A 72,089-nucleotide genomic window follows, 5' to 3' on the forward strand; every position below is an offset into this window, starting at 1 on the left:
ATCAGAGCAATGACATTAATATCATGTAGAGAAAATGTACCCGTAATCACATCGGGGGAGGATGCCTCTTCGCGTGCACGAATAGCATAAGTCCTTGCAGGGGCTCTAACATCTGGTCTCACAGCTGAATCTCTAGAGGTACCTCTGTTACTTGCTCCTACTCCTAGTTGCCTCGGTGATCTGCCTCTAGTAGGAGCATTTCCGGATCTAGCACTCTGTGTTACCTCTCGGCTAGCCACTTCTGGACATTCTCGTACAAAATGATCTGGAGCACCACATTTATAGCAAACATTTTTGCCTGCCCGACAAGGAACATAATGAAGTCTACCACACCGTGGACACCCTGATCTACCCTGTCTGACATTACCTACACTCGTAGTCGAGGTGGTCTGAGCCTTCAGATCCTTAAATCTACTACCTCTATTCTGACTAGATTGCCCTGCCGAAAAGCTAGATCTGGTAGAAAACTCTTTGGGCCTCTTGGATGTAGCCTGAAATGATCTGCTCATCTGTCTCTTCTTTGTATCTTGTGTCTCTGTCTCAACTTTGCCTTTTCTTTTTAATAGCTCCTCTGCCTTACAGGCTCTCTCAACTAAAATAACGAACTCTTTTATTTCTAGGACACCCACTGACAGTCGGATATCATCATTTAACCCATCCTCAAACCTTTTACACATGATAGCCTCTGTAGACACACATTCTTGAGCATATTTACTGAGCCTGACAAATTCACGCTCATAATCGGTCACCGTCATATTGCCTTGTTTCAATTCCAGGAATACCTTTCTTTTCTGGTCAATAAACCTCTGACTGATGTACTTTTTACGAAATTCTTCCTGAAAGAAATCCCAAGTGACCCTCTCTTTCGGTACAACTGATACAAGTGTCTTCCACCAGTAATAGGCTGAGTCTCTAAGAAGTGATACTACACATTTCATACACTCCTCGGGTGTACAAGATAATTCGTCAAAGACTCTGATAGTATTTTCTAACCAAAATTCTGCTCTTTCTGCATCATCATCTTTTGTTGCTCGGAACTCTTCTGCCCCTTGTTTCCTGATTCTATCAACTGGTGGCTTTTCTCTTACCACTGTACCTGTGACTGGGGAAGCTTGAGCTGCATGGGTAGCCTGAGAATCATGAGGGGGTGGAGGTCTAACTGCCGGATTCGTATGAACGAACTCGGCAAACAAATCATTCAAAGCTCGAAAGAGAGCTTCTCGAGTCACTCCTCCCTGATCAACTATTACTGGCCTATTCTCAGATGGCGCCGCCCCTTCTGTGGAAGTAGGCGCATTACTTTCTACATTATCATCACCAGCTCGCCCGGGATCCATTACTATAAAACAAAATGTTTATTAAAAAAAATTGTCAGGAGTCGTCACACTATCAAAATACAAGTATGGCATGTATAGCTAGACTTTTTCTCACACTAACTGTTCCGAGAACCAACTAAACCTGCTCTGATACCAATAAATGTAATACTCCTTACCCGAGACTGTTGCCAGAATCGAGCACGAGGCATTACTAAGCTTAATCTATCACTTAAATAGTTTTAAATTGTTTCTTTAAGCTTTTCGGAATGTGCTGCCATTCTGCGTCGTAGTCGCCTAAAAATTCATATCTTGAGTTCCAAAACTCAAAATTAATATCCGTAAATTTTTCCTGAAACTAGACTCATATATCTATCTACTAATTTTTTTCATAGATTTTTGACTTGGCCAATTAGTACAGTTTATTAGTTAAAGTTTCCCTTGTTTCAAAACTCGACTACACTAACCTCTTCTTGCTACGAACCATGTTTCTTCCTGTACAAAATTCATATCACTAAGCCGTTTGTTTCTCTTAAAACTAGACTCAACAAGGATTATAACCATATAAAATAAACCTTCTAATTAGTTTTTTACAATTTATGGTGAATTTCCAAAGTTGAAATAGGGATCCAGAAATCGCTCTGACCCTATTTCACTAAAACTCAGATATATCATATAATATAATAACTTTACCTGTTTTTCTTATTCCATAAGAAAATAGACATAATAAGCTTTAATTTAATATATTATTCATCTTCAAACTATGTTTCTACAATTTTTAGTGATTTTTCAAAGTTACGTCATTTCTGTTACTTGAATCTGTTTTTAGGTTACTTTCACATTTTTCATAATTTTCATGTGATAATCACCATTCAATCATACATATTAATAAACATGCATATCATCGGCCATTTTTATTAGCTAATCACTAGCAAGTATTTACACATCATTCATTCTTCATATTATACCAAAAGTAGCTAAGTTTCTATACATGCCATACACAAAACAAAACGTCTAATTATACCGAGTTATTTCTTTGATAGTGTGATCGGCCTCCGACGTTTCCTTCAATCCCCGAGTGGCTAGATAAGTACTATAAGAAGAAGAAAATAAAGAGATTAAGCACTAGGCTTAGTAAGCTTACAAGCAAATAAATCACAACATTCAACATAATGGATAATTATGCATAATATCATCTAACATCATAAATTTCTTTACTTCTCAATTTCTATCTTCTTCTTTATTCCCTCACCTTCTTTCTTACCTGACCTTTCCTTTTTCATAAATATAATCTACTTTTCCTTTTCTGTTAATTCACTGTAATTTAACTCGTATTCTGACCCGTTGAACCACTCGGAATACTAAGGATACTAGGGTCATTCTTGTCTATCAATACCCTGCCAATGCCATGTCTTTGACATGGACTTACATGAATTATTCCTGTCTCCAATGCCATATATAATATGGACTTACATGGCTCAATCCTGTCTCCAAAGCCATATTTCTAATATGGACTTACATGGCTCATTTCTGTTCTGTCCTGTCAACCCTAATATCCTAACATTCCTAGGGTTCAACCGGGGCTTTCTAACACTTTTCCTCTGTCACTTCACCTTAAATTCGACTTTAAATATTTTTATAACATAAATATATAAATGCTGGAAATTGACAATAATAATGTAAAATAAAAGAATATTGCATTTATTTACTGTAAACTTACCTCGATACAAAATGTGACTAAAGTTTACAATTTAGTCCTTTACTTTTTCTTTTCCCCGATCTACTCTCGAATTTCGCTCTTCTTGATCTATAATAGCAAATTTAGCTTATTTAATATCAACATTTATCAAAACAACCCTTTACTCAAACTTTGGCAAAATCACATTTTTGCCCCTAAACTTTCACATATTTTCACTTTTGCCCCAAGGCTCATAAATTAAACTTCATCCTATTTTCTTATGTTTTATGACATACTGATCATTTTTCCCTTCTATGACAACATCAAATTCACACACTAACATGTACTTATGACTATTAGGTATTTTTACCGATTAAGCCTTTTTACTCGTTTTCACTTAAAACCAAGTAGCACAAGTTGTCTAACATAATTTAAAGCCTCATATTCCATCATAAAACATCAAAATACACAAATTTAACCTATGGGTATTTTTCCAAATTTGATTCCTAACTTAAATTATTGCTAGCATAAGCTTTATCGAGCTACCAAGACTTAAAAAACGTAAATATCATTAAAAACGGGGCTTGGAATCACTTACTATAAAGCTTGAAAGTTGAAGAAACCCCAGCTATGGAGAGAGGTAAGGTTCGGCTGGTAACTTGAAGAAGATGATACAATTTTATCATCTTTTTACCTTTTTATTAATGTTAATAACCAAATGACCAAAATACCCCTCCTTACTAAACTTTCAAAAATTCCTTCCATGTCCTAATTTTGTCCATGAACTTAAAATTGGTCAAATTACCATTTAAGATCTCCTAATTAATATTCCAAAATAATTTCATACTAAAAACTTCTAGAATGCAAGTTTTGCAAATTATTCGATTTAGTCCCTAACCTCAACTTAAGCACTTTATGCATAGAATTTTATCACGAAATTTTCGCACAATCATGTAATCATACCATGAACCTCAAAATAATAATAAAATAAATTTTTTTCTACCTCAGATTTGTGGTTTCGCAACCACTGTTCCGTTTAGGCCCTATTTCGGAATGTTACAATTGAAAATTCAATTAACTTCTAGGTTACTTATTAAACATAAATTAATAATGATCAAACAGCAGAAAAGTGATATTTTCTTAATTTTAGTAAAATCTATTTTTCATGCATAATTGATTAAAATCTGTAATTCAACATTTTACAATAAAAGAGAAACAACTTAAATGTCATGCATGCTATGTAAAACCAAAACCTAAAGTCTCATGCCATGGATTTAAAAATAAAACGATATAGACTCAAAATAGTTGAAATTTTAAATAATAATCTAAAATATTTTTGTATAAAAACAAATTCGAGCCGAGCCCTTCGTATGTCGAGTCTCCATTTTAACTTGGTGGGTTATCTGTAAATATGGAAAAGAGGGAGAGTGAGTTATGAAGTTCAGTGTGAGTTCAATCATAAGAAAACCAGTGCAAACAGTAGGCAAATCATACAAAATATCCACTCATAGAATAAATAACAATTGAATAGCAATACAGAATATCAATAAATTAGATCAACTCACCAACATGATATCTCAGTGTTCGTAGCCATGTAAATGCTTATAAATGCAAGGCAATTCAGTTTATCTGGAAATGTTCCTACCCCACTCTACACACCATAGTAGGAGCTCCTCAGAACTCTTCTATCTTTACACCACTCTGTGGATGAACCACTGATCATTTCAGATTAATTTCTAATAATAAAATATATCGGTGGATAATCATCTGCTTGTGTTTGTGGATGAACCACTAGTTGAGCAGATGACTGCCAACTGAAATACATTGTGGATAAATCACTGGTCGAGTAGATGACTACTGACTAAAATATGCTGTAGATAAACTACTGGTCGAGCAGATGTCTACCGACTAAAATACATTGTGGATAAACCACTGGTCAAGAAGATAAACTGTCGACTACTTTCTTTGCTCAAATCGTCCCACCCCATGTAATGCAATATGGCATGTTCAAAACGAATCAAAATAGTAGCATTTAATTATGCTTTTAACAGAACATATGATAGCAATCAATATGCTTATAACAGTTCAATACAATAGCAAATAATATGCTTATAATAAATTGATTCAGTAGCAAAAGTCATGCTTATTATGTGTTCAGTTTAACGGTAACATAAGACATGTTGTACGTACAATCTCATATACAGATACAATAGACATATGTATTAGTCACAATTTATGAAAATATATATATAATATTAATTCAATCAATCAGGTCATGAATTCTAATATTATTCATATCATCGGAGTCTTAAATTGGATAAAATAAAATGCTAAAAATAGATCAAGAACCATTCAGGGACTAAATTGAAAAAATTATAAAGTTTTGGTTAAAATTAAAAAATTTGAAAAATAGGGTACACAGCCATGTGGGATCCTATAGGCTGTGTGGAGGGGTTACGCGGCTGTGTGGTCAAGCCGTGTAACAGATTGATGTCGTATGGGAATTGAAAAATCAATCTACAGAGGAGTAACGGTTGTGTAGAATGGTCTAGGTCGTATGGTTTATGAACTACACTAGGGCTTTTATGGCACATGATTGTGTGGTCCATGCGCTCGTGTGGCCCTAAACCTAGGCACGATTTGCCCCAATTCGGTTGTAAAAGAACACGCACCTTTCACCGAAAGCTCGAACGACATCCCTAACGATCAAATCTAGTCTGGGGCACCTAAATCGAGTCCTTCAAATGACCTTTACGCAAGAATTAATGATGGATTTCAAGATAAATCAAGGTTTTCAAGAGATTTGACAAGAACCAATAAAGATTAATTAATCAAATGTAGGGTTAGTGTCAGATAGAAAATTTGTAGAAGTTTGGGATATAAACTCTGAAACAAGATATACTTACCGTTTCTTGGGAAAAATCGAGTTTAAGATTGTTGTGAATTGCGTGATCGATGGAAGAACAATTAAACGAGAAGGGTTTAATTAGTGGAAGCAATTATGTTCAGCAGCAAACAGAAGGTAAAATTTGATGTAAAAGAGAGAAAAGAAAAGAAATAGGGAGAAGGAAAAAGAATCCTATTTTGATTTGAAGAGAAAACATAATCCTAGTTAAATTAAGAGAAGTTGAATTAAATATATAAGGTTTGAGTAAACAAGGGGGAAAAGTGACATTTTAACCATTTGAGCTACTACCCATCTTGTTCAAATTTTACACTGATTCATATTTGTTTTATTGTGTCTTTTATCTTAGGTTGCTGAAAATTTAAAAGAAAAGAAATAGGAGAAGAGTGGAAAGAATTTAAGATCTTTACAGAGTGCACTAGCTACTTAACCATCGAGCCTAGGTCATTTCTTGGTTATTCTTTACAATTAACCCATTATACTTTGGGGTGTGACAATTTATTTTTTTTGAGTAATATTACTTTGATTAATTACATAAAGTAAAACTATATTATGTGTTGAATATGTTAAAAATACTTTAATTATTATTTAAAAATTTTCTATTATAATTTTTGAACTGATAAGTTAATATATTTGAATTATATCCAATAATTCAAATAGGAATTATTATTTTATGCTAATTATTGTAATTAAAAATACAAATTTTAAAAGAATAAATAAATATTAAACATGTAAAACCTCATGCAACGCATGTGACATTAGAAGCTAATCTATATAAAAATATGGGTTTAAAAAAAAAACCTTTGAAAAATTTTTTGAATTGATAAGAATATCTTTTTTTGTTGATATTTACTAAAATAACATTAAAATAATAATTTATTATTTATTAATATATCACATTTCCTTTGAAATAAACATAAAACATTCTTAATATAAATAACAATAATTATAATTGTTCTATTAATAGCATCTTTATATAAAATATAAATTAATTTTTATTTGTATTTGTTTTATTAATATTTCACATTTTATTATTAGTGTTTTATATAAAATATAAAATAATTTTAATAATATGTATTTTTTAATCCTTTTCATTTATTAGTGTTATATTTATTAGCCGAATAATTTAATTATTAGCCCAAACCCATTATATCTAGTTTTAAACCAAACTCAACCCAACATAAAATACTCAAAAATGGCCCAAATAAATAAAACCTAAAATATAGAAAAAAAAGATTAAATGTATAAAACCTCCCAAAATTGAGAAACTCCACTCCTAAGTCCTACCGTTGTTGCGGTATGAACTGGCTGTTGTGGCTGCCGCCACCACTACTACCAGCAACTTCATCTTTTGCTTAAGATATAAACACGAAGCAAGAGAGGCATTGATGCGCAGGGCCTCATCTGATTCGGTTTAAACTTAATTTGACTTGAAATATTAAATTAAAAATCTGTCCAAAATTATCTATATTTATAAATAATTATCCCAAGTTCATGTTAAGTCTGATTTTTTTAATTTTAAAAATATGTTTTTATTTATTAAAATTTTATATATAATTAAAAACATTATTAAGTAGTTGAATGCAATGTTAAAGTATATTATACTCTCAAGGAGAAGAATCATGTTTGAACCTTGAACCCCTCCAACGAATCTTGAACATAGATAGTAAAACGAGCATGAAAAATAACAAAAAAAAAGAAGGGTTAAGTTAAGCTCAAGCCTTAAATGTTTCGAACTCGAATTATACTTCAAATATACTTAATTTTTTGTCCAAATTTTCTCAAATTTTAAACCGACTTTTAGGTTTGGATGATAACTCCACCCACAAGTCTTGCTGCCAATTTTTTAGCTGCACCTGAAACTGGTTGACTACGGGTGGGTTTGGATAGACGATGGGAAACTATACAATATGTTTAACTTACTTTTTATTTTACGCTATAATATTTAATTTCATCACCACCACTATTTTTACATTAACTATAGGTAAATATATCACTCATCTAAAATTACTTCATTCTCCATTGAATCACTGCTACCAATTTCCTTTTTTTTTAACTGATTTGTTTAACTGCTCCCATATTTTTGTGTTTATATTATTCTTCTAGAATTATTTTTCCTTGCATTGAATTGAAAATTGACGTTAAATTATGAAAATATTATAAATTTACAAAACCGCGCCATAATAAAAACAAACAAAATGAAATGAAAAGGTTGGAAACAGATAATTGGTCCATATTTAAGGTGGACCCACTTCACTCATTGCAGCATCCCATCCCCCCAACGCCCCAATCAACGCATTAGGGAATCTTTTTTTCCCTTCCTCCTATTTTTAGACGGTTCTAGCATTTTTTATTAAATTACTATTATTTATAATATTAATTTATGAAGGTTTTTATTTGGGTTAATATATCTAATCATACCTCAGTTTGGCACGAAAGTTCAATGTCATACTTATAATCTTTTTATAAATCTATGTCGTAATTTTTTTCACCCATGTCTCATAATTTTAGTATCTACTGTTATATTTAAGCTCCTAAAAAAATTATATCATGAATCAACTCGAATTAAAAGATCAATTCTTTTTATAAAATAATAAGGATTAAATTACGACTAAAGTTACTAAATTATTAGTAAATTATCACTCGACTTCAAAGAGTTACAAAATAGTAATTGAATTATTCAAAATTTTTTATTTAAGTCATTGAGTTGTTCAAATCGTTATTGTATGACCTTCACTATTCGCATCACCTGCATCAACTTTAAATGCCACGAATCAACAAATGAAAATCTAAACAACTTGAATCTAAGATATATTCTTCTACTCAATTAGTATTAATTCACCATACTGATCGTTAAATTGTTGTTTGGAGCTTGCTAGCTAAACTTAAAAAGATAAACTTAAAAGAAAATATTTGAATAGTTCAATAATTATTTTGTAACTTTTTAAAGTCGAATGATCAAAACGTAATTTACTAATAATTTAGTAACCTTGAGTGCAATGTATCCAATAATAAATACTATATTTATATTTATATTTTATATAAAAGTCATACAAATAAACTTATATTCAAAATAAATCTAGAAGAATAAGCCCTAGATAGTGATATTCGAACTTAAAAAAATCATGACACCCAAGATCAAAATTAATTTTTATATAAATATAATTTATACGTCATTATTTTCATATGTTCCAGAGTGTAACAAATTTAAATATGTTAATAGCCTGTCAATTGCGACCAAAAAATTTATATTTAATTCCATATGTATAGAAAAAAAAAACAATATTTTAAATAACAAAAAGAAAGTGTCCAGAACATAAAACTAATATGTTTTATCTATTTATTTTTAATAATTTTATCATAAATTTAATTACATTTGTTGTTTTTATATAATCTTTAGAACTATCGTACCCTTTTTTATAAAACATAAATTTAAATTTTACTCTATTAATAACAACACTGTTAAAATTCAATCAGATGATATGTTAGATTTTTTTTCTATGTTCTTACTTCAACCAAAATCTTTGTTGTTGTTTTTCTTTCTTTTGTCGTGTATTCTTGATTTTTTTAAAATTGTTTATTAAATATAATATATCTAAAATTATGGCTAGTAAATTGGATAAGCGTTTTAGCTTTGGACTATTGACCCTTTGATGCCTATAATTGCTTTGCTTTTAATTGTCCTATTTCCTTTTTCGATCTGAAACCTAGAAAGAGGATTCTTTTCAAGTTTTTCAACTGATTTTTTTCAGACAGTCTTTTTTTTTTTTAAATAACACTGTGTTTCATTTAAGGCCGACTAGAGTTTGTGATTTAAGTTAAAACAAAAGAACCAAAAAGAAAAAACATGTCTTCACTTAGAAGAAGAAAACCCATAAATGAATCTTCAGATTCAAAGCATAAAGCAGAAGAAGAAGACGAAGATCATGATGATGTTGATGCGGATGGTGATGATGATGTTAATGGCAAAAACAAGAAAACCCCATCAAAGATCAAGAAGAAACGTGGTGAGAAACCACCAAAACAACCCAAGTGGTCATGTATGGACACTTGCTGTTGGTTCATTGGTTGTATATGTATAACCTGGTGGCTCCTCTTGTTCCTTTACAATGCAATGCCGGCTTCATTCCCTCAGTATGTAACGGAAGCAATAACGGGTCCTTTACCCGACCCGCCTGGTGTTAAGCTCAAGAAAGAAGGGTTGGAAGCTAAGCACCCTGTGGTGTTTGTGCCTGGGATTGTCACTGGTGGACTTGAACTATGGGAAGGCCGTGAGTGTGCTGAAGGCTTGTTTAGGAAACGCCTTTGGGGTGGTACTTTTGGTGAAGTCTATAAAAGGTATCTAATCTCTTTTTGATGCTTTGCTTTCTTTTATTGGTAAGTTTTGTATGTGTGCTATCTAGCTAGAAATTAGGTGTAGTTTTATGATGATGTAAATGCTATTTTTAGGATTTTTTTGGTGATTTTTGTTCAACAAGTACTATTGATTTATGTTGGATGGTAAAGAGTCTTGTTTGTGAATCTTTGGTAATTAAGGTTAAGTGTCTACTTGGCATCAAGCTTCTGGGTTTTTGGTGTGGTTTTCTGGGTTTTGGATAAGGGTTTTTGTTTTTAGGATTGTATGTTGATTTTTGTTCAACAAGTGTCCACTTGCTATCCGTTTTTCCATGTTCGGAACCCCGGAAATTAGGTGAAGTTTGTTGTTTTGGATAAAGGGTTTTGGTGATTTGAATGCTGTTTTTAGGATTGTTTGTTGATTTTGTGACACAAAGCATTGTGATTATGTTGCATTTTTGGTTGTGCTTGTGGATGTTTGTTAATTAAAGTTTAAGTGTCTACTTGCTATCTGTTCTCCGGGGGTTTAAAACCCCAGAACTTAGGTATAGTTTTATGGATTCAGGGTATCGTTTTGAGATCTTGTTCAACAAGTATTGATGATTTATGTTGCGGTTTTGGTTGCATGCTAAAAGGTATAGTTGTGATTTTTTTTGGTAATTAAGGTTAAGTGTCTACTTTCAATCATTTTCCAGGTTCAGAACCCCTAAAAGTGGGGGTATTTTGTGGTTTCGGATAAGGGGTATCGGTAAACGGTGATTAAAATGCTGTTTTTAGGATTGTTTGTTGATTCTGTACATTAGGTAAAGATGGTTTGATGTTGTGTTTTTGGTTGTGGGATAAAATATTTAGTTTCTGAACCTTTGGTAATTAAGGTTCAAAACCCTGAAAATTAGGTGTAGTTTTATAGTCTCCGGTAAGGGGTACTGGTGATTTTAATGCTGTTTTTACGATTGTTTGTTAATTCTATGCAACATGTGTTGGCGATTTCTGTAGGCAGTTTTGTTTGCCTGATAAAAGGTCTAGTTTGTGAATTTCTGGTAAATTCCGTCTTGATTACGGATTCAAGCCCCAGAAATAGCCTCCCTGTTTATAAACAGTAGGAAGGCTGCATATATTGGGAGATGCTGGATGTATCCGGAGCCTTTTGCATAACATTGGAGAATTTTCAAGTTTTATGGAAAGTTGAGAATTGATGTTTTGTTTTGATTTGACAACCCCGGAAACAGCCTCCATATTCTGTATTCATTTGATTTTTTCTCAATCTACTCTTCTCTTCACTCCGATTTTCAAAGTCATGCTGGGCCAACTACCTATGACCTATGTTGCTCTGACTATTCATATCCTTATCAGACACGTATCCATATCCAAGACACACCGAGTCTGATTAACATAGACCATAAGATATGCTTATATGGTTATGAGGTGCCATCCATTTATTATTTGCTTCTTTTTTTGCATACCAGTTATTGTGCTTTTCTTGGTTTAGTAGACGAGACATGTTTGAGTTGGATCCATATCTTTACTCTTTCAATTGTGTGCCTTGCGTTTTAAATTGAAACACCAGGTTGCATGATGTATGAAAACAAAATGGACCCGAAATGACATGTTTAGCTTTTTTTTTTTTTTACCATAACCTGCAAGAGATTGATTCACTGGACCGAAAGCAACATTTATTTTGAATGTCAAGTGCATTACAGTTGTTTAAAGAACTTTTAATCTGGTAAAAATTGAAAAATATTATGTTGTATTAGAATAGGCCTATGGCAATTTGCTTGCTCCTTGTTCCAGTTCAATAGCATTTTGATTCGTAAGTGTTAGTTTTGTGACTAAGTTATGAACTCTTAGTGTTGCTCGGATAATCATTCTCCGTGGTTTTATTGGAATGCAGACCTCTATGCTGGGTGGAGCACATGTCATTGGATAATGAAACCGGATTAGATCCTTGTGGTATAAGAGTAAGGCCTGTCTCTGGCCTAGTGGCTGCAGATTACTTCGCTCCTGGATATTTTGTGTGGGCAGTTCTGATTGCTAACTTGGCTCGGATTGGATATGAGGATAAAACCATGTACATGGCTGCTTACGATTGGAGACTCTCATTTCAAAACACCGAGGTAAATTTTCCCCAACACGTTGGCAATGTGGTTCATTGATTATGCACCTTTAAGATGTTGGCATCTTTTGATTAATCAGGTACGTGATCAAACACTGAGCCGTATTAAGAGTAATATTGAACTGTTGGTTGCTACAAATGGAGGGAGAAAAGTTGTAGTCATTCCTCATTCGATGGGAGTTCTGTATTTCCTACACTTCATGAAGTGGGTTGAAGCACCTGCTCCGATGGGTGGTGGTGGTGGGCCAGATTGGTGTTCTAAGCATATCAAAGCCGTTGTTAACATTGGGGGGCCATTTCTCGGCGTTCCGAAAGCTATTGCTGGGCTTTTCTCAGCTGAAGCAAAGGATATTGCAGTTGCCAGGTACCTAACAAGTATACCTTCTCAGAAGTAACTAGTTCTAGCAACTGCGTATGTATCTTATGATGTTTCGTCTGTCATCTTATTATATCTTTTCTGAGCAAAAGCTTTGGAATTTGCACAGTATTGGGAAACTTTAAAGGTTTCATCAAGTACTAATTTGATTACTTTAAATAGGTCGTGAGTCGTGACAACACAAATGAAGCAGCATTTGCATTTAAAACCACATTTTTGTACGTATCCTTAGAAACACGATTATCTGTTGAGTTTTAAATATGCCGAAAGCAACACAACCATGGATCTCATTTACTCATTACTGTCATTAGTCCATTTTCTGCTTTTGTAATAAATCAGTGTGTTATATGGCTGATCATATATGTCGCGTCTTTCATGTTTAGGAAGAAGTTTTCAGTTTTCCTTGTCAAAGAGCATCCAGTAAACCTATATTCTTGAGCTCCAAAATTGGTAGATATGCAAGTTACTTATTAGTTGATAGTCTCAAATTATATCAGGAATTCTTAAATGTTAATTCTTTCTTACAAAAACGAACCTGCAATGCAGGGCTCTTGCACCCGGTTTTTTGGATAATGATATATTTCAGTTCCAAACATTGCAACATGTGATGAGAATGAGCCGGACTTGGGATTCGACCATGTCGATGATACCAAGAGGTGGGAATACAATATGGGGTGGTCTAGACTGGTCACCGGAGGAAGGAAATTCTTGTGCCAAAAAGAGAGAAAAGAAGAATGAGACTCAGATTGCCGACCAAGCTGGTTCCGAAAATGCAGTTTGTAAAGCTAAAAGTGCAAATTATGGCAGGATTATATCCTTTGGAAAAGATGTCGCCGAGGCACCTTCATCCGACATTGAGAGAATTGACTTCAGGGTAATTCATTTCTCTTGTAATCTTGGAGGTTCCCCTGTTAGCTTATTTGCTCAAGTGCAAGTTCAAGTCCATGTAACATAGCTAACTTACCTTGTTTTGCTGTATGACTGTTCTATATGGCAATGTTCAGGGTGCTATTAAGGGTCATAGTGCTGCAAACACGACTTGTAGAGACGTGTGGACGGAATACCATGACATGGGATTTGCTGGTATCAAAGCCGTTGCAGAGTATAAAACTTACACTGCTGATTCACTTGTTGACCTGCTTCATTTTGTTGCTCCAAAAATGATGGCTCGTGGTACCGCCCATTTCTCCTATGGAGTTGCAGACAATTTGGATGACCCCAAGTATAAACACTACAAGTATTGGTCAAACCCTTTGGAAACGAGGTGAGAATCTCTATTCCATTGTTTCATTTTGTTTCTTGTTGCCTGATATTTAACATTCAATTTCCCTTTTCGAGTAACTTTTTTGTTTCTTTATATCTCCTTTGGTTTTTTATCTTTAATCTGAATATGTGGCCTAAAAGTTGATAGAAGTCCAACCAACACTTATCTCTGAGTCCAAGTAACATAACTTCCGATTATTTTCTTGAATTCTACTTAATTTTCCTTTCAATTTGCGGTATATACGGGTACGATATAATGCACTTTCCAGGCCGTGAATTTTGTTTTACGTTTGATTGTATATGTAAACACTCATTAGGTTCGTAAATGTTTCCATAGGTTGCCGAACGCACCGGATATGGAAATCTATTCTCTGTATGGAGTTGGCCTACCAACTGAACGAGCATATGTGTACAAGTTATCACCTCATGCCGAGTGTAGCATTCCGTTTAAGATCGATACATCTGCCGATGATGAAGATACCTGCCTGAGAGACGGTGTGTATTCCGTGGACGGGGACGAGACAGTACCTGTTTTAAGTGCAGGTTTCATGTGCGCTAAAGGCTGGCGTGGTAAAACCCGATTTAATCCCTCCGGAATTCGAACATACATTAGGGAATACAATCATTTGCCTCCGGCCAACCTATTGGAAGGCCGTGGCACCCTTAGCGGTGCCCATGTAGATATCATGGGAAACTTTGCATTGATCGAAGATGTTATAAGGATTGCTGCTGGGGCTTCCGGTGAAGAACTAGGAGGGGATCAAGTTTATTCAAAGATCTTTAACTGGTCCGAGAATATCAACTTGCAACTGGTACATATATCGATCTTACTCCGACTCTTTATTTTTCTTGAAGTGTCCATATCCATATAAAGAACTTGATGAAAATCTTTGTACTTGTTTTCAATTTGTTTCATGTGTGCAGGACGAGGAGATTCCGGTACATTTGTCCAGTTGATCGGATGAAACAGCTTTGTATTGCTTGGTGTTTCTCGAACAAATGATGAACATAATGATCAAATATTATATGGAATTGGAGAAGTGATTGTTTGATAATGTTTACACCAGGGATTGATTACTGGTTTGTAGATAACATTGTTTTAGCAGCTAAACTGTGACATAATTTTCAACAAACTGTGTTACTAAGCTTTGTGAAGTTTATATAAATTGCAGTGCTACACTGAGACCCCATTATTTTTCGTATTTTTTCTTTAATCATCCAACATTTTATTAGGAGTTTGAACTTTCTTGTGAAATGAGGATTGTTTATGTTTTTCTGGGTTTGTTTTTTTATTAGAGTTATTATTTCTATTTTAAAATATCTGAGTGTATGGCATCATATTACGTTGTTAGAACAACAAAATTAATTATAATCATTCTACTAAATATCTTATCTAATAATGTATATTAATATCACTAAGCAATGTCGTTATTTAAACTTAAATGATTTGACGTGTCTCGATTCAATTTGTGCCCATGAAGGCATTTATGAGACTCCGAAAGTGATTCAAGACTTAGTGCTGAAACAGTAGGTGAGATCGTGAGTGGAAACAAGGGACATAGTGATGTCCCTACAAGTTTCACGAGGTCGCGACGAGAAAAGAGGGTACCGATGTCGATGAGAGAATCGCAGTGTCTACACCTCACCTAACCCCAAGCATAATCATTTCCTGCCTATGGCTATTAGCACTATAGTTCTTATGTCCGAACATCAATTTAACATAATGGCAAAGGTTACACTAAACTCAAGTTCATCAATTCATAATTAAACAGTCTGGCAATCAATATATTTCTATTTGTTGTAGATAATGAAGTGATTAAACACATATATTCATCCTTACTAATTTATAAATCAAGCATTGAAATTTATTAAAAGGAGTTTGATCAAGATCTGTGCACGAAAACAAAAAAATTCTTACACGGAATAATGCATGCTCAGTAGTGTTAATATAACTTAGAAATCAATACATACATTAAGTAAATTAACAAGCATAATAGAAAGATGCCATAAGCAGGTTAACTAACTTTACATTAACTTTGTTCATTACATAATTAATCACATAATTCATTTACCATTACACCCTCAGGATATTCATAATACATTATCGAATATCAAAATTGTCGATGCACCCTTAGAGTATTAGCGTCTCGTTTCATATAATGTAAATCGATCTCAATATAAATACTTTAAGCATAATCAATAATTATTTATAGTTCATATTCGATTTATTATTTCGACACTTAATAATTGACTTGGACTCAAGAATGGATACGTGGATCAATCTACCAACACACACCAGAATACGCACATAAGTGCTAACGGGGCATAAATGCACCAATCCCACCAACCATATTAAAATATGCTTGTAGCGACGTAAAATTTTTTTATCTCGGTCACTAATTGTGGCGATTTATTGAAAACTTGAAAGCTGAAGTTTGATTTTAAAATAAAGAGGGGAGTCGCCACCGATTCTTTTTATAGGTGTGATCGGACACCTAATAAATTTATTTTTAAAACAAAAAGAAGGCCGAGTTTAGGTCTACGTTAGAATCCAGAGAAAAAGTAGGGTTCGGGAGTTGGTTACGCGCGAGGAAGGTATTAGCACCCTCGCGACGCCCAAAATTGGTATCTTGTAAAGCATGTGTTGTCTTGATTTTCAAAAATACGAGTTCAATGTAACATTTAGTCGTGATCTAGTTGAAACACGAGAATTTTCAATTCTTTTGATTTTTGAGAATGTCATACCGTTTTAACACGAGCAATTGATGTTCACCCAACATAGCGATGAAATCGATGACTTAATGTTAAATCGGTACGTTGCCTTGATTATTGAAATCAATTAGAAAACAAGAATATGATTTTCGAAGTAATGCAAAGCAAAATTGATATGGAATAAAAATAAATAAATGAAAGAGCTAGGTATATATTGAAGCAAATAATCAATGTGACAATAATAATAAAGATGTATGCGATATTAAACGTAATACTAGAATTAAACATGAAATAGAAACAATGAATACATATACATAATAATGATATTAAGAATATGCACGTAGAATATATATATATGTAAATAATAATAGTATTAGAAATATGCTATATAATATTCGAAATATATACATGACATGTATAAAAATACAACATTTAGAAGGTATATATATACACATAATATATGAAAATACGTATACAATATAATGTTAAAACACTTATATAATATATACATACATAATTATAATGTTGAAAGAAAACATAACAATAATAATAACAATACTAATATTACATAGATATATACCTATATATATATTAAAGATATAAACATGTATAATAAAATACATGAATAATATGATATTAAAAAATATATATACGTAATACATATAATAAAAATAATAATACACATAATACACATAGTATAAGAATATAAGAGTACTAAAAACATTTACATAATAGTATGAAAAAAATACGTACATAATGCAAAGTTAAAAATAATATATGAAATATATATACATAATATCTATTAAAAGAATATACACGTAATATATACGCATGTATTAAAAATAATAATGATATTTAAAAAATAATTATTAACAATGTTACATAACAGTATATCTATATGAATGTTAAAATATTTATTGAAACTAAAACTAATACTAATAGTAGTAAAACTAATAATATAATATAATATAAAAATAGGTAATTGATAACACTATGATATGAATACGTATATAAAAATACATGTCCAAAATTCGATAATAATAATGATACCAGCAATAATAATGAAACACACATAAATAAATAAAATATAATAATAATACTAAAATAAAGTAAATAAAAAATACTATATATAGATATATATACAATAATATAAAAAATGTGATAAAAAAATGTATATAAGGTCGTATAAAATATATAACTATGACACTAAAATATATACATGATATATATGAAAACATAATATAGCATTAGAAATACATATTAGAAATGTCTCCACGTAATATAGGATGAAAAAATATACATAAATAATAAGTAATGAATAAATATAATGAATATAGTAAATATGAAAATAAAAAGGGAGAAAATATAATATATGAACAAAAACTAGGTATAATAATGATATAAAGAAAATAAACAATAATATGTTAAAAATAAATTATAATAATATAGAATAGTAGAAAGCATGTCTATACGTATTTAATAAAATATATATTAATAATAATAATAAGGATAATATAAGTGTATATACACGAAATAGTAAAAAATATATATATAACTAATAGTATCAAAATATATACATGATAGCATAAAAAAATAATATTAGCAAATATATGTACATAATATATATATAAAAATATATACATAATATAGTATTAAAATATATGTACATAATATATACTTATTAGAGATAATAACAATGCTACAAGACAATTGTTATATAAATACACATACATACATGAAATATGTTTACATATATAATAAATTATATATTGATATTAGTCATAATAATAATCAATTTATTTAATCATAAAGTAATAAAAATAACTAAAAAGGGGATTAAATTGAACTAAAAACAACATATTTGGGGCGAAATTGAAATAAAAATAAAAGGAAAGGACTATCTTGAACACGCGCGGAAACAGTGGGGGGCTAAAAGGGCAATTTGTCCAAGCCTTTAAAACGCACAGCATTGAGCGAGATTAAATTGCGAAACGCTACAAACTTTAGGGCCAATTTATAAATACATATAAACTAAATTGTAGAACGTTTAAATAGCGGAAGGGTCATTCGCGCAATTAGACCCTTCCGCAAAAACATGCGAATCCTTGGAGCGGGTCGGGTCAACAAGCGGGTTAGGCCAAAACGACGCCGTTTTGGGGCTAAAGAGCAGCCCCCAAAGCGACGTCGTTTTGGCGGGCTATATAAGGCCTAAAATTAACAAAAAAAAAATCATTTGGTGAGGGAGAAAGAAAAAAAGAAGAGAGAAGGAAGAGAGAAGGGAGAGAGAAGGGTGGGGAAGGGGATTTCTGGTGGGGAGTCCGGTCACCGGACCACCGTCGGCGCCGGCGCCGGCCACCGTACACGGTGGCCGGAATGGTAATTTTTTTTATTATATTTTTTGCTTAATAATATAGTATATATTTTTGAATATATTTGTAGCGGCCCAATTTTCGGGAATTCTGTGAATGTTGGCAAAATTTTGATGCTTTGATTTTGTCATTTGTGAGTGAAATTATGAAATAGGACCTATGTGAAAATGTTTGAAAATGCTATGGGCTAAGTTGAAGTGGCCAAATAAATAGGAGTGCAAAATAGGAGGATTTGCATGACAAACCTCCCATTTTACATGAAGTGGCTAGCCATCATGTTGTTGTAGACAATATGAGCACTTGATATCCATAATTCATGGTACAAATTGATAATGGGTTAGGTAAATGTTCCATGATAATGGATTAGGTAAATATTCCATGATAATGGGTTAGGTAAATGTTTCATGATAATGGTTTAGGTAAATGTTCCATGATAGGCATTTCATGTCTTTTGTATTAAAGAATTAAATTGATGAAAAATGAAATTTTATTAAAAGAAAAAGGGGTGAAAAGAACAAAGTTTTGTCCATCTTTGTTCATCATAGCCTAAAGTTAGAGAAGAGAAAGGAGAGGAGAAAGCTCTTGAATGTTCGGTCAATTGGGGAAGAAAATTGAAGGTAAGTTCATGGTAGTTTGCTTTTATTTTGAGGTTCATGAGTTCTTGATTCTACCTTAACTCTTGAAGCATATTTTGGTTTTTAGTTGTGTTGTGAGTTTTTAGTCATGAATTAAAATGAAGGAAATGGTTGTTGTTTCATGTTCTTTTGATGAAAAATGGTAGATAGGTGAAGTTGAGCCAAACAAATGAGCATGCATGTGCCTTAGATGCTAAGGGGAAAAATCGGCAAACATGTTGTGCTTTAAAATGATGAAATGGAGATTATACTTAAGTAAAATCATAGATATGTGATGATTGATTGGTGATATACATGTTTAAATAACAAGCATGCAAGTTAGGTGTGAAAGAGTGATTTGGTAGTAAATCTGCTTGGGACAGCAACAGTAACGTGACTTTGGAAAATCACCATAAATTGTGGGAGATGAGTTAGAAGCTGCATAAATTATGTAATTAAAGCTTAATGAGTCTAGTTTCAAATGGAATAAACGAGAACATATTTTGAATTCTGTACAATGAGAAATTTGATTTGTAATGAAGAGTGGTCAGATTAGTCAAACAGTGAAACATGGGAAACTTTAAGAAAAATATGGTATTGATTGACTAAACCAAAAATTCTGAAAATTTTATGGATAGAAGATATATGAGTATATTTTCAGGTAAAATTAACGGCACTTGATTTGGAGTTTCATAGCTCCAGTTATAAATGATTTAGTGACTGTTGCTCAGGAAGACAGCTTGCAGTGAAATTATGATTATGTGGTAATCATTGACAAAAAAATTTGTTAATGAGTTGTTTATTGATTTCTTATAAGCTTATTATGATCTGTAGGTGTGGTTGGCCGAATATTGTAAGGGGTTAATACGTAGTTTGTATTTGAATAGTTAGATTAACGTGTTAGTAATCCAATTGTAGGCGGTTCGTGTGTGGATCTCGTCAGCATATCGTCGCAAACAGGTGTGTAACTAACACCCTCTTTCTTAGTCTAGATCGGCAAAAGTCAAAAATCCTAAATGCCGAAAACCGGTATTTTGTAGATTTGCGAGTGTGCGAATGCTCGTGAGGTAAATCGATTAATGTTTTTGGTAAGCTGCAAAATTTGGACTGCAAAGTGCATGATTTCTGTGCCCTCGATATTTTTGGGCTTAATGGGCCAAAATTGGAATGATGGGCCAACGGGCCTAATTCGGTAAGAACCCTCGATAGTGATTCTGTTAGTACGTGAAAGGTAGGAATATGCATAAAAAAACCCTAAAATAGATAAATTACTGAAATACCTTTAAAAGTGGAAAATTTACAGTTTTACCCCTAGTAGATAAATTACCGAAATACCTCTAGGGTTAAATTGACCTAAATGCATGTTTGACTGTTGTTATTTACTGCATGCCATGTTGTTATTATCTGATGCATTGGACTGGGATATTGACGGAGGAAGTACTGAAAGTGGTTTGTCCACGTACTGGAGGCTTTGCCTCAATTTACTGTTAACTGAGCAGCAAGGCTGCAACTGTGGAGTGTTGGGCTGGGTGGGTTGAGCTATTCCCCACATGGAGTGTATGGCTGGTACGGGTGGAGTGTAGTGGTTGGTGGGTTGAGTAGTCTCCCCAAATGGGCTTGCATATGTTTACTGATGTTGCATGTATTTTGAAATGGGCCTATGGGCCATACTGTTATCTGAATAAAGGGCTAAGCCTAGTTTATTGTAATCTGAAAAGGGCTCTGGCCCAGTACCACTGTTACCCAAATGGGCTTGCATATGTTTACTGATGTTGCATGTATTTTGAAATGGGCCTATGGGCCATACTGTTATCTGAATAAGGGGCTAAGGCCCAGTTTATTGTAATCTGAAAAGGGCTCTGGCCTAGTACCACTTTTACCCAAATGGGCTTGCATATGTTTACTGATGTTGCATGTATTTTGAAATGGGCCTATGGGCCATACTGTTATCTGAATAAGGGGCTAAGGCCCAGTTTATTGTAATCTGAAAAGGGCTCTGGCCCAGTACCACTGTTACCAAAATGGGCTTGCATATGTTTATTGATGTTGCATGTATTTTAAAATGGGCCTATGGGCCATACTGTTATCTGAATAAGGGGCTAAGGCCCAGTTTATTGTAATCTGAAAAGGGCTCTGGCCTAGTACCACTGTTACCTGAATGGGCTTAGGCCCAATGGGCTTATGCTGACTTGGGCTTTGAATGGGTTTTCCTTACACACTGAGTTTCCCCAAACTCACCCCTTTTATATTCATCCACGCAGGAAATCCCCAACCATAGTGGGCTTGGAGCTGTGAGGGAATTCGGAGTGGCCACCCGTTCTAAAAGTTTGATTTTCTTCTGGTGAACTGGATATCCTTTTATTTACGTTTGAGGTTTTAGGTTTTTAAATGTAATAAGGCCGCTTAATTATTTTTGATGGTTTTAATATGTGTTACTAAGATAGGTAATATTTATATTTAACTGTTGAAATTGGATAGCTTTAGGGCGCGTTTTCAAAAACAGTAATTGATTTCAAAATAACACGAAAACAAGCAAAGCTTCCGCAATGAAGATATTTTCCAAAATTAATCACTTTTCCTAAAAAGGACTTAATCAAATTGGTTTCCTAGAAATATACATGACGTTAAGGTATGGCAATGGCGGTTTGCATGTCTAGGATTGAATCCGTAGGGAGTTTGGTACTTAAGCAGTCCGATGGACTCACCTCCTCTTTTCCGGTTTCCTACCTGGTGCACAGCTTCCATTCACTTTAACCTATAATGAAATTATCTTTTAAAACACTAAGTAGGTTTTTTCTGGATCAACAATATAAAATATTTTGAACGCTTCGATGTGGCATGTCGGATCGGGCCATAATGTCTGGGCCGGGTTTGGGGTGTTACAATATTAAAATATAGAAGGGTAAAAGAAAAGCAAAAGAAGAAAAAACAGATTCGGTAATAGGAAAGAAAATAGATTTTAATCACCTCTCTTGATGCCGATCTTGATTTGAACAATCTTTTTTATTGATCTATTGGTTTTTTTAAACTAATGCATGTGTTGTATTTTTTCTTCCTGAACTGTTGAAAAAAAAAGAAAAAAAAACTTTTCCCCCAAAACGAATTTCATTCGGCTTTATAGCCTATTTGGTCACATTGTCTGTTTCCTTCTTGTTGCTGTTGCGTGTCCTTCTTGCTTTGCAGGTGGAGCAGGTGGTGGATGTAGCAGACGGCATGGGGTGTTGCGATGGGACGTTGTCGGCGCTGAGGGCAAGTGGGGGCTGATTAGGGTTAGGGTAGTTAGGGTATTGGTAAAGGTTAGTGGGCTAGGTTGGTTTAGGTTAGTGGGTATGGGTTAGTGGGCTTCTGAATTTGGTTCAAATGGGTTAAGGGGTTTAAGGCATTGTTATGTATTTGGGCCCGGGTCATTTATAAAGTAAATGGGTCAGGGGTATTGGGTTTAATTTGTAAAGGTTTAAATTCGGGCCCGGGCAATTTGGGCTTATACAATGCTAATACCTACAAAGTATTTGAGCTGGTGATACGTTCTCAATCTTAAGGTATTAGAGGATTATAACATAATAATACACGCTCAATACAAGATCTCTCACCTACAAAACGGATCTTATGACATGTCAACTATACACGTAACTTTATTTGATACTGTCAGTAGGGCATGATTGATTATTAACCACCATTAAAACATATTATAATTCAAATTAACATAGCACTATCACAATGCAATCTCATAGTCACAAACATTCAAGTATACATTTCAAACATAAATCATTTGACTCAGTTGATCAAGTTTATACGTACTTCAAATCGTGTTTGATATTAATATTATTCAACTATATTAAACTACTTATTTAAGCATAATTTGAAGTCAAATTATGAGAGCAAAATAGGAATGACTACTCGTCGACTAAGGGTGTACATAATTCGACTTTAACCAAATTAACCAATTGAACTAAATTATTCGATTAATCGGTTGGCCATTGAATCTAATTCAGTCGGGGATTGGTTAAGGGTTTTTTGAAATTTTGGATAATGGTTAGGTCGGTTTGAAATTGGGTAATTAACCGAATTAACCAAAATCATTAATAATAAAATTTTATAGGCCCAATATATTAGATAGGTCCAATATATTACGTAAGCCCAAAATATAAAAAATTAAAAAATGATTTTAACACTAATTAGATTTATAAAAATTATTATAATGAGCTTAAAATCATAGTAGATTTTTATATTTTTAAACTAAAAAATAAAATAAAAGAAAGAAGCTGTAATATTTTTTCCATTGTCAAACTCAAAACAAAGTTTGGGACGGGTGGGTGCCGCTTGACATCAAACCATCTTCTATTCTTCTTGACTTCTTCGAATATTTCGAACTTTTTTTCTTTTTCATTTCATCCTCAAGTCTCAAACTTTATTGTTTTTAATGTAGAATTTATTATGATGGTTTTAAATTAGTGTTGTCATTGTGTTATTTGTTATTTTTTCTTTCTTTTTAAAATTAAAAGCAAAGAAAAATACCATTGTAATGATATTTTTTTATGCTTCAAATTTATTTGAACAAAATAAAAACATGTAAAAATTTTGATTAATTTAGTTAACTGCTCAAATTAATCGAAATTATTTCGATTAGTTAAAAGATTTTGAAACTTTTTTGGTTTGGTTAATGATTAATACTTTTATGGTTTTAGTTAATTCGGTTCGGGTATTAATTGAGTCGACTGTTTGAACACCCCTATCGTGAACAACTTTTTCTTTTCTCTTATCTCTCGATGTCTCGGCGTCGTTTTTAGCTACGTTCAATAAATTAAATTACAAAAATTCATTAGTCTCATACATTACACATTGAGGCGTAAAAATTAAACATGAAATGCACTTGTTCAATTTAATCCCTCAAAACCCCCTAAAATCTGAAACGCTCGTTTCTCACGAGTTAACCAGTCGAATTTAAATCTGACTTCGTAAATATACTACAAGGACCTTAATTATCATTCTATAACATAAACTTCCAACAATTTTCATTCTATTCAATTTGATCCTAATGTCACATAATTACCCATGTAATCTACTCTCAGTTCAAGCTCAAATCAACATTACTCACTATATTCTAAAGCTTATACAGCTATGTAAATCATGATTTTCAAGCTCCCAATTTACTAATACTCGATAATGGCAGCTTGAATAAAACTTAGCAATAAAAAGAAAAACTAACACTTGAGCTAATTATGGTTAGATGATTAAAAATGAAAACGAAATATTTTTCTTTTGTTTTATGCTTTCTCTCTTCCACCATCATTTAATCGCACACTTTACTTTAATTAACTAATTTAATATAATTAAGACATCAAATAAATGTTCATGATTTGCTCATAAAATAGTTAGTGGCAATGGATGGAAGAGATCATTCCGAAGCACTAAGTATGAATTGCTCAACGGTTTAATTGTTCTTTGGTCCTTGGCTTAATTGCTAGCTAAGGACTTGTTCAATGCTTCAATCAAATTTCTTCTTTCTACTCACCTAACCATTTAGTCCCTCTACTATAAATTTAATAGTTTAATCAATTCTATTTCTTAATCCAATTGCCTCGTATATTTCTCGTTTCGACATTTCGAACAGCTCGACTTAACCAAATTAGTCTTAACACTGACATTTCCAATCAACATAAATTGATTGTTGTGCTTACTTTTTTTTAGGGGTCAAAAGAAGTATCTAAACAATCAATTTCGTCATATTTACCCAAAACATGCTATCATCTAATAACAACGTGATACGTGACATGTTTTTAACGGACATTCCACCCTCCTCGAGTAAAATGAGATAATATTAATAGTTTAAATACTACTTTTGACCCCTAAAGAAAAGCTTTAGGTATTTAAATTAAAAAATTGATATAATCTAATCACCTTTATAACTAAACATGTTTGAAGTTGGAAAAAAGCAAATAAGATATGATATCTACAAATATTCGAGTCTACATTATCTATTAAAAGGTGAAAGAATACGCTTATTAATTTTATTATTAAACAGGAAGTTGAGGAAGGTTGGATCAACCCAAATTTGACGAATGAATAGGTTTAATTATGATAAAAGAAAATAAACAAGGAATAAAGTTATTGTTAGAATTGTAAATAATATCTAATATAAAATTAGAACTGTAAACCAGGATCTATCATGTCAAATCATCAAGAATAAATAAATAACAGAACTAGATGCGGAAGCATACTTGAATCCATGGATTCCTTGAAATTATATGGATCTTGGGGTTTTGATCTTCCAAATTAGCACACAAGAAATTTAGAGAATATTTGCTCTCTCTTTCCTAATGATGGAATATTAGAAAAGATATCTTGTATACAATTTGGGGACCATAACCCTAATATTTATAACCTTGGCATATTAGTTCTAATCAAATTCTAATTAGCCCATCATTAATCAGAATTTGATTAGAACTCAATTACTAGAGTATCTACACATATTTGACCCGTACTTTATTTAATAATTAAAGCCCAATAAAATTTTAACCAAATTAGATCACTTTTAATTTGGGCTAACCTATCATGATAGTAAATAATAACATGTAATTACCCTTATTATATATGTGATGTTCAAATTTTACAACAATCTCCCACTTGGACCACATATATACTAATTACTCTATAATTACATGTCATTATATAACCCTATGAGCTTAAAATTTTACTATCATATCCAAAAGGTACTTCGAACAATCTCGTCCATTAATTATGTTAACATAGAACCAAGACGACTTTCGTTACATATATCGTAATTAAATCCATCCACGATCACGTATATTAACACAACCAAATGACATAGATCAAGTATGGATGTGTAGCATGGAAATTACATGCAATATGATCTAAACATATCTATTTCCAATTGGTCCTCCTTAGTGAGATCAAACCTTACCAAAATCAGAGTGTGAATAAACCAAATAAACTTTATTTCTGGAGAAAATAAACTTAATATCTTTAAACTGAAATAACTAAAAATGTGACTATAACATAAAAGCATTTAAAAATACAAACTTCCACTAAAACCAAATATCCTTCAAATGACATTACACCCATATGAGCAGTGTGCTCTTATAAAACCTTAAGTGTAGCGGATCCGCAATCATTGGGTTTGTCCTAATATGCTTTATAAGCACCTAACCACTCTGAACTTTTACTTTAACAACCAAGAACTTAAAGTCTATGTATTTTTACTTTGATGTGCTCATGTTGCTATTGGAATAAAAGACTGAAATTTGTTTTCACAATTTGCACCTTAGTGACAAAATCTTATATCCATATTCCATCAAAATCGGAGTCATATACCTGATGATCTCTAACTGATTAGACCTCTGATATGTGAGCATGTAATCTTTTGTTCTCTAAAAATACCTTATAACCCCCTTGGATGCTATCCAATGGTCCAAACCAGGGTTGCTTAAAATATCTGCCTAATATCCCAATAATGTACACAATATTCCAATGTATAAAAACCTGAACATACATTAGACTTTCTACTGCTAAAATGTAAAAAATATAATGCATTTTTTTTTGTAATCTCAAAATCATTCTTAGGGCATTGATTGAGGCTATACTTATTATTAACAAGCAGTATGTCATTAACATATAAAACCAAATATAGAACCTTACTCCCACTAAACTTATGGTATATACGGTAATCAATAAACTACATCTCTAAACTGAATGAGATAATCATTTGGTAAATTTTGTAATATTATTGATGAGAAGTTTGCTTAAGCCCATATATGAAGTTCTTTGTAAATCATTAAATTTGTATCATTAGACACAAAGTTTTCTAATTGCACCATATAAATGTATGATCAATGTTACCATTGAGAAACCATTAACTTAAAATTCATTTGATGTAGCTTAATGTCAAAATATTCCACTAAAGCCATTATAACCCTTTTCTCTAGTGGACCTTTTTAATGACATTAATTCTTGAGGTTGTTGAGTTTGTTCTTCTGGAACAATTACCTTATCTTGAATAGGGAGTTGTTTAACATTGTCGTATTAAGGTTCTAGATTCACTTCTTAATCAATGATAGGCATGTGAACCTAAACATCATCAAAAGTGATAGTAGGAACTGAGTTAGAATTTAATTCCTCCTTAAAAGCAATGTCTCTAACATTATTTCTCCCTCCAAACTCAACATCCTAAAAGAATGTTGCAATTCTCGTCTCAAAAATATTCCTAATTGTGGGATCATAAAACTCATAGCCCTTAGATCGTTCAGAATTTCTTAACCCTTAACTTTATAGACATCAAAGAAGTTAGAAGTGATGTCATTTCGACTTATCGTTTTTAGCAAAATGTTTCTTAATTTTGTCAAGGAAACCTTGGACTGAGTAATCTTTTCATATTCTATGCCCCTAAAGGCTTCTAAAATGTTGTGCTTCATGTTCATTAGACTATTGCAATTTGAACGATCCCACCTCTCAAAATCCTTTTTAGCATAAGGGGTGCTTTCCGCAGTGAGAGATGCAGGTTGTTCTTCCCTTAGTGCAATGTCTATGTTCATACAACCAAACACTATAAGTAAGTGCCTTTTCCATTCATTGAAATTAGTCCCATTAAGCATGGGTATAGAATTTATATTAGTAGATATTGTGGCAGTAGAAGATGAATTAGCTAAATATAGAACAAAAAATAAGCTCACATCAATATTCATAAGTAAACAATAAATTCAAGATAATGGCTAATCCCATCTCAAGATATCAAACACAACATTAATATCAAGTTTTTGGACAGTAATATTAACAGCAGTACTCTTGTTGTAGTAATCAAACATTGACAATAAATTATGTCAAACAATTAATTAATCTTTGGACTAACTTATTGCTCACATAAAATATCTTATAATTGTCACACATTTATCACCACAGATATCGCTGAAATTCTGCCAAATATTAACTTACCTTTGGGTTAATTAATAAACGCGTGAATCACAAAAACATATAATCATCTTAATATTTCAAATAAACTAATCTACACAAAAGAGGTCACTATGGTGACATTTTGTTTCAACTAATCTATTTAAAATATTAGACATCCTTAATTAAAACCCAAAGCCAAAATTTGAATTTATTTGTTTCGAAATATTTCTTTTAATTTCATCTTTCAATCAAATTAAAAGATACTAGTATATATATGTATATATAGTTATCCCAAAATAACATTCAGTGATGTTGACAAATATAATAATAGTTGAATAAATTATAAACCATAAACAACTTCACATAAGACTTCAAATTTAAACCAAAATAATTTGAATAAAGGTAAACCTCATCTTAAGATATTGGACACTCCATTAGTATTTCATCTTTGGACAAAATATTAACTTGTAAGTGATATCTTGGTGTAGTAATCAAACATTGACAATAAGAACATGCCGAACAATAAATCTTCCTTTGGGTCAATTTATTACTCACATATAAAACCGAATAATCGTCACATGTTTATCACCATAGTTACACATGTAATATTATTAACCTTCATTTGGGCCGATCAATATCAACATAACTTAAGTTACATGTACAAAAACTTTTATATTTTAAAACAAAATAATTTATACAAAAAAAATCACTTTGGTGACTTATTGCTTCAATTAAGTTATTTTAAAAAATATATAAGCATACCAATATTCAAATTTAAAATTTCCTCAATAGTCAAATGTCAAAACTATTTTTTTATTGCTTTATAGACTCCGAAATAACCCAAAATAAGGTTATCTAAATAGCACAATAAAAAACCCTAAAAAACCTTAATCTTTATAATTGATATATATATTTTAACTATATATGTCAAAACCGAACGGAAAATAATGTAGTGATTCAATGCCAAATAATTAACAAGCACATGTATTCATAATTTTGGCATAGACAAAACACCAAAGCAATTCACATATATATGTATATCTAAAATCAAATAGAAAAAAAACTTACCCTACATGTATCACATAAATCCTAACTTGTATTTATGATTAAACAGATATTCAAATAAATACTTGAAATAAAAACTTCAAGTCAATATATATCTCATAAATAAAACCGTAATAGTTGACATACCCCATAATTCATACCATAGACTAATACATATATGTTTATATCTTGGCAGCATAGAAAATTGAAATTCATTGACTAATATTAATAACTTAAAAATAAGCAATTATGCCAAGAAAAGGAATCAAAATAGGCGGCACAATTAGTAAATTTCAACAGCAACTATGATGCAAAACGTTAAACATTAAAGATTAATTTATCTTGCACCAAAGCACTCATAAAATTGAATATATAACCATAAAAAAATTAACTTCAATGATATCCATCAAAACTTAATTTCACCAATTAAGCTATAAAAGATATCTTATTGAATAATGGTTATAAACACCTATTCACGCCAACTATAATCATGCATTAATCCTCAAAATCATTGATATGCATATAATATATATACACACAATTATAATAATATAAAAATAATATTGGCTTGCCTTACATATTTCATGTAAACTCAAATTTATATTTATGGCCAAAGACATTATCATAAAACTTTTTTTATACACACAAATATTTAAAAAAAAATCCATAACCACAAAATATAAAAATAATCCCAAATTATATAAAAGCCTTTATATGCCTAACTACTTATGAAAATTCATAGCAACCATATTTAAAAAAATCCCAATTATTTTAATTTTAATCGGGTTCCATAAGGACTAAAACTTATATAAAATAATTATAACAGAAACCAAAAGTAATCATTCGTATATATGAATTAAATTCAATGGTGAATATAATTCATCATAAATAAAGACAAAAGATGATAATTCCATATATATTCAACCATAAATAGAAAATTTAAAATAAATATTGCGAAAAAAACATCTTATCAACATTTATTTATTCGATTATCAAGTGAATTAACTTTCAAAACTAATTAAACAACTCAATTGGAATTCTTCAATTGCAAAAAGTTGTAAGTTTGTAACTTTAATTTAATAATGACTTTAACCAAAATTTATAAAATAATTGTGTGAAAAGAAGATAAAAAAATTTCACAAATCAATTTTTATCAATTGATTATAAATAAATAAACCTTCATCTTTAAAATAGCATATGCAAATATTAAACTAGATTATATTTATAAAACCCTAAAACTTTATTTAAAGAATCAAAATCGAAAAATTTATCAGAAATCTCAAAGATTCAATATAATATATAATTAAAATATCAAATCCATAAAATTTAAAAAAGAAAAATGAATCAATCCAAAAATAATAAAGAATCAATTTATTCTCAATGATTCAACATGATAATGCTCTGATATCACTTGTTAGAATTGTAAATAATATCTAATATAAAATTAGAACTGTAAACCAAGATCTATCTTATCAAATCATCAAGAATAAATAAATAACAGAACTAGATGCGGAAGCATACCTGAATCTATGGATTCCTTGAAATTATCTGGATCTTGGGGTTTTGATCTTCCAAATTAGCACAGAAGAAATTTAGAGAATATTTGCTCTCTCTTTCCTAATGAGGGGATATTAGAAAAGATACCTTGTATATAATTTAGGGGCCATAACCCTAATATTTATAACTTTGGCATATTAGTTCTAATCAAATTCTAATTAGCCCATCATTTATCAGAATTTGATTAGAACTCAATTACTAGAGTATCTACACATATTTGACCCATACTTTATTTAATAATTAAAGCCCAATAAAATTTTAACTAAATTAGATCACTTTTAGGCCTAACCTATCATGATAGTAAATAATAACATATAATTACCCATATTATATATGTGATGTATATATTTTCCAACAGTTATCATCTTTTCTGATTGCTTGGAAGTAGTCAAAGTCATTATTGGAAGTTCTTCTACAAATTCTAATTCTGCTCTGATTCGGCGCATTCACAATATTTTATCTCAGGAAAATCAGTGAATTTTACGATACATTCTGAGGGAACAAAATCAAGTTGCGACTTGTCTAGCTAAACAAACTTTAATTGAAAAAGCTAACATGCAAGTGTTTGATGTTCCTCTAGAGAGGACTCGTTGTCTTATTAATAGGGACAAGCATATGAGTGCTACATTCTTTTTTGTAATTTTTTAAGTTTTTTTATATATCACAAAAAAAAACAAGGAATATAATAAAATTTCCTTAACTTGGTTCCTGAATTTTTTTATCTACATTAGTCTAGAATTTAGTAACTTTTCTCAATTTGATCCCTCTACTTGGATTTTGTTAATGTAAGATGACGTGACATTTTGATATTGTATCATGTCATTACTTAATTTTATTTTATTTTTGTAATTTTAGATTTTGTATAAAAATATTTAAATTTTCAAGTGATGACAATACTAAACAGAATCCAAGTTGAAGAATTAGATTGAAAAAAGTTGATAAGTTCTGAGGCTAATGTGGATAAAAAGTTTAGGAACTAGTTAAAGGAGAAATTGTGAAGTTCAAAGATTAAATGTTACATTATCCAAATAAACAAGGGTATGTAGATAACATTAGTCTCAAAACTTGACAATTTTTTTTAATTTAATTTATGAACTTGAATTTAGTTAAGATATAATAACATAAAATTTTGAAATTATATAATGTAATAACATAATTAATTTTAAAACAAGTCACGATATGGTACGATATTAGAATAATATCATGCCATTACTACTAAACAGAATCCAGGTTAGAGATTCAACTAAATTAAGAAAAGTCGTCAATTTTTGGGACCAAGTTGATAAAAGTTGTCAAATTCAAAGATAAAATGTTATATTATCCAAATAAACAAGGGCAAATAGGTAAAATCAGTGTGGAAAGAATTTAAGGGTTTTAGGGTGGAAAACTTGAAAGGGTTACATATAGAAAAGGCCTTTTTGTTTTGCTTTGCTTATCATCATCAAATACACTTTCTTCTTCTTCTCTTCATATTGGTTTTTTCCCTTAGAACTCCACGACACAGATCCAAGGAGTTGGGGAAAACCCTCACACAAATTCTCTCTCTAAATCTTAACCGAAAAGGTCTCCAAAAAAGACTACCCTTTTTGCCCATTTACTCTCCTTATTCAACAAATTCAGCATCACATCCCCAAAATAGTCGCTTTTTTATCTCTTGCTTTCTTCATCTGCTTCAAGGTTGATTGATTTTCTCTCTTTTTTTGTCTTTGATTTTCTTTTTTGGGTTTGGTGTTTGTGTTTGATTGGAGTGGAGTGGAGTCCTTTTTGTTTCTATGTTTTTTCTTCTTCTGTTGGATTTTTTTTATGTTTATTGGATCTAATTTTACTTTTTGAGATCTGGGTTTTGATCTGTTTTCATTGTGTGATTTTGGGTTTATCTTGTTTTTTGAGATTGATAAGTTTTATCTAGATGATTTTGTAGTTTAGGGCTTGATAAATTAGCAAATATGAAGCCTTGTTATGCTATTTTTATATGTGTTTATTAAATGAAAATAAAAAGAAAAGAGACAGGTTCTTCCCTTTTGTAATTTAGATTACAAGTCTTAGTTCTGAATGTATCTTAATTGTCAATAAATCAACTTCAAGCATTTAGGTTGAAACCTTGCCATTAATTGAGTGAATTATTGTTAGCAGATACAGGACAAACACTAGTTCGATTAAGTGTTCGACTATAGTTTAATCTCGATGTGTTGGATTGATGTTACTTTGAGGCTGATATTCGAAATCAGAATTTGTTGTCATGTTCGAATGAATTAGGGTGTGTGACCTAGCGTTAGGATACGCCACCAATTTTGTAGAACCTTTGAATGCTAATTGGCGGTTGGATAAATCTGAATGGATGTGTAATTGACAAAGTAGGTTTTTGCTTCTTTCCCTTATACGAAGACTCATCCATTAACTACCTTTCGAAGAGGAGTGATGATTATTTGTTCCCAGGATAGTGTCTTTGGTATGTTCTTCAGTGTTGATGTTTTAAAATTATGGGGTTAACTTTGTGGTAAACAGTTTCCTTTTGAATGTGTTGCCCCTGTGTGAATTTTGAATTTTGGAGAGGTGGTCAAGGTGGTGTCTCTGATCGTAAAACATTTACGACTTAATATCAGATAGTCATCTGCCCCTTTGCATATCGTCCCTGGATACTAAATCAGAAGTTAATGCTTGTGCACCCTTTTCACTTGGTGTGCAAGTTTGGCTCTTCTATTACATCTTTAATGCAATGAAAAACATTCCATTGTACCTGGTATGTTTGTTCACATCCTTAATGTCATGTAATAACTTGATTTCTTGGTCAGTACCCTGTTATATCTTCAATCTAAAAGCTATAATATCTATCTTGAGGTGAGCTGGACTTTGGTTAACAAGCTTTTCACTCTTTTTTTTTCCATCTGCAGTCATGGCTGGTTTAGCACCTGAAGGATCCCAATTCGATGCTCGTCAATATGATCAGAAAATGAGTGATTTGTAAGTTTCTTGTTTGTTGATCACAAACTTTCCTCTTAGTGTTGTTCAATTTTACAACTTGTTGATGCTTAGTGTGATGCAATTTCAAATGCTACAGGCTCCAAACAGACGGAGATGATTTTTTCACTTCTTATGATGAAGTTTATGACAGTTTCGATGCAATGGGACTTCAAGAGAACCTTCTGAGGGGCATCTATGCATATGGTACTTATACTTAGTACTTTGAAAAGAAAATAAAAAACTCTTACAATCAGCATTTATAATTTCTTTTGGAATCGTAGTCTTCTGTTTGTTTGAACTTACATAAATTTTTTGATGTTCTATTTTACTTTTTTGCTAATCTATGTTAAATCTCGATACTTTTGTCCGAAATGTTTTTTTAAGGTTTTGAGAAGCCCTCAGCGATTCAGCAAAGAGGAATTGTTCCATTCTGCAAGGGTCTTGATGTGATACAACAGGCACAGTCTGGGACCGGAAAGACTGCGACTTTTTGCTCTGGAATTTTGCAGCAACTTGATTACGGTATAGTCCAATGCCAGGCTCTGGTTTTGGCACCCACTAGGGAGTTGGCTCAACAGATCGAGAAGGTGATGCGGGCACTTGGTGATTACCTTGGTGTGAAGGTCCACGCTTGTGTTGGTGGGACTAGTGTTCGCGAGGATCAGCGAAATCTTCAAAGTGGTGTTCATGTTGTTGTTGGTACACCTGGTCGTGTCTTCGATATGTTGAGAAGGCAATCACTCCGTCCAGATTATATTAAGATGTTTGTCTTGGATGAGGCTGATGAAATGCTCTCCCGTGGTTTTAAGGATCAGGTGTGCTATCTTTGACGTAACTGTTCTGCGTTTTGCAACCTTTGGTTTTGATATTTTCTGCTCTGCTAATGTTGTCATGTCTGTCAGATCTATGACATCTTCCAGCTTCTTCCGGGCAAGATTCAGGTTGGGGTATTTTCTGCTACAATGCCACCCGAAGCCCTAGAGATCACTCGGAAGTTCATGAACAAACCTGTGAGAATTTTGGTTAAGCGCGACGAACTAACCCTGGAGGGTATCAAGCAGTTTTATGTTAATGTTGAAAAGGAAGAGTGGAAGCTGGAAACACTTTGCGATCTCTATGAAACACTGGCCATTACCCAAAGTGTCATTTTCGTGAACACAAGGCGCAAGGTTGACTGGCTAACTGACAAGATGCGAAGTCGAGACCACACAGTTTCTGCCACCCATGGAGACATGGACCAGAATACGCGTGATGTCATCATGCGGGAATTCCGTTCTGGTTCTTCCCGTGTTCTCATCACTACCGATCTCTTAGCCCGTGGTATTGATGTGCAGCAAGTCTCCCTTGTCATAAACTACGATCTGCCTACTCAACCAGAAAACTACCTCCACCGAATCGGAAGAAGTGGTAGGTTTGGGAGAAAAGGTGTTGCCATAAACTTTGTGACTCTAGATGATGAAAGAATGCTGTTTGATATCCAGAAGTTCTACAATGTTGTCATCGAGGAGCTGCCATCGAATGTCGCGGATCTCCTTTGATGAGAGATTACGTTTTCAGAAGGTTGTCGAGGCGAGCGCTTTCATTGTTTGAATGTCCAATTAAGTGTGCTCTTTTTTTCTTTTTTGGTTTTCCCTTTTTAGCATTTTAAGTTGAATGTTCTTTAAGATATTTGACCATTTAATTATGTGTTCTAAAATTGCTACATAAAGTTTATCCACTTTTCCTCACTCTTTTGCACTTTATTTATGCTATTCATAGTTTTGAGTTTTACAGGCAAATTACCTCCTGACTTCTTATTTTAATCAATTTGAACCCTTTTTTTTTTCATTCTCTTTTCTGCATGGTTTCCGATCCGAAATCTCAAGAACCAAAAAAAAAAAAAAGAAAAAAAAAGCACATATATTGAATATTTCGGGCAGTTGAGCTAACTAGATCTTCAATTTCTCAAGTGATTTTAAAAAAAAATAAATTATGTCTATTATTGATTTATAGAGTAATTGAAGAAAAAATAGCTTTTAACAAATTTTTACTTATTGGGCTTTCAAAAGTATTTTGGTCATAACTTGAATTACAAAATTTTATTTTTGGCCTGTAATATATCGATTCTAAGAAAATTGAAAGATCTAATCGAAGATATTTCACATCTCAAGCCTAAAAAATATCAGAAAGGTGTCCAAATATGACCTAGAAAAATTTTGCATTATTTAATTAATGACACTATATTTTCTCTATTATATTATTTTTGCCATATAAAAATAATGTAACATAACTACTCTTAGTATTATTTTTCTTTTGTGTTTTCTTTATTTTATGGTTTCCAAACTCTCTTTTCTAGTCAAAGTATTATTAAAATTTGATTCAATACATTTGTGGGATTTATTTTACGCTTTAATTCTTCTTTGTTCTTTAGTATTAACACATTTTTTGCTTGAATTACAATTGTTTAGGTTTGTTAAATATGTGGCATCTATTTAATAGCTTAAAATGGTTGTCTTGTCAATTATAATAATTAAATCCATAATTGATTATTTTATTCTAATATTAGTGACAAACTACATAAATTGCTTATATTATAGTTTACGATTATGTGGTGTGGATGTGTGATCTAGCCTTAATAAGCCATGTTGGGGTGAGTTTGTTGGTTAGAGTTAAGTCTCTCTCATTTTTAATGTTGTCGGTAAGTTAAATCTCAAACGTTGAGTTACAAGGTTATTTATCAATTAGGAAATTAATTTCGAAGGAGTTGCCTCTTGATTACTGAACAAGTAAGGAGAGATTGATTGCTTGGCACTGAATCAGCAATTAGAACTAATTTCAAAGACATTCTGGCGCCGATGATTGAACTTATGAATCAAACGAAGATTTTACTTTTAGTTGGAATTTCTCACCGTTGATTTTCGTAAAACTTTTAATTATTGTTTTCTTTATTTTAATTTTTAATTTGAATTTATCTTTATTCTATAAAAATCTCCCATCTTTACTTTATTTGTTTTTTAAAAAAAAATTGTCATTGATTTTTGTGTATACGACACTACTTACTATTATTTTTTTATATGTTTTGACAGTATCACAATTCAAAAAATCCGAATAAACCTAAAATAACCAACCTAAATCACATGTGTGAATTAAACTACAAACAATTCGAAAAATCCAAATCAACCTAAAATAACCAACCAAAAAGCATTTGGTAAACTTTAGATTAGAGGTGATTAGAGGTGAGTGCTTGATTGAATTGAGTGAAAATTTTTTGAATTAATTGAGTTAACGAGTCCTTTATTATTTTAATTTGATTTGAAACTTTTTTGAATCAATTTCAAATCTTATCCTAATTCGATTTAAAATTCTTTCGAATCAATTTCGAATCAAGTCGAGTGAAATAAAATTCAAGTAGAGTCCAGTCGAATGAAATTGTTCGAGTTAAAGTAAAAAATTAAACATGTCAAATTAAAATTTTGTTATAGTATAATTAATTCCATATTAGAACACATAAATTGAAAGCATATATAATTGAGAACTTTTTCAAAGTAAAATAATAAAATATTTTAGTAGGATAAACTTGAATCATTAATTAACTTATTTAGGTTCCCAAAATAATTATTTTAGAAAATTTAAAAAATTTGAATTTTTTATATATTATTTAGAATTTTATTTAGAATTTTTAAATTTTTTTAAAAAATAAAAATTCTAGAGTTTTTATAAATATTTTGAATTTTAAAAATTATTTTAAAAATTATTTTGATTTTTTTTTTGTAATTTTTGTTGAAAGAGACTAATTTGCTCATTTTCAAAATTGATAGGGACCAAATGGATATTTAAACCATTCTATTATTCGAATTGCAAAATTCAATTTGACTCGAATTTGAAACTCAAATTACTTATTCGAGTTGACTTAAATAACTCAAACAACTTGATTCGATAAACTCGAAATTTGAAAATTTTTCATTATTCTCAAATCGAATTAAATTTTACTCACTTTACCTTAAATATCCCTTGAGATAATAAAAAAAATTGTGTTGAATTGAGTGATGAAAAGGATATTTTATCTTGTAAATCATCTTCCAACAACGGTGGTTTTGTTAGGATGAAAATCCAAATATACTTTCCTTAAGCAGCATGTTGCAAACTTATAGCTGAGTTTTCTTGTGTTTTTTTTTTCTCCTAAGTTCCAGCTGTTACCTTTCAGCTATTACAATCCATCAATTTAAATAAAATATTCGATTCTTTTTGCAATTTCATTGAATTCATTCAACATGTGATGGCAAAACAAGCTCTTCCTCCTTTACTTTTAACGAGGGATCCACTACATATAAGGCTAGCCATTGATAAACTTGGTTGGATAGTATCATACATTAGCAAATTAATAATCTTCTCAAAATCATTTATAAATTGTTTGCATATCTTTCAAGTTCATGATTGATCTTAGATAGTGAACTATTTTCATCTTTTAATTTTGAAATATTTTTCTTATATTTTGAAATCATAATTTCAAACTTCAAGCCTAATTTATCATAGGCATCTTATAATTCATCAAAAGAATAAGAAATTGAATTAGATGAGTTAAAAGTTACCTTGAAATTTTCTATGACTATATGGAAAATGTAGGCTTCTTTTTGTTCTTCATGAGTGACCTTATGTTTGTCTCATATCTCCTTCGCATTAGAACAATACAACACCCTATTGTACTCATCCGGACCAAGTGCCCAAAATAGAATGTGCATGGCTTCAGCATTGAGCTGTATATTTTTTTTATCTTCTTCACTCCGTTCTCTCTTACTCTTTGACACTAGTTGCTCTCCTTATTTTTGAGAAATAGAGGAACCATCCGTGATGATATCTTAAACCGCTTACCCTAATACAATATATCATAGTTTAAAATCGTAAAACAATATTATACAACTCTTTGGAAAGTTTAGGTTTTTATGTACATGTCATTACTAGCAAACTCTAGCTCAATATCATAGCTTAAATCTTCTATTCCTCAAATGGTGATGTGATGCCTCAAGTCACTAGTTCAATATTTTCAAAACAACATTCACCTATGCATTGAAACCATTAAGGCGTTAAGGTGGTAAAACTCAAGTAAGTAACAAGGGTTATCCTAGCTTACTATATTATCATATCATTATTACTCAAGCCTCGTACGATTAGCTCATTTCATTAATTTTCGATACACAATTAGGATGATTACCGCTATTGTTATTCTTGCCCTTTGAGTAAATATTCATTTACCGATATTATATTTACATTTTTTTATCCACAACATACATATTTTCATTAATTTACCGTTTTATTTTAATGGATTTTATTTCAAAGTTTTTCATTTCATTATATGACAAAGTTATCTAATGTTAAGCTTTTGTTTTCATTTCTCATTAACTAAGTGTCTAACATTTCACATTTCATTTTTTATTTGTGGCATCCTAAATCCGGTCGAGACAGTTTGATCTGAATTCGAAACGTCATATTTGTTAGCTCGATAATGGATCGAAAGCTCCATTGAAATAATCGAGGGGATGAATTGGTCTTTTAATAAATTTGGTGGAAGCAATGAATGGATAAACAATTGACACAAAGATTTAGAGTGGTTCGGCCCCAGTTGCCTACTACACTACCTTAACTTTCCACAATTAAGGATTTTTCTAAATTCAACAATTTGTTCAACCTTTTAGGAAAATGTTTAACCTTATAACTCCCTTAAAGATTTCTACGCAAACCTTAAGACTCAAACCCTCTTAAAGAAATACAAAGAAGCAAACAAGAAAAAAAAAACCCTTACAAGATCAAGTTGTTTTCCCATTAAGCACAATTATAAAGAGAGCACTTGAACTGAATGAAAAACAATAAAATTCACAAGTGTGTGTAAGAAAAATATTGAAAATTTAAGCACTAAGGTTGTATGATTAATCTTTTTGCTTTGATTCTCTATCTTGTTGTTGTAGGATCTTTGAAACCTAATATTTATACCCTATAATTTACTTCTAATTGTTGGAGTTGTTGTGGAAGTTAATAAAGCTATTGGGATGAAAATACCAATTTATTTAATTCACCTGCAACAAAAAGTATCAATACTTTTTGAAAAAGTATCGATAATTTTATCATTTAATGCTTTAATTCAATGACCATTAAACTGATAAAATTAGTACTAAGAGAAAATTATTGATATCAAATAAAATGTATTGATACTAGATCGATACTTAATAAATACCTCAAAAATGGTAGAATGTTAATTTCGTATCAATACTAAAAAAATGTATCAATAAAAATATACCAAAATCGATAATCTTTAAAATTAACCGATACCAATAAAAAAGGTATCGATACCATATCAATACTTGGTAACTTAATTACAAGTCAGTGACCTATTTTATAAATTATTAGAAATTTATTGATACCAAACAAAAAATATCGATACTTTTTGGTCTGAAACATTTTTACCTTGTTTCAAAATGTTTGAAATATTGTTTTTAATTAACTTGGCCTTGAAAAATTTTTCTAAATATAAATTTAACAATTTTGTATTTTAGATATGATCTGAAGTACAACTTTTTCCAAATGTTGTTTAAAATAATTTTTTATTCAAAACATTGTATTTATTATATTTAACTTTGTCTCATTTACTATTTTGATTGTTTTAAGTTCTTCCAAACCTTTAAATAGGAAGATAAACGTATTTCAATGTACTCGAATTTATGTTCTTATACTGACAACAATAAAAATATCAATCGAGAAAAAAAATATGTTTGCTTTTGTAAGTTTCAAAAAGAGTATTATCCGTGCTTATATAAAACTATATACTTTCCGCTAAGTTAGGCCTATTTTTTCTGTTGAAACAGTCAAAGTCGGTCCAATGATTGCATGTAAACTGCTACGTATTTACCAGAAGGGATCATAAAATTTGCACTTGCAACTGTTGCCCGAGAAATGAGAAAGAAATGGATATCAACTTCGCGGTGTTAGTGAGACATTGGTACTCATAAATTATTCGAATTTGATTTAAAAAAAATTAAATTTAATTTAGTAATTATTGAGTTAAGTTTGAGCTATCGATCGATTCGAATTCGAGTTTAATAATACTTGACTCAAATAGTTCGCAAGCCTTATCGAACTTTTCATATTTTTATATTATTAAATTATGTCATTACCCTTAATATGTATTGTTAAATCTAAGCTTAATTATTGAGTTGAGAATTCGAGCTTGAGTACAAAAATTAGTATATGAGCTTAATTGAGCTTGAGCTCAGGTAGCTCGATTATATCTTGAGCTAAATTCAAGTTTAAAAATAGATGTTCGATCGAACTTAAGCTTAAATTCAACAAAATTCAAACTCGGCTTGACTCGATTAAAGCCTTAGTACTTGCTCTAAAGTGAGGGTTGGGGATTGGTCTGCTGAGAAGCAGATGTTGACATCCATGACGGTAAACAACCAGAAAATGAATATAATTGTCGAAACCATTCTTTTGAAAACGGGGATCGACTTTGTTTGAAAGTGAAAATTAAAACGGGAGTCGCCACCAATCTTTTATCAGGTGTGATCGGATCACCTTTGTTTTAATAAATCAATTTTAGTTTACTAAAACAGGGCCTTTGGTCTACGAAACTTGAGAGAATGAGTTCGGGAGTCGGTTACGTGCGAGGAAGGATTAGCACCCTCGACACGCCCAAAAAATTGGTACCGAATTGATTAGTTAGTGTCTTAATGTCGAAAATTAAAAATCGGGAAGGGACTTGAAATACGATCTTTTCTATTAATACTGATTTTAAAATTCTTGAATTAGCTTAAATCGATTTGTTTAAAGATTTCATTATCTCGAGATGTCGGAGTATCACATCCCGTAAGTTAGGACACAATACCATGAATTCCCGAGCACAAGGTCGTCTTTTAATTTAAATTGGAAATACGTGCATTTCAAAACTCAAAAGGATATTTAGCTATTTAGAACCAACGAGAGAACCGAAACCCCGTAAGTTAGGGCACAATTCTTCGATGTTCCAAAATGCGAAACATTGCCTTATTTATTGAAATTAGTAAAACCATGAATAAAAATCTTTAAAGTAATGAACAACAGAATGATATAAAATAGGCGGGAGACAAAAATAAATGAGTTGGAAATACATTGAAACAAACAATAAATATGACAACAATATTAAAACAATAACAATGCATGCGATATATTAAACGTAATAATAGTATCCAATGTGAAAAAACAACAACTAATATATACATAATAAAGATATTAAGAGTATGTACGTAATATATATATTTATAAATAGTAATAGTGTTAGAAATATACTATATATAGTGTTTGAAGTATATACATAAAATAGTGAAAATATAACTAGTAATGTTAAGATATATATAATATATACATATGTATAAAATAGATATAAAAAAAATATGTACATAATATAGTGTAAAAAATACATACATAATATAATTAAAATATATACATAAGATAACATGTAGAAAAGAATATATAAATAATATAGTATTAAAGATATATACATAAAATAGTATAATATATATATACGTAATATAAAATTTAGAATATACCTAATATATTAAAAGAATATATATAATATAATATTAAGAAATATAATAATAACAAAAAAAAGAGAGGGAGAGAGTGGGTGATTTCCGGCCACAAGGCCGGCCACCGTCCGGTCACCGGACCGCCGCCGGCTACTGTCGGTGCCACCGTACAGGCAGCCGGATCTCAAAAAAAAATTTTCGGTAAAAATGGGAAAGCTTCCTCCTTTTATTTTTACTTTCGTATAAAAGAAACAAAATAAAATTGAAAGGAAAACAATAAGCAAACAAAGAACTTAAAACGAGAATAGACCAAGAAACCTCTTTTGCTTTGATATTTGATTAATCTCAAAAAAAAAACTAGCCTCTCCAAAAACTAGCCTTTACAATAACTCTTCTCCTTGATTACTCTCAAAAAACCTCTCAAAAATCCTTTACAATAACTTTCTCCCCAAAAACTTCTTCCTCTCCTAAATACAAAATATGAGAAGGCTTATATAGCCATTTACCAAATATTTTTATTTTTTATGTCTTCATTTGTAGGTACAAGTGGTGGTGGAGCAAGTGTGGCTAGTGGAGTTGGTGGTGGTAAAGGCTAGGATTTAGTTGAGAAAAGTTTAGGTTGTGGGCTAGGGTTTTTTATTTTGATTTGGGCTTAGGGTTTGGGCCATTGGGGTTTTGATGTAAATTGGGCTTTGGGTAGTTAAGATTTTTGGTTTTGGGCTTAATTTTGGTGGGTTAGGTAAGGTTAAATTGGGTTTTGATGTAAATGGGTTAAAATTGGCCTACAACAGCTGCCCCTCTTTGCTTATTATCGTGTAACGGGAATAAAGCAAAGACACAAAGAAAGGCCAATTTTGCCCGGTCTTACTAAGTATGGACTTCTTTGGTGCTCTTCTCATCCAGGTAGTCTCTTTCCAAACCACTGTATCTTGTTGTCTTGATCAAATCCACTGCATCTTCTGATATATGCCTTGTAGCTTCGATTTACTCCAAGGTGACTTCAAAAAGATAAGATCTACAGCTTCAATCTGCTCTTCCATCGCTTTAGTCAGATAAAATTTGTGGTCTTCTCTTCTACAACTTTTAGAAAGGTAAGATCTGATATCATCGATCAGCTCCACTGCAACTTCAATTAGCTTCACTGTAACTTCAGGGATATAAAATCTGTGTCTTCGATTAATTCCAGTCTTTATTCTTTACTCGGCATGTGATCCTGAGCTTAACTCATTTCTCGCAATATGAATTGACTCTTTAAAACTAAACATTAAAAACAGAAATTGAAAATAGCTCAGCACGTGAGCCAAGGCTCAACTCACTTCTCGCAATATGAGTTGATTTTTAAAACAAAATTTGTAAAATAGATTTTGAAAATACCTCGGTATGTGACCCGAAGCTCAACTCACCTCTTGTAATATGAGTTGATTTTTGCAAAGCATAAATTGAAAAAAAAATAAAAATAAAAATCAATTGAAAATACCTCGGCGTGTGATCTGAGGCTCAACTCACCTCTCGCAATATGAGTTGATTTTTTTGGCAAACATAAATTGAAAATAAAAAGAAAATATCTCAGCGTGTCCTGAGGCTGAACTCACCTCTCGCAATATGAGTTGATTTTTTGGAAAAACAAAATTTGAAAAATAGAATTTGAAAATACCTCAACAGGTGAGTCAAGGATCAACTCACCACTCGCAATATGAGCTGACTTTTTTGAAACACAGAAATTGAAGAACAGAAATGGAAAACACCTCAGCGTCTTGAGGTTCAACTCACCTCTCGCAATAAGAGCTGATTTTTTTTGAAAAACAGAAATTGAAGAACAGAAATGGAAAACACCTCAGTGTCTTGAGGTTCAACTTACCTCTCGCAATATGAGCTGATTTTTTTGAAAGACAGAAATTGAAAATACCTCAACGTGTCTTGAGGCTCAACTCACCTCTCGTAATATGAGTTGATTTTTGACAAACAAAAATTGAAATTACCTCAGCGTCTTCAGGTTCAACTCACCTATCACAATATGAGTTGATTTTTTTGAAAAACAAAAATTGAAAATACCTCAACGTGTCTTGAGGTTCAACTCACCTCTCGCAATATGAGCTAATTTTTTTAAAGACAGAAATTGAAAATACCTCAACGTGTCTTGAGGCTCAACTCATCTCTCGCAATATGAGTTGATTTTTCACAAACAAAAATTGAAATTACCTCAGCGTCTTGAGGTTCAACTCACCTATCGCAATATGAGTTGATTTTTTTGAAAAACAGAAATTGAAAATACCTCAACGTGTCTTGAGGTTCAACTCACCTCTCGCAATATGAGCTGATTTTTTTAAAAGACAGAAATTGAAAATACTTCAACGTGTCTTGAGGCTCAACTCACCTCTCGCAATATGAGTTGATTTTTGACAAACAAAAATTGAAATTACCTCAGCGTCTTGAGGTTCAACTCACCTATCGCAATATGAGTTGATTTTTTTGAAAAACAGAAATTGAAAATACCTCAACGTGTCTTGAGGTTCAACTCACCTATCGCAATATGAGTTGATTTTTTTGAAAAACAGAAATTGAAAATACCTCAACGTGTCTTGAGGTTCAACTCGCCTCTCGCAATATGAGCTAGTTTTTTTTTGAAAGACAGAAATTGAAAATACCTCAGCGTGTCCTGAGACTCAACTCACCTATCGCAATATGAGTTGATTTTTTTGAAAAACAGAAATTGAAAATACCTCAACGTGTCTTGAGGCTCAACTCACCTCTTGCAATATGAGTTGAGTTTTGACAAACAAAAATTGAAATTACCTCAGCGTGTCCTGAGGTTCAACTCACTTCTCGCAATATGAGTTAATTTTTTTTGGAAAAAGAAAATTTGAAAAACAGAATTTGAAAATACCTCAGCGTGTGAGTCAAGGCTCAACTCACCACTTGCAATATGAGCTGATTTTTTTGAAACACAGAAATTGAAGAACAGAAATGGAAAACACTTCAGCGTCTTGAGGTTCAACTCACCTCTCGCAATATGAGCTGATTTTTTTTTGAAAGACAGAAATTGAAAATACCTCAACGTGTCTTGAGGCTCAACTCACCTCTCGCAATATGAGTTGATTTTTGACAAACAAAAATTGAAATTACCTCAGCGTCTTCAGGTTCAACTCACCTATCGTAATATGAGTTGATTTTTTGAAAAACAGAAATTGAAAATACCTCAACGTGTCTTGAGGTTCAACTCACCTCTCGCAATATGAGCTGATTTTTTAAAAGACAGAAATTGAAAATACCTCAACGTGTCTTGAGGCTCAACTCACCTCTCGCAATATGAGTTGATTTTTGACAAACAAAAATTGAAATTACCTCAGCGTCTTGAGGTTCAACTCACCTATCGCAATATGAGTTGATTTTTTTGAAAAACAGAAATTGAAAATACCTCAACGTGTCTTGAGGTTCAACTCACCTCTCGCAACATGAGCTGATTTTTTTAAAGACAGAAATTGAAAATACCTCAACGTGTCTTGAGGCTCAACTCACCTCTCGCAATATGAGTTAATTTTTGACAAACAAAAATTGAAATTACCTCAGCGTGTCCTGAGGCTCAACTCACCTATCGCAATATGAGTTGATTTTTTTGAAAAACAGAAATTGAAAATATCTCAACGTGTCTTGAGGCTCAACTCACCTCTTGCAATATGAGTTGAGTTTTGACAAACAAAAATTGAAATTACCTCAGCGTGTCCTGAAGCTCAACTCACTTCTCGCAATATGAGTTGATTTTTTTTGGAAAAAGAAAATTTGAAAAACAGAATTTGAAAATACCTCAGGGTGTGAGTCAAGGCTCAACCCACCACTCGCAATATGAGCTGATTTTTTTGAAACACAGAAATTGAAGAATAGAAATGGAAAACACCTCAGCGTCTTGAGGTTCAACTCACCTCTCGCAATATGAGCTAATTTTTTTTGAAAGACAGAAATTGAAAATACCTCAACGTGTCTTGAGGCTCAACTCACCTCTCGCAATATGATTTGATTTTTGACAAACAAAAATTGAAATTACCTCAGCGTCTTGAGGTTCAACTCACCTATTGCAATATGAGTTGATTTTTTTGAAAAACAAAAATTGAAAATACCTCAACGTGTCTTGAGGTTCAACTCACCTCTCGCAATATGAGCTGATTTTTTTGAAGACAGAAATTAAAAATACCTCAACGTGTCTTGAGGCTCAACTCACCTCTCGCAATATGAGTTGATTTTTCACAAACAAAAATTGAAATTACCTCAGCGTCTTGAGGTTCAACTCACCTATTGCAATATGAGTTGATTTTTTTGAAAAACAAAAATTGAAAATACCTCAACTTGTCTTGAGGTTCAACTCACCTCTCGCAATATGAGCTGATTTTTATTGAAAGACGGAAATTGAAAATACCTCAACGTGTCTTGAGGCTCAACTCACCTCTCGCAATATGAGTTGATTTTTGACAAACAAAAATTGAAATTACCTCAGCGTGCCCTGAGGCTCAACTCACCTATCACAATATGAGTTGATTTTTTTGAAAAATAGAAATTGAAAATACCTCAACGTGTCTTGAGGCTCAACTCACCTCTTGCAATATGAGTTGAGTTTTGACAAACAAAAATTGAAATTACCTCAGTGTGTCCTGAGGCTCAACTCACTTCTCGCAATATGAGTTGATTTTTTTGGAAAAGGAAAATTTGAAAAACAGAATTTGAAAATACCTCAGCGTGTGAGTCAAGGCTCAACTCACCACTCGCGATATGAGCTGATTTTTTTGAAACACAGAAATTGAAGTACAGAAATGGAAAACACCTCAGCGTCTTGAGGTTCAACTCACCTATTGCAATATGAGCTGATTTTTTTGAAAAACAGAAATTGAAAATACCTCAACGTGTCTTGAGGTTCAACTCACCTCTCGCAATATGAGCTGATTTTTTTGAAGACAGAAATTAAAAATACATCAACGTGTCTTGAGGCTCAACTCACCTCTCGCAATATGAGTTGATTTTTGACAAACAAAAATTGAAATTACCTCAGCGTCTTAAGGTTCAACTCGCCTCTCGCAATATGAGCTGATTTTTTTAAAAGACAGAAATTGAAAATACCTCAACGTGTCTTGAGGCTCAACTCACCTCTCGCAATATGAGTTGATTTTTCACAAACAAAAATTGAAATTACCTCAGCGTCTTGAGGTTCAACTCACCTATCGCAATATGAGTTGATTTTTTTGAAAAACAGAAATTGAAAATACCTCAACGTGTCTTGAGGTTCAACTCACCTCTCGCAATATGAGCTGATTTTTTTAAAAGACAGAAAGTGAAAATACCTCAACGTGTCTTGAGGCTCAACTCACCTCTCTCAATATGAGTTGATTTTTGACAAACAAAAATTGAAATTACCTCAGCGTGTCCTGAGGCTCAACTCACCTATCACAATATGAGTTGAATTTTTTGAAAAACAGAAATTGAAAATACTTCAACGTGTCTTGAGGCTCAACTCACCTCTTGCAATATGAGTTGAGTTTTGACAAAAATTGAAATTACCTCAGCGTGTCCTGAGGCTCAACTCACTTCTTGCAATATGAGTTGATTTTTTTAGAAACATAAATTAAAAAAAACGAAAATTGAAAATACCTCAGCGTGTCCTGAGGCTTAACTCACTTCTCGCAATATGAGTTGATTTGAAAAGCAGAATTTGTAAGGCAAAAATTGTAAAAAAGAAATTGAAAATACCTCAGCGTGCCCTGAGGCTCAACTCACCTCTCGCAATATGTGTTGATTTTTGAAAAATAGAAATTAAAAGCAGAAATTGAAAAACAGAAATTAAAAATACCTTGGCGTGCCCCGAGGCTCAGCTCACCTCTCGCAATATGAGTTGATTTTGAAAAGCATAAATTGAAAAAACGGAAATTGAAAATACCTCAGCGTGTGACCTGAAGCCCAACTCACCTCTCACAATATGAGTTGATTTTTTTGAAAGATAGAAATAAAAACATCAAAATACCAAAAGATGTCATCTGGTGGAACTCAGGTGTCCTTTCCTTTGATTCAGTACAACTATAATCGAAATCTCTTGTTCTGCTGAAATACATGTTTATGTCATGCATGATGTTATCATGAAATGCACATGTTTGCCTTAAATGCCTTTATGCCTACATGATCATGCTATGTGCCTTGGGCTTGCTTGTCATATGTCCCTTTCCGTCATGATTTTTGATAATCTGTGTTCATTGCTTTGACTCTTGACTTTCTCTTCAGGACCTGTACCCATCCTCTAGCTTCACGACTAATCTGCGTTTCTCAGATATCGCTCTTTTGCCCCTGGTTGAACTTTATCCTTGCTTTGAGGCTCTTATATTTATCAAATTCTTATTCGGGTAATGCTTAGCACTTCTTTTGTTTAGAGTATGTCATTTCACTATTTATCATGTAAATGAACCACATAATGAGATGCATGAAAATGGTCAGGTAGGGACAAAAGGATACCTCACATTTATTCATTTCAAATGTAGCAAACAAAGAAAGTTAATCAATGATAGTAAAAAAAAGTGTCATAAAGAGAAAGGGGATCGCATTTCAACAAATACAAATGCTCTAGATATTCAACGCATGAACTCTTCCACATTCCTCAATCAAGAATCTTTTCGAGCATGGCTTTCTTGCGTAAGAGATTTCGAGTTTTCAAAAATGCTTCAAATACTGTAGTCTCTCTGTTTGACCCACCGTTCAAAACACCTTGCTTTTTAAGCCAGTGCTTGATTTATTAGAACGCCCTTTAGATTTTTCATCCTAATCTTTTGTGTTAATCAAGACGCCCTTTTCGGGTTTTCACCTTGATCCCTCTCTCTTTTTCTTTTTTCTTTTCTTTTCTTTTCTCTTTTTTTTAAGATGCCCTTTTTCGGGTTTTCATCTTGATTTTCCTTTTTTTAAGCATAATATTTCTTCACAGCATCTGAATTCACTGGATTCAGTAACTCTTTCCTATCCATATCAGTGAGAATCAAAGCTCCGCCCGAGAATGCCTTCTTTACGACATATGGTCCTTCCCAATTTGGTGCCCATTTTCCTCGTAAGTCCTGTATTGGAAGAAATCTTTATCAGCACGAGTTCTCCTTCGTGGAATTCTCTTGGCTGTATTTTCTTGTCATAGGCCGCGATCATTCTCTTCTGGTACATCTGTCCGTGACAAATTGCCTTTAAACATTTTTCTTTGATGAGGTTTAACTGGTTATATCGAGCTCGAACCCATTCTGCCTCCTCTAGTTTCGAATCCATTAAGACTCGTAAAGAGGGGATCTCAACTTCGATAGGTAGCACAGCTTCTATTCCATAGACCAGAGAGAAAAGAGTTGCCCCCGTAGATGTCCGTACAGATGTGCGATATACATACAAAGCAAATGGTAGCTTCTCGTGCCAATCTTTATAAGTCTCAGTCATTTTCCCAATAATCTTCTTAATATTCTTATTGGCTACTTCAACAGCTCCGTTCATTTTCGGGCGATAGGGTGACGAGTTATGATGCTTTATTTGAAATTGCTCACACACTTCCTTCATCATTTTGTTGTTTAGATTCAAGGCGTTATCTGAAATGATTCTCTCAGGCAAACTATATCGACAAATGATTTCCTTTTTCAAAAATCTGCAAACTGCAGTCTTTGTTACATTGGCAAACGAAACAGCTTCTATCCATTTTGTGAAGTAATCAATAACCACAAAAAATGAACCGGTGTCCATTAGAAGCTTTTGGGGAAATTGTCCCTATAACATCCATGCCCCACATAGAAAAGGGCCACGGAGAAGTCATGACATGAAGGGGCGAAGGGGCTACATGAATCTTATCGCCATAAATTTGACATTTGTGGCATTTTCTTGCAAAACTAATGCAGTCACTTTCCATCGTCAGCCAGTAGTAACCGAGTCTCATAATCTTCTTGGCCATAGTGAAACCATTGGCATGTGTCCCACAAATTCCCTAGTGGACATCGTCAAGTATTTTTCTGGCTTCAACAGCATCTACGCATCTTAAGAGCACTTGACCTTTTCCTCTTTTATACAGGATGTTCCCATCAAGAACAAATCCCACTGTCATTCTTCTGATTGTTTGTTTGTCATTTTCATTTGCTTGTTTGAGATACTTTTGGTTCTTGACATATTCTAAGATATCATTGAACCATGGCCGTCCATCTGGCTCTTTTTCAATGCTGAAACAATGTGCAGGGACTTCATATATGCTCATTTGAAAAGGTATTATTTTTGTTTCTCTGTTTGCTTTGAACATTGAAGCCAAAGTGGCCAGGGCATCAGCCAATTGGTTTTCTTCTCGTGGGAGGTAATTAAAAGTTATTTCTTCGAATTCTTTAATTAGCTCTGCCACTAGATCACTGTATTTGACCAGTTTCGAATCTCTCACTTCCCAATCTCCACGGATTTGGTATATCACCAAGGCTGAGTCTCAGTATACCTCTAAAGTTTTGATGTTTCGTCCAATTACTGCACGAAGTCCCATGATACAAGCCTCATATTCTGCTATGTTATTTGTATAGAAAAAGTTCAACCTGGCAGTGAGTGGGTAATGGTTTCCTTCTGGTGATACTAAGACTACTCCAATCCCATGCCCCAATGCATTCGATGCACCATCAAAGCTCATCTTCCATGACTTTTATTTTGATGACTCACATTCTTTTTCTGTAATACACATCAAGTCTTCATTTGGGAAATCAAATCTCAATGGCTCGTATTCCTCCGTTGTTCGAGTTGCTAAGAAGTCAGCTATTGCACTCCCTTTTATCGACTTTTGGCTCATATAGACGATATCATATCGACTTTTTCTGTTTATCCTCTTGTTCCACCATTCTTAGCAAGTCAAGAGACGAGACATAGTCTTCAGCATTTTCTTTGGCTTCGAATTCTCCTAAACAAACAGCCTTCTCAAAATCTATTTTAGGACTCGTAACGGGTTTGTTCATGCAATTGATATCTGAGCACCTGAAAGTTGAATGAAAAAGGAAACTATAGAGGGGCATCCAAGTATTGAAACCAACAAACTGAATGTTATGGTATGGCATGAGGCAAATGTAAAGATAGGCTATGAAATGATTATGGAATTAGTGATAATGCGGGAAATTGTGACAAAATGCATCTTCATTAATATTCATTTAAATGATAAAGAGTGAATGCAAGCTTTTACAAAAGAATTCTATTATATCTAAGGACATAACAAAATGTTAATGTTTGAGCATTACTTTGAAGACTTATAAACTACAAGAAGATCCTCGACAGTCCAATTGTTCAACATAAAACCCGGGGGACAAGGGCGTATCTTTAAGACGTCTTTACTTGCGTCAGCTCCTTTGTCAATGACATTTATATTGATATTCTGAAAACCCTCTTTGATCATTAACATTGTGCTTTGTGCACTATACTGCCCTGGGTATATCATTCCCGCAGACACAAATGTTCTTGACAAATGAGGGAATTCCATGGGCTCCCATTCTGGTTCTCGGCCCAATGTTCTCGCGATCCTTCTTTCATAATCTTTCTTCCACTGCTTTCTTCTTTGATGCATGTCCGGCTGGAACCCTAAACTGTATCGAGCCTTGTGGTGTACTGGCTTTAGAGCCCTGACTATTCCTTGCAGATATCTCCCTAAACTTCTTCTCGCTCGAACTCCCCTTCCTACAGTCAACTTGATACCCATTCTGGTATTTCTCGATAGTTTTGGCACCAAAATTCTATTTCCCTCAGCGACAAAAGTGGCATTGACAAATTCAAGGGATCGGAAGGAACATTCCACTGCGTCTTTGCTTACTTCAAGAGATGGAGCATCAGCAGAGATAGATGCGATAATATCTTCTTCTCCCTCGACAGTGACCAAACAACCATCCATGATGAACTTTACTTTTTGATGGAGAGAGGATGGAACTACTCCAGCAGAATGGATCCAGGGCCTTCCCAGATGGCAGTTATACGAGGGTGTGATGTCCATGACTTGGAACTCGACATTGTAAATGTAAGGGCCCACTTCTAAAAGGATATCAATCTTTCCCATAACTTCACGCCTTGTCCCATCGAATGCCCTTACCGTGGAATGATAGGGCCTTAAATAGGACAGATCTATCTGAATTCTGGAAAGCGTGGCCAAAGGCATGACATTGAGTGCCGAGCCATTATCGATAAGCACATTCGGTATTATGTAGCCCTTGCAACGAGTCATAACATGTAGTATTTTCATGGAGCCTCTACCATTGGGTGGTATTTCGTCATCACTAAAAGAAATGAAATTATCCGCATTCAAGTTGTTCACCCATCTGTCCAGCTTCTCCATGGATATATTGTTTGCCACGTAAACTTGATTCAACACCTTTAGCAAAGCGTTCCGGTGTGGCTCTGAATTTAGCAGCAGAGATAAAACCGAGATTCGTGCTGGTTGCTTATTCAATTGTTCCACCACATTGTATTCACTGTGTTTGATAAATTTCAAGAATTCCTGTGCTTCCTCCTCATCCACAGGCTTTTTAGTTTCTTGCACGGGTGGAATTTCTTGCTCGACTTCGGCCTCATGCATCACTGCTTTCCCTTTTTGCTTCCAGTCACTGTTCTTCTTCACTGATTCGACCTCTTTCGAATAACATCTTCCACTTTGGGTAAAATGACCTACCTTTCTAACATCTCCAGTTATGGCTTTGAGCTTTTCATCTTCCGGTGTGACGATATTGATGTCATATTTCCATGGTACGACTTTGTCGTCCTTGTACGGGAAAGGAGACGGTACTTCGATTATTGTTTTTGGTTTCACCAGCTCTTTCGTCGCATCATAATAAATTATTAACGGTCGATCCGCGCTATAAGGGAGACTTGATGACTGGTTTTCAGAGGTGCATACTTCTCTTTCGTTGGTCTCTTCCCTCTTGTTAAGGACCTTAATCTCCTTATTATCCATCCGGTCTTGAAGCAACCTTTTAAATTCCTCACACGACTGAATGTCGTGTCCTACAATTCCTTGAAAATTGTAAAAACTTTGACCTTCTTCTCTGAGAATTCTATCGGGGTGACAAAGCAATCCTTTCTTAACCAGTACCTCCCAGATTTTCTGCAGAGGCGTCCTTATTTTCGAAACACATCTTCTGACTTTCCATTCGTCCTCTTTCCCCACTGTGCTCACATTCCCTTCAGCATGGTTAGGGAACGGGTTCCCAATTACGTTACTGGCACTATCGAGCCGTAGGATACCCGCGTCAATGAGTCCTTGAACTCTCCTTTTAAATGCTAAGAAATTCTCCGTAGAATGCCCCTGGTTCCCCGCGTGGTATGCACAACTAGCGTTTGGATCGTACCACTTTTGGTATGGAGGTTTAAGGGGTGCCATGTAATGGGGAGAAATCAGCTGTTTCTCCAGAAGTTTTGGGTACAATTCCCCATACGACACAGGGATAGGAGTAAATTGCGGTCTCTCGGGATTAGGCCTTGCTGGTCTTGGTTCGTTTCTGGGCTGGCTTTGAGTGGGTACCGTGTTTTGTGGGAATGTGGTGACGGGTCTTTGGTTGTTCGTGGCGTATACGGGGTAAGAAAGAGGTGGTGTTTGGTAGTAAGGGGTTTGAGGGGGATAATAGAAATTTGGAGGTGGATAACTTCGAGGTCGGGGTTGGTTTGGATATGAATTAGGGGATAATGACTTCCCATTCCCACCATGTGGGCTTCTGGTTCTTTCTTCTTCATGGGTGTTACCCTTCTTGAACTTTCTTGACCTTCCATTCTACCGCTATTGACGGCATTCTCTATAAGCTCACCAGATATTACAATATCCGCGAAGTCCTTGGTGGCGCTTCCCACTAGTTTGTCATAAAATGGCGTCTTTAAGGTGTCGATAAAAAGGATGGTTATCTCTGTTTTCGTTAGTGGGGTTCTACTTGGGCTGAGACGTCCCTCCATCTCTGTGCGTACTGTCTAAAAGTTTCTGACGGCTTTTTCTCCATCATTTGTAAAGTCATTCGATCAGGCACCATATCTGATACATGCTTGTACTGCTCATAGAATGCCGATGCCAAGTCTTTCCTAGATCGGATCCTTTCCTTACTAAGCTAGTTGTACCACCGAAGAGCCGGTCCTACTAGACTGTCTTGAAAACAATGTACAAGTAGCTTATCTTCGTTCACGTAACCTGTCATTTTTTGGCAAAACATGACAAGATGTGCTTTTGAACATCTTGTCACATCGTACTTTTCGAAATCAGGCACCTTGAACTTCGGAGGCAGGATTAGGTCAGGTACCAAACTGAGTTCTTTAGCACCTAGTATCGAGAAGACTTCAGTGCCTTCTATTGCCTTGAGTCTTTCTTCCAAATTCCTATACTTCTCTTGAGCCTCGTGATCATCTATTTTCAACTTGGCTATTTCAACTGGATTATCTAAATCTGGAACTACAGGATTGGCAAGGGTTGCTCCGAGATTTGACATAAATGTTTATTGCCCTAGATGAGCAAATGGCATAGGTCGTTGTTCCAAGCTTGTGGATTCCCCTTGAGCATACCCTCTTTGTGCTACGTGGGCATGTGGTGGAGTGAATTCTGGTCATGATTAATTCTTGATTGAGGTTCCATACTGTCGGGGTTCTGCATGATTCCTTTTCCTTTGACCAAAACTGATATCATCTCCATCATTCTAGCCATTTGATCATTTTGTTCAAGTGATTCCTCTCGAGATCTTACTATCAAATCTCTCGTTTCTTGTTGTGACTTAGCCAGTTGTTCTTGTAATTCCTTCTGGACTCTTTCCATCCTTTCGATTCTTTTATTGAACTCAGCCTCCATTGCTCTAGCTTGTCGATGCGTTTTATACGAATAGCGTGGTTCCAGATTTGAAGTGTTGCAATTGCAAATTATATGATTCTAACCTTAGCGAATGATTATGGGATATGTATATGTAATGAATGGATGAATGGATGCAAAAAGAGGCGTTGATTCTAATTCAATTTCATTAGAAGAATTTCACTAGAAGAAAAATTTCTTTACATAGAACAGATGATTACATATACGACTTCGCCCTAATGCCCAAAGTCTTAACTTTCCTAAGAAGCCAAGCTAAGCTTCAGCCTCGGTCTGATTCCGACTCGTACTTTAAGCTCAATATATCAGCCTGAACTGCCAAGGTTTGCAAGTGATCAGCTATCTCCCGAACCTGAGCTATAGCTTCGCCCATGACATAGTCTCTATCTCTAATCTGGTTTTGAGAGTGGTGAAGCTGCTCTCTGTAATGGTCGTTGTTTGTCTCAAGAAGTTCCACTCGAATTTTGCTATCTCGCAGTGCAGTCTCGAGTTCTTCTATTTTCCCTTTCAACTCTTCGATCCTGCTCAGACTAGCCTTTAGCTTAATTATCGAATTATGGCTACGATGTTGCTGAAGTAATCTTTCCAATTCAGCCACCCGAGCTCATAACTTCTCCTTTTCGTTTTGGGTTTCTAACAAACTCTTCTTTAGAGTGTCCTCTCGTACTCGGGCATCTTGAAATCTTTTCTCCCAATGGTCGGCTCTAGTCTTTTCCTCTTTAATCTCTTGACACCATTGCTCTGACATTTTACCTAATCCGGCAGTTTTTATCGTTATACGAAGCTTCTTGTAATCGGTTTTTAGACTATCTAAATCTTCCTCGGCCTTGTTCTTTCCTTTCCTTAACTTCTCAGCCTCTAGCTTGTGGATATCGACGTCTAACCCCAACTTCATTTTATCTTCTTCTAGCTGCTCTATCTTCTTCCCCAACCCCGAGTTTCTTTTCTCAAAATCTTGCTTAATGATCTCTAACTCGGATGGGATGACCCATAAATACTCCTCTATCGGTTGTGTGTTCCCTTGATTCTGCCTAGGAATGTTGTCGTTGACTCTCCTGAACCACCACCATTCATACTCGGGGGTCATCATCGGGCCTGCAGTGAATCCTTTCATTCTTCGAGTTTGGTTCCATGCATCTGATATCTCGCGAACCCTTTTTTTATAATTGTTGTCTTTATAGGGGAACTCACATTGTGCCAACCCTTGTGTCACCGGTATAAACTGCCTTGATCGATACTGCCTTAACACCATCAATGGAGCGTATCCAATGGCTCCCCATATTCCAGCCAGAGGGACCCAGTCAAAATCACCGCACCTATATAAGATCTCGTCAGGAATCAACCACGGAGCCCTCCATTCAACGTTTTCGGTCCGTAAATTTTGGAGAATAGTTATCCACCTCTCTTCAGAGATGTCGTCCCGCCTCAATGTGGCCACTAATTCTCTTAATGGGGAATAATCCTTAGAGAATGCCCGATAGGAGACCTTCTCCACCTTCCAAAAATGACTGTGGAACCAAGCCAAAAGAAGCTGTGCGCAACCAATAAATCTTCCCTCGCCCACTCTCCGGCATGTATTCAAGGATCGAAAAGTTTCTGCCAGGATTGCCGGGACAGGTGTGGTACCTTTATCAAGTCGATCGAATAAATTTGAGACGGCTTCATCTATGTGTCCAAGTGCTTTAGGAAAGACGATCAAACCGTAGAGACTTAAGGCAAAAACATCAACCCTTTTCTTCGAATCTGGGTGCGCAAGAATAAAATCCCTCAAATTCCTCCAAGGAATACATTTACTATCCCCCTTTTGCTTGATGCGGGTCGCAACCCATTGCTCGCTCATCCCCGTGATATTCATCAATTTCTTCAAAAAGGGAGGGACATTAACAGGTCTTGAATAGGTCCTATCGGCCTGAATCTTCGAGCAATTAAGTAACGCCATGTATTCCTCCACCGTAGGTACTAAATCAACTCCTCTGAAAGTGAAGCAACTGTAAGCTGGGTTTCAAAATTGTGCGAGGGCCCGGAACAAGTACTTTTCCACCTTTACATTGAGCAAATAGGGTAGGACCCCGTAGTTACAGTAAAAAAGTTGTTTGACTTCGCCATTCCAACTATTCCATATATCCCTTAACTCTTGCAGGTCGTTCTGAGTCACACTGATGCGAGTGAAATCCCACAACTTCGATTTATATCCCTCGGTCAAACTATCTCCTTTCTCTTGTTGCGTTCTCTCAGACCACACTCGGACGGCCGCATTATCCTCCATTCTATCAAGAAATCCTTTTTCCATGCTAAACTCTTCTAATTAGTAACTGAACGTAAATCAACACCCTTTTATGATGAAATGTCATGCGAAAATGATCAAAAAACAACAAGTTAGTATTATATACAAAGAATAGAATTCAAAGCAAATAGTGAGTAATTAAGCACCTAATCAGATAACCACTAGGGTTTGGTGTGGTTCTACCTAGGGTAGGCTCCTAGGGCTCATTACATGTAGTTTGGTTCTAAAGTAAAGGTACCTGAACCAGCAGATTCCTTGATCCTCACCTATTATAGGTTCATGCAGATCGAGTTCGATTCAGAGGAATACATTTCCCTACGACTATACGGAGGTGAAAACCCCACGAAGACGCAGGTACGGATGTATCCCGAAAGCGATCCACTATCCTATACGGAGGTGAAGACCTCACGAAGGAGTAGTTTTTCACTTCCACTTAAGAGGGTGAAATCGACCAATAATGTGATGCGATATGCAAAGATACCTCAAAGAATTAAACCACTTAAAGCAAGCATATTATGAAGAGAGTCGCGAAAATAACAGACAACATGCAATGCAGTAAATTTAAAATCGATTTCGATTTTTGACAAAAGACAAAAAAAATAATCAATTTAAGGCTTAACTCTCGAAGTCCCCAGTGGATTCGCCAAGCTGTCGAAACCATTCTTTTGAAAACGGGGATTGACTTTGTTTGAAAGTGAAAATTAAAACGGGAGTCACCGCCAATTTTTTATCAGGTGTGATCGGATCACCTTTGTTTTAATAAATCAATTTTAGTTTACTAAAACAGGGCCTTTGGTCTACGAAACTTGAGAGAATGAGTTCGGGAGTCGGTTACGTGCGAGGAAGGATTAGCACCCTCGACACGCCCAAAAAATTGGTACCGAATTGATTAGTTAGTGTCTTAATGTCGAAAATTAAAAATCGGGAAGGGACTTGAAATACGATCTTTTCTATTAATACTGATTTTAAAATTCTTGAATTAGCTTAAATCGATTTATTTAAAGATTTCCTTATCTCGAGATGTCGGAGTATCACATCCCGTAAGTTAGGACACAATACCATGAATTCCCGAGCACAAGGTCGTCTTTTAATTTAAATTGGAAATCCGTACATTTTAAAACTCAAAAGGATATTTAGCTATTTAGAACCAATGAGAGAACCGAAACCCTGTAAGTTAGGGCACAATTCTTCGATGTTCCAAAATGCGAAACATTGCCTTATTTATTGAAATTAGTAAAACCATGAATAAAAATCTTTAAAGTAATGAACAACAGAATGATATAAAATAGGCGGGAGATAAAAATAAACGAGTTGGAAATACATTGAAACAAATAATAAATATGACAACAATATTAAAACAATAACAATGCATGCGATATATTAAACATAATAATAGTATCCAATGTGAAATAAAAACAACGAATATATACATAATAAAGATATTAAGAGTATGTACGTAAAATATATATATATATATTTATAAATAGTAATAGTGTTAGAAATATACTATATATAATGTTTGAAGTATATACATAAAATAGTGAAAATATAACTAGTAATGTTAAGATATATATAATATATACATATGTATAAAATAGATATAAATAAAATATGTACATAATATAGTGTAAAAAATACATACATAATATAATTAAAATATATACATAAGATAACATGTAGAAAAAAATAATAATATAGTATTAAAGATATATACATAAAATAGTATAATATATATACGTAATATAAAATTTAGAATATACCTAATATATTAAAAGAATATATATAATATAATATTAAGAAATATAATAATAACAAAAAAAAGAGGGAGAGAGTGGGTGATTTCCGGCCACAAGGCCGGCCACCCTCCGGTCACTGGACCGCCGCCGGCTACTGTCGGTGCCACCGTACACGGTAGCCGGATCTCAAAAAAAACTTTTTCGGTAAAAATAGGAAAGCTTCCTCCTTTTATTTTTCTTTCGTATAAAAGAAACAAAATAAAACTGAAAGGAAAACAATAAGCAAACAAAGAACTTAAAACGAGAATAGACCAAGAAACCTCTTTTGCTTTGATATTTATTAATCTCCAAAAAAAAAAACTAGCCTCTCCAAAAACTAGCCTTTACAATAACTTTTCTCCTTGATTACTCTCAAAAATCCTTTCCAATAACTTTCTCCCCCAAAACTTCTTCCTCTCCTAAATACAAAATATGAGAAGGCTTATATAGCCATTTACCAAATATTTTTTATTGTTTATGTCTTCATTTGTAGGTATAAGTGGTGGTGGAGCAAGTGTGGCTAGTGGAGTAGGTGGTGGAGCAAGTGTGGCTAGTGGAGTTGGTGGTGGCAAAGGCTAGGATTTAGTTGAGAAAAGTTTAGGTTGTGGGCTAGGGTTTTTTTATTTTGATTTGGGCTTAGGGTTTGGGCCATTGGGGTTTTGATGTAAATTGGGCTTTGGGTAGTTAAGATTTTGGGTTTTGGGTTTAATTTTTGTGGGTTAGGTAAGGTTAAATTGGATTTTGATGTAAATGGGTTAAAATTGGCCTACAACAATATTCTTTACCCAAAAGTTGAGTAAGAATGGTAGCTAAAATATCATTACAAGGATTACACCATTCTCCCACTTGTTCTTTACCACACTTTTTCATAGAATCCTAAAAACACCAACCAACCAAAGGGTAAATTAAAGAAATTATGATAATCTTTTTGTTTTATAAACAAGTGTATATATATATAAAACAAGGGAAAATTACACTAAAGTTATTAAACTATTTGTAAGTTTGCATTTTGGTCACTTAACTTCAAAAGGTTAAAAATAGTCCCTGAACTATTTGAAACTTTTTATTTAAGTCACTAAACTATTAAAAAGCCTTTATTTAAGTCATTGGACTGCAAAGTTTTTTTTTTAAAGTCTAGCTAGTAAGCTCCAAGCAATAACATGACAATCGGTATAGTGAATTAGTACCTACCGACGATTAGAAAAACATAATTTCGATCCAAATCAATCTGAAGATCAATTTTGAAGATCAAAGAAGAAAGATGATTCGATTTTGGTTGGCAAATTTGTAACGATTAAAATTGTTTCATAAAAAAAACTGAACTGTAGAAAAAAAAGAGAGGAATGAGAGCTTCCGATTGGTGCATGCGGTATAAACAAAGAAGGTATACAATAATAATTTTAATAGCCTAGTGACTTAAATGAAAACTTTCAAATAGTTCAATAATTATTTTATAATTTTCTAAAATTAAATGACCAAAAAATAAACTTACTTAATAACTTAATGACTTAGGAAACAATAAATGCAATAAGTTTTCAATCGGGAAAAAGGAAACAATCTAAAATATTTATATGCATCGCACAATCATTGAAGAACACATATCTACAAAAATATTTTTCATAATATCATAATAATTTGAGTTATACACATATTATTTTATATTAATTATCATTTTATTAGTGTTACATATTAATTTTATCTATAATTTATATAAAAACACGAGTTGAGAGAAAATTTTAAATTAATGAAAATACCCTTTATTATTCATTATATTATTATGTTGACGTAAGAAAAATAATTTTTATTTTAAATAATAGAGTTTTTATTCATTTGAACTATATAGTTGAATCAAAATCGAATTCAACATATTAAGAGTAAGTAATAATAATTATTAATAGATAAAATCATATCAATAATAAATTTATTTTTTGCATAAAATGTTTATTAGTTTGAACTATACGATTGAGTATATTTATTAATTATTAATAATATATATTATTTTAAGTTAATTATTATTTAATTAGTGTTACAGTTATATACCAATTAAAATTAAGATTTATCATTATAAATAATATTCAACACTTAAAAATAATTTCAAACAAACAGCAACAAATAAAATCTAAATAATATCAGAAAATGGAGATTATTAGAATCGGTAAGTTTAATATGTCCAAAAAATAAAGAAGTATTAAAATAATGATCTTTTGAATAGAAAATTTGAAGTCATATTTAAATGATAATATCAGAGAAGATAGATGAAATATCAATTTAATCAATGGCGAGATAAATTTATGATATTCTTTCATCATATTTATTTAATTTATTATACATATTATACTAAATTTATTTTAAATTTACCCTATTCACTTTCCCCTGTCATCATCTATTGTTTAATGTGAAAATTTCACTTTATAACTACATGTCCTTATAAATTTAATTTTACTTTAAGTTATTTTTCTAATTACTATTACTATTATAATTTTATAAAATCTCCAATTGACATCAATAAATTCTTATTATGTATTATAAATTTATAAGTGCTTAGTTAATTTGTAACTACAAAGTAAGTAATCATCGGAAATACAATGTTGATTGACGATGATGATGAAAATAGTGGACTGAAGAAGAATATTAAAACAAAATATATATTTATAATATTATTAGTATTTATTTTTAAATTTTATTCTATTTTAATTTTTTAAAGAAATTAGATTGTAACACCCCTTATCCGTATTCCACGCCGGGATAGGATATGAGGTATTACCGGACTTACTTCACAAGCAAACATACAAATCAAGTCATAAATTTTGCATCCAAATTAAAACCATTTGTGTTCGATCATAAAGTCCCTAATATGGGCCTAAGAGGTCCAAAACATGCTTTGGAAGTGATTCGGGACTAAACTGATATCTCAGGAAATTTTAACAAAACTTAGAAAATTTTTGATATAAACAGGGGTCACACGCCCGTGTAGTTTAGGATACGCCCGTGTGGTTAGGCCGTGTGGTCACACATGCCCGTGTCCCTAACCCGTGTAACTCTTTAACTTGCAAGGCATGAACAAATTAAAGACACACGGCCAAGTTACACGCCCGTGTGCTAGGTCGTGTGGTTAATTTAATTTTCATAAAACAGGTGCAGACTTCACACGGTCAGGACACACGCCGGTGCATTGAGGTCGTGCCCCGCACACGGCTGAGACACATGCCCGTGTCTCTGCCCATTTGCTTAATTCTGAACATTCTGTTTCTCAAAATTAAGGTGCAGGGGACACACGGCCAAGACACATGCCCATAGGACAGGTCATGTGTCACACACGGCCTAGACACACGCTCGTGTGTCTACCCGTGTGGACAAAATTAAGGCTATTTACCAAGCCATTTGCCACCCTCATTTACACATACACATACAAAAATTCAATGGTATAAATCATGGTATACTTAGACAACCAAAACATCCACAATCATGGCTAATACATGTCAATGCAATACCATCATCTATCATGTACTCCATTATGCCAAATCAAACATACCAACTTCACATTCAAAACACCACTAAGACTACTTTCAATTTGCATTAACTTATCAATAACCAAAGTCATCCATTTCAAAACAAGTCATTTAGCCACAATCAACATCTAGCAAATCAATATAAACCACATCCCCAAAGGAGCATTGGAACATACATGCATATATATATATATGTATATATATGTATATATATATGAGCTTACAATCAATTTAACCAAAATGAGCCCATTTACATGGCCAAATACCAAATTAAGCCTTTGACAATTACAAGCCAATACATTTGGCCAAAATCATGATGACACATATAACAAAATGACCAAGTTCCTATACATGCCATATACAAAAAATGTTTAAAATCATCGATACCCAAAATGATAGTTTGATAGTGTGATGCGATCTCCAATCCGAGCTAGCTTGGTGACACTATAAAACATGGAAAGTAAAACAGAGTAAGCTGTATAGCTTAGTAAGCTCATATAAAAGAAATAGGAAAATCTTACCGTACATTTAACATTCAAGTAATAAAATATAAAATAATGTAATTTAGCATAATTTAGTCCCGAGGCTCGTAAAATGAATTTCTTTCAATTTCATCACAACCCAAGCCTAGCCGAATATTACTTGTACTCATAACAGCCCAAAATTTTCATTTATTAACATTTTTCTACACATTTTATAATCTTTTACAAATAAGTCCCTATTTGACCTTTTTATCGAAAATCACTTTACAAATGTTGTTTAACTAAGAACAAACATGCATTTTTTACCATCAAACATCAAGATACAAACATATTCAACATGGGTAAAATTTTAGACTTTATCTTTCTTTCAAATTAGTCCTTGAAATAGCTAGATCAAGTTACAACGATCTCAAAAATATAAAAATCATTAAAAACGGGACAAGAACGGACTTACAATCGAGCTTGAAAGCTTGGCCAAAACCCTAGCAATGGCTTTCTCCAAAATTTCAGCTAGGGGGACTAAATTGAGAAGATGGACATTTTTATTAGTTTAATTTGTCTTTATTTACTAAATTACCAAATTACCCTTAATGCATAACATTAAAATTTCACCTAACCATATCCATTTTTGTCCATCCTAAAGTATAATGGTCTAATTACCATTTAAGGACCTCTAATTTAAAAATTCATAACAATTGAACACCTTTAGCTATGGGAACTCAAGTTTTGCACCTATTGCAATTTAGTCATTTTAGTCAAAATGGGCACTCAATCGATAAAATTTCTTAACGAAATTTTCACACAATTATTCTATCATACTTGTCGAAACCATTTTTTGAGGGAAAAACGGGGATCTACTTTTTATAACAAATTGTGGAGTCGCCACCAATCGTTTATTTAGGTGTGATTGGGTCACCTAATAAAACACTTCGTTTTATTAAAACCGATTTTGGCCTACGTAAATTTGAGAAAACGGGTTCGGGAGCCGGTTACGTATGAGGAAGGATTAGCACCCTCATGTCTGAGATTTAAAAATATTTTTTTAAATGTGGTTCCTTTTATAAACATTTGAATAGCCCAAGTTGATTGTCAAAATTCTCTTGTTTCAGAGGAATACAGCATCTCATCCGGCACGATAGGACACGATCCTTTATACCCTCGAAAACACGATAACTTTCGACTTCCAAAAGTTTATATGTTGAAAATTATAAAAAGATGCTCAATTATTTAGTCCAACTAAAAAACCGAAACCCAGCACAGTAAGGCATAATCCGTCGAATTTCTAGACATTGAACATTGCCTTGTTTTAGAATTTAGAAAATATGAGTGAAGTTTTAAAGGGATATTCGATTATTTTGAACAAACGGGAAATTGCAATCCAGCACGATAGGGCACGATTCCCCGAATTGCCAAACATCGAACATTCCTTCGTTTTAAAGAATTTTTAAAGACATGAGTGAAATTTCAAAGGAATATTCGATTATTTTGAACAAACGAAAAATTGAAACCTAGCACGATTGGGCACGATTCCCCGAATTGCCAAACATCGAACATTGCCTTTGTTTTAAATAATTTTTAAATGAATAATTATAAAACTAGCTTAAAACGCATTAATTCAACTTGAAATAAAACGGAATTAATCTTTACGTTTTGGACCTTATAAAACAACATTTCGTAAACCAAGTGGAAAACAATGATATGGGATAATATACACACATAATATACAATACTTGATGAATGAGGATAATGTATCTTATTTAATCAACTAACAAAATAAATAATTAAATATAACTAACCTAAAAAATATAACCCAATTTCAATCATGTATAGAGAATAATTGATATGACAATACAAGGACGAAAATAATATGCCACAATAATATTCATAGCCCAATATAACATAATCAATACAAGATATACAAAATAAAATGAAAATTAAAAACAATGTGGTATACAACTAGTTTGAAATAATGATAAACACGTAATGTATAATATATGAATTGATGGATTTAAAAAAAAAACTAGAGATATATGTAATCTTTTAAATGAGTGTTATAGAATGAATATCTTAAATCAAATAATATACAAGGTGTTAAAAACATTTTAAAAATACATGCAATAAATGAGAATTTAATAATATATAAACATGAAAGGATGGCCAAAATGCATGATAAAATAGAATTTCAGAAAATATACTATATACATAATGGATTAAAAGCATACACATATATATATATATAAATTTAAAAGCAATCACATATAAAAATAACATAGAAATGATAATACATATAAGATTAAATTAATTTGTTTATATGTATACAAATATATAAAAACATTTGAATGAGATACTACATAATATATTAAAATAATATGATATAAAGACATAATTAAATGAATTTTAAAAACAATAAGTATTTTTATTTAAAAAAAGCCATTAAAATAATATATGTACAAATATACTTGGAAAAATTTAGACGAAACATTATCAAAAATGCTAAAAATAATATAACAAAACCAACTTCAAAATAACCATACAAATAAAAGCAAAGCAAATTTATTTATTTTAAAAAAAAACACATATATAAGAACATTAAATGAATTTTAAAATAATAAGTATTTCAAATAGCAAGCTCAATATGAATATTTAAATAAAATTTTACGCATAATGTAAAATAAAATAATGATTTCAAAATAATGATTTATTTAAACAAAAATAAAAATTATTAAGAGTTTTGACACATAAAAAAAATATTAAATGTATCTCCTCAAAATAATGAATCAGATAAACAAAAACCTAATTGAAATAAAATTAAAATAAAAAGGGATAATTTATAAATTTTGAAATTAAACGGAGGGCTAATGCACAGTATGCGTAAATGCCAAGGGACTAATGTTGGAAATAATCCTGGTCCCAAAACGCAAGGCTTAAACGTGGGCTAAATTGATGTGATTTCTTAATTCCAGATGCCATTTAAAAATAACTAAAGTACACATAGGGCCTAATTCAACATTAGAGTAAATGAGAGGGGTCATGCGTGGAAATCTCCCAATTTAAGCCAAGGCACATGAATCTGGCCTGCTAAACTGGTCAACACGCAGGTCTTTACCTCTTGGAACTGCGCCGTTTTCTAAACCTTTATAATGGCTAAATCAGCCAAATCAAACTAAACCCCATTTCCCCTTTATCAAACCCTAAATCTCCCCTCTTATTGTCGATTCATCTCAGCCAATAGTGCTCTCAAACCTGAGGAATGACTTTCAGCCTTGAAATCTTCCTTTGGCTTCGACTTTAACGAAGCAAAGAAAAGAAATCCATGGCATTTTGCAAGGTAAAACTTATCTTTTCCTTGTTCTTTTATTTTTTTACATGCAATTGCAAAAGACTCAACAAAACAAAAAAAGAAAATGGAATCGAAAATTAAAGAGACTGGAAAATGGAGAATCACCTTTCGATTTTGATAGCCTTTTTTGTATTTCAATATGCGTAGTATGCGTAACCTCTACAATCGAATTTGGCTTTTTATAGTTGAAATAAAAAAGAAGAAAAATGCGATTACAAAGAGCTTTTTTTTTTCATTTTTCTGTCGTTGCTGTTATTTGCTGTCGTTCCTTCATTTGTTTGTAGGTACCAGGTATCGTGGCAAGGCAGCTGGCATGTACGGGCGTGGGGCGTACGGAGTTCGTGGAGATCGGGGCTGTTGGGGTCGTTGCGGTGCAAGCAGAAGCTGCTAGGTTTCCTGGCTATGCTTCTGTTTTGGGCCATGGGGTATTGGGTTAGGTTATTTTGGGTTGGTCTTATTAATTGGGCTGAGGTTTGGGTTTAATGGGCTGTTACATAAATTTTTTTAATATTATCATTATCATTAGTTTATTTGCATTGATTTTATAGAGATTAAAAAAATTAAGATTGAAGAATACAAGTTATAAATCTACAATGTGTCCATCTTTTAAACGTTGTACTTATAATTTTTTTTAAAATTTTGTACAATTACAATTTGTAAGTATTTTATTTTTAGAATATTATGTATATTAAATATTTTTAATAATTTTTGAAACCTAAAGTCATTAATTTCTTGAACTGTTTAAGATGAAAGGATGTGCTTGACAGCAATGACCGTTACGACTGGCACTGTGAAAATTGTGTAAACAAAATAAACAAAGAACACTAAGATTTGTTTACATAGTTCGATTGCCTTACGTCTACAGAGCCTAACTCAATGAGTAATTCAACTATTTTTAATCCACAAAACAACATGTAAATCACACTCTATCACTCCCTAAGTATAGTGACCTCACCTTTTTACCTAAAGGCTAGAACACTCACCTCTAAATTCTCCCTTTGAGAATTTATATTGTAAACTCAACTTGTTTACTTTCAATTACACTTACAAACACATTCCTCAATGAACAAATATGTGCTTTCAATAGTCTCTCAAATATATAGACATTTGAGACTTGTTAACATATTGGTGATCAACTACAATTTAATCCCTAGGGATTAAATTTCAAGATACAATATATTAATAAAGTCTAATATAAAGTAGAATCCTTAGTGATATGTATTCAATGAAGTCTCAATCCAATCTGCAAATTTTAAGGGATTTGATTGCTTGATCCGATCCAATCCAATCTTCAAAGATTTGTTGCTCCACAAGATGGATCCTTAGATAAGGGCTAACACATACCCACAAAACCACTTAAGTCATTGGTCAAGCGATTTGATTGAAAAGATTTCCAGCTTCAAATAAGGCAAGATATGTTGCTTGACAAAGTGCTAGGCCAAAATGGCCATTTCCGCTGGGACTTCGATGGCTACTTCAAAAACACTTGCCTCAACAATAAAACCTCTATCAAGGTTGATCAAGCCTTCATATTTAGAGCACAAATCTATCTTCACAAGGTAAGCTTTAATCCATATTCATCTATGCAAATCTTATCAAATATCTTCACTAATGATAAGCACTGGATTGGCTGCACAAAATCCATAAAAAGAAGCAATGAAAACATCATAATATTTTAGTTAAACAAAATCTTAACAAAATTCTTATTCTGGCTTAATTACATACTTAAACAACTTGTATTAAACTAGAAATAAAACGTTAAGGCTTCGTTCCATCGATTGATTACAATTTTTTGGACAAAGACTCTATGATATAAAATGACACTTAACCCTGAGGCAGAGCCTCTACGAGTTCCCTTCTGTACACATGCATAACATTTACGTTTCACTTAGCTCCTAACGAAGGTTGGCTTGGTCCCTTTCGATTTTTGAATCTTTAACTAACCTATATTCAAGCAGATATCTGATAAGTTCGGGGAACTTGGTGAGATTCGCATATAGAATTAAAAAGAAAATTTTGAGACATCCAGCTTAGAATGAATCTCCTTGATAATTGTATTTATTATTTTCTGGCAGGCAACACTTGGTGACTACCCAAGTAATTGTTACATCTGTGCTCTTTACCATATTTCAATGTTCTGATTGCCTTGGGGTATTAAAGCTCACTAAATAACACTGTAGCCCTTGCTCTGTTGATCTATTTCCTAAGGAAGCTTCTTAGAACATGTAATTCTTACCTTTGGTAGGTCAACAAGATCTCTGTTGTTCTTCATGGCTATGCTTGACCTTCATTTTTCACTACCTTCTAACGGGCATTACTGGCCATTCAACCTTGGGCATGCATTTCCTCTTATGTAGACCCTAATAAACCTATTAAACCCTTTGGTTCACCTTTTCATCAACTTAAAATATATGATTGCATACTACTACAGACTAAACCGTGCTTGTTTAATTCATATGGAATTCACAGCTTCCCTGGCGGACTAGTATATGCGTATACTATGAATACCTCCATACCTAAGGGATCTCTTTTTCTTTTTACCCTATTCGGGGTTGATACATAACCTTGGCATCACTCACTATTCTAGTGGTTTATATTCTTTCAACACACCAAACTCACTTCTTTTTGTGACTTATCACTCTAGTCACACTATGGACTCTACTCTCACCCTTGACATCCTTCATGAACAATGGACTTTTCAAGTATAATTCTCATGTTTTACGTCATAGAAGATTTTGTGTTTACTGTCCCAACGGACTGTCCTGTGTTTACTGTCCCTATGGGCTACCATTGGTCGCCATAGTTGAGCTACGGTCTTACACCTTAGACCTCTTGAAGGTGTCGCCTTAAAGGACCCCACTGTTGTCGCGGTGTTGCCTTAGAGAGCTTGCTAACCGTCATCGCAGTGATACTCTATAGAACCTAAATACCATCGTCATCGTCATGGTGTTATCCCGAAGGACTTGTTTGTATTTCACCGTGATGCTCGAACATTGAAGTTTCCCTTCTGCAATGACCAGAGCTTTGCACATCATGGTTGTCTCCCAGTAATCCTGGATGGTGAAATCTTAACGGAATTCCAATTTCCCTATTCCTCCGCCCATTCATCCATTACACATTTCCTAACCTTGAAGTTAGAACAGCGTAGTGTTCCCTCCTCAAGCCCCAGAGCTTCGCTTATCATGACTGCACTTAGCAATATGTATGATGGTATCTAACAGAATTACCCCTTTTCCAATCCTAACTTTGTCTAACCCGTCGATAAATCCCTTCCGTGTTCTACTATCATAAATATGCAACACATGTCTTTTATAAATGAAATACCATGGAATCATAATTAGTTTATGCATACTTGGACTAAAGTGGTGGATACTCATGTCTATACAATCTTAAACATAATTAGCATTTCAGGGCTGGGGTGCAGAAACTCACATTGCTTTTTTAACCTTGTCAGTTTAGCTTGTTCGAATAGCCAGAGTATCATTTGTCATGGAAGCTAAGCATGAAAACCATTCATCAATTAATTTTAATGGTGGTCAGTCCTTAGAAACCCAGAACCTTAAATTATACAAAACCTTTGAGAGTCTTACTCTACTCCTTTCCTCAATCTATAAGCACAGAGAGATAGTGAAGCTTATCGGTTCCTCAATTTCTCCATCACCAAGCTTAAATTCACACCTCTGCCACGACATGCATAACTTTCTTCATTTGTATCCCCTTCTTGTTCTTCAGAACGATTGAAGAAGATGATACTGTAAAGAGGAGAAAATTTATAAACAAAATTGAGAAAATTTTGTCTCCACTCACATCTATATATACTCAATAGGCATGGTCTTTACTGGCCATTGCCACCATCCAGTCTTAATCATTTTGTCTTTCAATTTGGAACCAACTGGTTCCAATCTAATTGAATTGGAATTAGAATCCAATTAATCATAATTCAGCCACTAAAACTTCTGAAATTCCCGATAGAGTCCGATAATTCACTAGTCCTTTCAATTTAATCCTAGTTTTCCCCAATTCTAGGTCAATAATGGTAATAGGGTGTTACAAAAATCCCTCTTAATAATTCCATCAACACACTCCCCCTTAGTTTTAGCATTAACATACTCCCCTTAATAAGATGTTTCAGCAGAGGGTGAAAGGGATGTTAACTTATCAACAATTTTGTATGTAATAGATGTAACTCATAGAACACCATTGTTCTTTACCATGAGATCTTGAGAAAGTAGAAATATCTTTATGCTAATTTTCAAAAAGTTGTTGCTTTAGTTGTCGTTTCACATTTCACTTATACATTAATCAACTGTTGATCTTTCGTCACCCGAAATTATGTTTGGTTGTAACTTGGCTGAGTTGCAACTTGTCTTCTAACATTTTCCCTTCTTATATCTTTCAACATCTTATAATATTATGGGGCTATAGCCATCATATTACAATAGTGGTAGATAATCCTTCTCTTCTTACGTTCTTCCATCCCATGTAATAGCCTCTCATTTTTCCTCCTAATAAGTTCTGGCTTCTGGCTTCTGTGCCACAGGAAGTGGGCACTTCCATTAGCTTCTTTTTTTTTCCATATTTGATCTTTCAACATTTTGAAGCATATATGTTTAATATGACCAAGAACTCAACAATAATGGAAAATAACTTGATGATTAGAGATTACCTTCTTTTTAGCACGATTCAAAATGGGATTCTTGGAGATTCACCTTGATCAAAACTATTTGTGAATTTGACAAAAACTTTTGGGCTTTCCATTACAACTTTTCCTTTCTTTTAACATATCTAATGCCATCTTTTATTGGATATCTTTTTCCAATAGCAAAAATTTCATTAAGTTTACCACTACTAGATTTGATTTTTTCTAGCATGCATTGATTAGCTGCAAGATCATTAGTGTATTCTCCAAACTAGCAGCTTTCTCAGCAAGTACAAAATCTTTCAATTACATTTGCTTAACCAACATCTAGTTTTATTCCTTGAGGCTGGGATTCTTATCTATCATCTTTGCATTCACATTGTTGGAAAAAATCTGGTTTAATAACGATTTTCCTGCATAAAGGAAAATAAAATTTTGAAAACTGACCCGGTTTGTGATCTTTATAACTATAAACCTTAGACCGAAATTGTACTTTTGTTTTTGGATAGATGGATCTTTTTGTTCCCGACTTTCAGCCAAACGATCTTTTTTGCTATTCTTCTGCCAT

General features: G+C 33.1%; 2 protein-coding genes and 1 long non-coding RNA gene across 4 annotated transcripts; all 3 read left to right on the forward strand.

Annotated features, from left to right (window-relative positions):
* The first annotated feature begins 9,376 nt into the window (after nucleotides 1-9,376).
* Nucleotides 9,377-15,173, forward strand: LOC107944192 (phospholipid:diacylglycerol acyltransferase 1). Its single transcript, XM_016878019.2, has 7 exons — nucleotides 9,377-10,234; nucleotides 12,123-12,345; nucleotides 12,425-12,708; nucleotides 13,267-13,594; nucleotides 13,725-13,984; nucleotides 14,321-14,795; nucleotides 14,908-15,173. The coding sequence occupies exons 1-7, from the start codon at nucleotides 9,744-9,746 to the stop codon at nucleotides 14,938-14,940; spliced, it is 2,094 nt and encodes a 697-aa protein (XP_016733508.2). The 5' UTR covers nucleotides 9,377-9,743; the 3' UTR covers nucleotides 14,941-15,173.
* A 17,371-nt stretch (nucleotides 15,174-32,544) lies between these two features.
* Nucleotides 32,545-35,871, forward strand: LOC107889092 (eukaryotic initiation factor 4A-8). 2 transcript variants are annotated; one of them, XM_016813411.2, is made up of 5 exons: nucleotides 32,545-32,860; nucleotides 34,075-34,144; nucleotides 34,242-34,348; nucleotides 34,529-34,959; nucleotides 35,047-35,871. In XM_016813411.2, the coding sequence occupies exons 2-5, from the start codon at nucleotides 34,077-34,079 to the stop codon at nucleotides 35,680-35,682; spliced, it is 1,242 nt and encodes a 413-aa protein (XP_016668900.1). In that variant the 5' UTR covers nucleotides 32,545-32,860; nucleotides 34,075-34,076; the 3' UTR covers nucleotides 35,683-35,871. The 2 variants fall into 2 exon arrangements, with proteins under 2 accessions (XP_016668900.1, XP_040932268.1); XM_041076334.1 differs by having other exon boundaries at nucleotides 32,582-33,923.
* A 30,437-nt stretch (nucleotides 35,872-66,308) lies between these two features.
* On the forward strand, nucleotides 66,309-67,471 carry LOC107889093 (uncharacterized). Its single transcript, XR_001681635.2, has 2 exons — nucleotides 66,309-66,870; nucleotides 67,167-67,471. It is a non-coding gene; the product is annotated as an uncharacterized lncRNA (long non-coding RNA).
* Nucleotides 67,472-72,089: the final 4,618 nt, after the last annotated feature.

This window comes from Gossypium hirsutum, chromosome A09 (genome assembly GCF_007990345.1).
Source record: "Gossypium hirsutum isolate 1008001.06 chromosome A09, Gossypium_hirsutum_v2.1, whole genome shotgun sequence".
NCBI classification, from domain to species: domain Eukaryota; kingdom Viridiplantae; phylum Streptophyta; class Magnoliopsida; order Malvales; family Malvaceae; genus Gossypium; species Gossypium hirsutum.

Coding starts and splice junctions, on each gene's coding strand:
- LOC107944192 (XM_016878019.2), top strand. CDS start 9,744: ATGTCTTCACTTAGAAGAAGAAAACCCATAAATGAATCTTCAGATTCA. Junction 10,235..12,122: donor TTTGGTGAAGTCTATAAAAG/GTATCTAATCTC, acceptor ATTGGAATGCAG/ACCTCTATGCTGGGTGGAGC. Junction 12,346..12,424: donor TCTCATTTCAAAACACCGAG/GTAAATTTTCCC, acceptor TTGATTAATCAG/GTACGTGATCAAACACTGAG.
- LOC107889092 (XM_016813411.2), top strand. CDS start 34,077: ATGGCTGGTTTAGCACCTGAAGGATCCCAATTCGATGCTCGTCAATAT. Junction 34,145..34,241: donor GATCAGAAAATGAGTGATTT/GTAAGTTTCTTG, acceptor CAAATGCTACAG/GCTCCAAACAGACGGAGATG. Junction 34,349..34,528: donor GAGGGGCATCTATGCATATG/GTACTTATACTT, acceptor TGTTTTTTTAAG/GTTTTGAGAAGCCCTCAGCG.